The sequence below is a fragment of the Salvia splendens genome, chromosome 4 (genome assembly GCF_004379255.2).
Source record: "Salvia splendens isolate huo1 chromosome 4, SspV2, whole genome shotgun sequence".
NCBI classification, from domain to species: domain Eukaryota; kingdom Viridiplantae; phylum Streptophyta; class Magnoliopsida; order Lamiales; family Lamiaceae; genus Salvia; species Salvia splendens.
Genome location: NC_056035.1, coordinates 38791012 through 38861849, shown reverse-complemented (window position 1 = coordinate 38861849; position 70838 = coordinate 38791012). Strand labels below are relative to the sequence as shown.

General features: G+C 35.5%; 7 protein-coding genes and 1 long non-coding RNA gene across 24 annotated transcripts in view; 3 read left to right on the top strand and 5 right to left on the bottom strand.

Annotated features, from left to right (window-relative positions):
- Positions 1-13825: 13825 nt before the first annotated feature.
- On the bottom strand, positions 13826-30656 carry LOC121799943 (SART-1 family protein DOT2-like). Of its 3 annotated transcripts, XM_042199468.1 has the most exons (14): positions 30586-30656; positions 28876-29802; positions 28614-28755; positions 28448-28502; positions 28161-28274; positions 27946-28042; positions 27796-27862; positions 27636-27695; positions 26927-27545; positions 25961-26325; positions 25274-25494; positions 24911-24995; positions 24767-24837; positions 22916-23046 (listed from the first exon to the last, which is right to left on the bottom strand). In XM_042199468.1, the coding sequence occupies exons 2-14, from the start codon at positions 29760-29762 to the stop codon at positions 23001-23003; spliced, it is 2829 nt and encodes a 942-aa protein (XP_042055402.1). In that variant the 5' UTR covers positions 29763-29802; positions 30586-30656; the 3' UTR covers positions 22916-23000. The 3 variants fall into 3 exon arrangements, with proteins under 3 accessions (XP_042055405.1, XP_042055404.1, XP_042055402.1); XM_042199471.1 differs by lacking the exons at positions 22916-23046; positions 30586-30656 and adding an exon at positions 13826-13862; XM_042199470.1 differs by lacking the exons at positions 22916-23046; positions 30586-30656 and adding an exon at positions 15019-15161.
- Positions 30657-32574: 1918 nt separating this feature from the next.
- LOC121799941 (ethanolamine-phosphate cytidylyltransferase-like) lies at positions 32575-38333 on the bottom strand. Of its 6 annotated transcripts, none has more exons than XM_042199465.1 (10): positions 38020-38333; positions 36909-37282; positions 36533-36768; positions 35961-36139; positions 35196-35267; positions 34904-34971; positions 34656-34776; positions 33749-33814; positions 33549-33671; positions 32575-32955 (listed from the first exon to the last, which is right to left on the bottom strand). In XM_042199465.1, the coding sequence occupies exons 2-10, from the start codon at positions 37259-37261 to the stop codon at positions 32884-32886; spliced, it is 1290 nt and encodes a 429-aa protein (XP_042055399.1). In that variant the 5' UTR covers positions 37262-37282; positions 38020-38333; the 3' UTR covers positions 32575-32883. The 6 variants fall into 6 exon arrangements, with proteins under 6 accessions (XP_042055399.1, XP_042055396.1, XP_042055401.1 ...); XM_042199462.1 differs by having other exon boundaries at positions 36909-37313; positions 38020-38332; XM_042199467.1 differs by lacking the exon at positions 38020-38333 and adding an exon at positions 37817-37971.
- An 8258-nt stretch (positions 38334-46591) lies between these two features.
- LOC121801474 (F-box protein At4g19940-like) lies at positions 46592-48240 on the top strand. The gene has a single exon (XM_042200973.1). It carries the CDS (start codon positions 46757-46759, stop codon positions 47948-47950), a length of 1194 nt encoding a protein of 397 aa, XP_042056907.1. The 5' UTR covers positions 46592-46756; the 3' UTR covers positions 47951-48240.
- Positions 48241-49055: 815 nt separating this feature from the next.
- On the bottom strand, positions 49056-50446 carry LOC121800272 (probable xyloglucan endotransglucosylase/hydrolase protein 23). Its single transcript, XM_042199843.1, has 3 exons — positions 49904-50446; positions 49632-49825; positions 49056-49548 (listed from the first exon to the last, which is right to left on the bottom strand). Exons 1-3 carry the CDS (start codon positions 50168-50170, stop codon positions 49167-49169), a joined length of 843 nt encoding a protein of 280 aa, XP_042055777.1. The 5' UTR covers positions 50171-50446; the 3' UTR covers positions 49056-49166.
- A 4007-nt stretch (positions 50447-54453) lies between these two features.
- LOC121800274 (zinc finger Ran-binding domain-containing protein 2-like) lies at positions 54454-55490 on the bottom strand. The gene is made up of 3 exons (XM_042199844.1): positions 55126-55490; positions 54784-54854; positions 54454-54665 (listed from the first exon to the last, which is right to left on the bottom strand). The coding sequence occupies exons 1-3, from the start codon at positions 55428-55430 to the stop codon at positions 54652-54654; spliced, it is 390 nt and encodes a 129-aa protein (XP_042055778.1). The 5' UTR covers positions 55431-55490; the 3' UTR covers positions 54454-54651.
- Positions 55491-57451: 1961 nt separating this feature from the next.
- On the top strand, positions 57452-64169 carry LOC121799940 (NADH-cytochrome b5 reductase-like protein). Of its 2 annotated transcripts, none has more exons than XM_042199461.1 (13): positions 57452-57549; positions 60513-60583; positions 60834-60909; positions 61929-61988; positions 62074-62124; positions 62545-62599; positions 62704-62774; positions 62854-62905; positions 63150-63227; positions 63322-63411; positions 63489-63602; positions 63722-63787; positions 63863-64169. In XM_042199461.1, exons 1-13 carry the CDS (start codon positions 57467-57469, stop codon positions 63917-63919), a joined length of 924 nt encoding a protein of 307 aa, XP_042055395.1. In that variant the 5' UTR covers positions 57452-57466; the 3' UTR covers positions 63920-64169. The 2 variants fall into 2 exon arrangements, with proteins under 2 accessions (XP_042055395.1, XP_042055394.1); XM_042199460.1 differs by lacking the exon at positions 57452-57549 and adding an exon at positions 59412-59691 and having other exon boundaries at positions 60541-60583.
- A 1272-nt stretch (positions 64170-65441) lies between these two features.
- Positions 65442-70838, top strand: part of LOC121799938 — a 5585-nt gene continuing 188 nt past the window's right edge. The window contains exons 1-4 of one of the 9 annotated variants that reach the window (XR_006050395.1): positions 65442-65802; positions 67071-67259; positions 67443-69154; positions 70760-70838. The exon at positions 70760-70838 is cut by the window's right edge and continues 188 nt beyond it. This is a non-coding gene — a long non-coding RNA (uncharacterized LOC121799938). Of the gene's footprint in view, positions 65803-66266; positions 66282-67070; positions 67260-67442; positions 69235-70753 lie in introns of those variants that run through there. The other 8 variants (XR_006050396.1, XR_006050398.1, XR_006050400.1 and 5 more) reach the window with 8 other exon arrangements.
- LOC121799937 (probable inactive receptor kinase At2g26730) overlaps positions 69400-70838 on the bottom strand; it is a 4092-nt gene continuing 2653 nt past the window's right edge. The window contains exon 2 of the mRNA XM_042199459.1: positions 69400-70394. Coding sequence (XP_042055393.1) covers positions 69724-70394 — 671 coding nt within the window. The 3' untranslated portion in view covers positions 69400-69723. The remainder of the gene's footprint in view (positions 70395-70838) is intronic.

Below are 70838 nucleotides of genomic sequence, written 5' to 3'. Positions count from 1 at the left end.
TTAATTTAAATTTAACCATGCACCTAAGTTATGCAAACTACCAATAATCGATGAACTTTTTAATTCGCTCACTTGTAATAACATATTCTAATAGAATTTTGCAAAAGCGAGATGTACTATTTAGTAAGGTGGCTACCCTCATAATTGAAAGTATACAACAAATAACAACCGGAGAGATAAATGTCTCAAAGAATAAAAGGCAAATTTTATTAAATGAAATTAACCTCCTTAAATTAAAGCTACTTTTATTTTGTTATCATAGAAAAGTTGTTGTAACTTTTATGGGTAGTGATTTAGAGACATAATGTCTCCATGCCATAATATCCTTATGGCATTTTGACATAGATATATTTTTTATTATGACTACTTTATCCAATATCATGTTAAATGGATACAAATCTAATTAAGGAATATTAAATCAAATTAAATATCTTTATCTAAATGCATATTTATTGATTTGATTAGAGATAGACTACAATCATGCTCGAAACTTTTTATATGTTTACACATCATTTTTTTCATGTTAATTTTATACTATTTTATTTATTTAAAAATCATGAATTTAGATTATAAATTAGTTACTATAGTAGTAATTAACAAAATACATACTAAAGTATTATTTAATAATAAAATAATTTGATAGCTTCATCTATTATTATTTTTTCAAATAATTTTTTATATAATCAGTTGATAATTTAATTATGAGTTATTTTCTTTTTTATGTTATACTTTCATAGCCGGTTTTATTATTTTTTTTGTTAAATTTCTTATTCAAATTTGAATTGTATGATTAAATAATAGTAGTAGTTATTATGATGAATCATTTATTTGCATTATCTTTTGTATTTTTGTATTAATTTTCTTAACTTTTATCACATGTAATATTTGTTTTCGACTCTATAAAATTATGCTTAGAAAGTTAACTTTATAACGTTTCAAAAATAAAAAAATTATTGTATTTTTTAATACGAAAATAATTGGATGAATCAACTTTTCTCATTTTAGATTATTTAATATATCGTACATCAACTAATTATATTAAGAATTAAGAAAATGAAGAATCATAAGCTCCATTAATAATATCTTTTTTTAGTTAGTAATTTTAAACTAAAATTTATAAAACTAATTTGTAAAGAAATCCAATATTTTTTATTTGGTAGTAAAATTGTACTACTCTATATATTAAAATTTTCTTTAAATAAATGCAATAAAAGGGGAATAGATAAAAAAATATTATCCAGTCATATTTTAAAATCGTATATATAATTCACGTGTTTATTAAATGCATGCATAATATATGCATAATCTACATTTATATCCTTAAATAGGTTATAGGTGTAATAAATAAATAAATTAATATAGGGGTAGTAAAGTAAACACATAAAATAAAATTTTAATTAAAAATACCACATAATATATAATTACCATTTTAACCTCATTATGTCTTAGACATTATGTCTCCAAAACATTATTCAACTTTTATATACTTGCCAACGACCTATTGATGGCCTTTAATTCTTTCCTGAAAAGCAGAATTGATTCAATTACTATTAGTATGATTTTACGGCAATTTATATGAGTCTCTCTTAAATTTTTTACAACGAATCTCTTATCTCCATGCCAATATAGATATATAAATAATTTTAATTAATATTTTGAATACTATTTAATGTATTTAATAATTTATTCCTAATAGTTTAAAATCTCAAATTTTATTTTACAAAAGTATTTTTTAAATAATTTAAAAGGGTTTTGTGTGGACAATTAAAATGTGGCTATTTATTATCACTAGCTTGCTTTCTATGGTTTTTAAGCAAATACGGAGTACTAGTTATTAATTTGTTTTAAAAGTTGTTTCTTCAATTGATACTATACTAACTAGTACTCCGTATTTTGCCATAGCGTATTGATTTCATATGGAAATATTTAATTTATTCCCCTAATTTGTAACCTACACTCCAAATACGAGTATTACATATTATTTCAGATTTTAATTAATAACCCTATTCTATATAATATACTATTAAAGATACCTATGATCCCTTATTTCTTACTACTCGTCCACTAGATGATATCCCATTCCCATTATTCATTTCATAACATAATTGTTATTATCTTTTTAGTTAGGGTCAACTGGTCCTTAAAAGACAGCATTAGTGACTGTCGGTAAAATTATTTTTTGAACGAAACTTATAAGTAATGAATTATGAAGGCTAAACACAAAAGAGAGATTGGCCCCGACTAGGAGCGGCCATGATCGAAGATGATCGATGTACGTTGTGCAAGGAAGAATCAGAAACGATTGAGCACCTCTTCTTTTGCCGCAAGCGATCTAGTACCTTTTGGTATTTTTCTGCAACTGTTGGGGCATTTCCCTATGACTTCCTAAAGAACCAAAGGCATGCTTACTTTCATTGCTTAGTGCTCCCTTCAAAAGATCTGACAAGAAGATGTGGATGTCCTTGTTTTATCTTATTGCATGGTCGATTTGGGATATTAGAAATAAAATGTTTTTTTTCAGAACTTCAAACCCAATTGTGAGTTCGAGAAGAGATGTCTTTTATGGTGAATGGGAATTTGGATTAAAGGTTGGTGCTCGGACGTCCCCTTTGCGCCATGTCTGGTGATGGATGGCTTGGATGAGTGCACGAAACACACAATAAGGTATGTTCGTGGGTTTGCTATGGCAGGTAGACCTTCGTTTCGGGTTAGTGTCTGTTTTTGGCTTTGAGAGCCTTGATGTTGCTGTTTGAGGCTTTTAAGACGCAAAGGTTCCATTGACTGACAAACTTAGTATAGCCAATCTAGACGATTTTTGAGTATGTTTTTTTTATATTTAATAAGACGAAAATAACATCAGATTGCTAAAATATGCAAAAAAAAAACTGTTTAGAAAAAGCTACAAACGAAATATATTCGAGGTCTCATAATTAAGGAACATTAACTGAGGTAAGAATTTATATAAAAATAGTTTAGTCGTATATCTGTATATGAAGACGTATACAAGTTTTTTAAAAATTATGATAGAGATGATATGTATATTATGTACTCTTACATTATTTAAATTCATAATTTTTGCATGCATTGCTTGTACTATACGTGTGAATCGTGTGATATTCATTTGGTCAAATATTAAGTATATTTTTGAAGTTTGGAGATTGGGCAAACAATGAAATTTGAATTTATTTAGAGTTATCTATATCTGGTGTCCCTACAAAGGAACACAATTATTTTATTTACAAAAATGTAAAGGGCAATTTATTGGCTTCACCAATATTTGATGACTTTGAATAACTTAATTTATGCGCCTCAATCAATATCATTTACGAGATAGTACACTAAAACAATTAAGTTTACCTTTATTTTACACCAGTGAATTTAAAATTTTGATCTTTTTTTCGTACACCATTGTTAGTAGTACTAGGATTTTATTTCTGAAAAAACCATTTTGAAAAATCCTAGTCGTAAGTCAATATTTTACTTTTGTTTGGTACTGTTTTAGCTTTTTTAATTTTTTTAATTAGAGTTAATCTTCCGTGTGATTCTATCTTACATTTGAAGTTAACCATACCGATTTATGATTATAGAATTAATTTAAATTAGCGTAATATTTATTTATATTACGTCGATGTTGACTACCAAGGGCAATTGCAGTTAGTGTTTACAGTTAGCATATTATATTTATGTAGTATAATATAACCAGATGTTACATTTATTATTTAAACGATTAATTATGTCCATTACCTGTTAAAGGGCTGGTATCCAATGCTATAACCATTGACCATTATTAGTATTTTCTAAAAAATAAAATAGTATCACCAATAATAGTATTTAAAAAGACATGTTTATCAGTCAAGGTAAGGAAGTAGAGGGGAAATTGTATCCAACCAAGTATAACAATCCTAATTGCATGTATTGCTTTGATTTGATATTAAGCTCCCTTAAATAACAAATTAGTTCACCAGTCAATTTATTGAATTTGCCTCTTTTGTAAAATGGCTCTAGTGATCACATGCCTCTTGTTAAATTTTATACTAAATTTGACTATTTGTGTGCTAGAGACTTCAAGTCATTATAATTTATAACCATGATTTAGGAGCTATCACTACACTTTTCTTAAAGAAAAAAATATATTATCTCATTAAATATTTTGTCATATTTAGAACGGAAAAAATAGCTGCATGCATTAATAAGAAAATAAGAAGATAATATTGCTAAATATATTAATAATAGTGTATATTTTTCTAAAAAATAAAATGTTCTATCTTCCGTATGACAAGAAAAATGTAACATCTATGTGGAGGAAATATTTTTAAATCTCGTGTCAATCCCAAGTGGAGTATGACACTTAGAGCATCCCCATCCGTGCTCTTGCCAAAGAGCACGGATGTGGGCCCGAACCCACTTTTATTACTTTTTTACTCTATGCTCTTAGGCAAGAGCACAACACCTACATCCATGCTCTTCCGCAATGACATGCTCAAAGGTCCCACCATTCTATTATTCAATTTAAATAAAAACATTTCCACAATCTTAAAATGCATTAAAAATATCCGAAATACTATTATAAATTACAAAAAAAATAAAAATTACATAATTAAAATACTAAAAATTAAAAATTACATAATTATAATCCTAAAAATAAAAAATACATAATTAAAGGCTAAAAAAATGAAAAATAAATTAAAAGTGGGGAGAAAACGGATATAATTTATTGGGAAGAGGGAAAATATTTGTTTATTTAATTCGAATTTTTTAAATTAAATCCGATTTTTTTTTTAAAAAAAATGAAATTGCCAACGGCATTGCCGTTGGCCAATCAGGCGCCGCCACGTCAGCTACTCAGCGGCACGGACGTGCTCGATGCATCGAGCAGCGCCGTGCCAGCGGCAAGAGCACAGCGGCGAGCAGGGGTTAGCCGCGCCAGCGGCACGAACGTCGTCCTTGTCAGCGAGCACCGCTGCGAATGCTCTTAATAGTGGAGAGATGGAGTATACTTCAAATGAGTGTTTTATTTTCATTTTCTTATGATCAACTTATTATACAAACGATCTCCGCCGTCCTAAAAAAAGTAAAATAGTCCCCTAAATTAGACAAAGTCTAAGTACGATTTTTTTTAACAAATTATACACTACTAATATTGTGGACTCAAAATCCGCTAACACTACATCCACTAATTTTTCTCTCTTTTTTCTTATTTTTTATCATCTCTCTATTACTTTACTAGTTGTACATTAAAACATGTGTCAATTACAAGTTTGTGTATTTTTTTAGGACATATGAAGTATTATATTTTCTCCGCAATTTGGATTTCTGGTTTTCCATCTCGATCCATTTGCAATTAGGAGGCCCGATTTATTTTTACTATAAATTGTAAATAACACCACATTTCGCTACCTTATTTCATTTCCATTTCATTATAAAACTAATATATATAAATAAGACTCACATTTCATTATTTTCTTCAAACTCACTTTTATTTGTACTATATTTTTCTTAAAAATTCATGGCGAATTTAATTGAGACTCTAATCGCGGACGGATAAAGCAGTAAACCAATGAATATGGAATTTAAAGAAAAAAGTAGAATTAAGTAGGTGATATAAAATCCGGGGACAGTGTAAATTCCTTCCTATGTTTGTGCTAATCAAGGAGCAAATTCCTTAAATCTAACCCCCAAATTATGCTAAGCACATGCTTGAGATTTCATAATCACCTTGGAATGATGATTATGTTTAATCTTGGTTGTCACTTTGAATTTTTACACACACAGTAATACCTTTATGTCAGTTTGAATTTGAAGGGGTGATATGGAATATCTTGACTTTTCGAAAACGTACAAATAAGTTTGATTTTCTTAAATTTGGATAGGAAAATCACTGTTGAATCACATGGAACATTGAATATGAATTAAAATCTTCAGTTGGAAAAGACAACTTCTTAACCTATACGACTCAATAATATTATATGCCTTTTTTGTCCAATTAATTCAAGAAAATGTAACTCTTACAAAAAATAAAAAAAAATAAAAAAAAAACAAGTCGTGCACAGAAGGGATAATAAACTAAGATTTTCATTAAATATTAGTACTGGTAATTTTGTTGGTAAGAACTAAGAAGTCTATATTGATATATTTAGATGCATGTTGTATGGGCTTTTTGGTGACAAGAGAGGCCACTTTTGAGGTAAATAAATTCCAGTACTAAAATACTCCACTAAATATTCACTGATTAATCACCCATATAAATAAAAGGAAAATATAACTGAAAATCTTAAAAATATTTGATAAATTATTTATATTTTAAAATAGAATAATAAATATTCATTAGATTTCATACAAGATACCCTGATTATTGAATGATACCTGGATTTTGGTAGAATTATTAAGTGTTTTAGAATACAGAAAAAAATTTATTTGAATATTATAATAAACCAAAAATTTACTTTAAATATTGAAAGATCCCATCTTATTTGATACGTACTATAAATTGAAAAAGAAATAGTAGCACTCTGAATGAGAGGTTTATCTCTAAATAATTTTGGTGGAAAAAATATGAGAAAGCAAACTAACATCCAGCTTCTCTGTTTATAATTGATGGAAAAGGTAAGTGACTAAGTATGCATTAAGTATTTTAATATTAATCATAATTTCGAATTGCGAATTTATTATTACTAGATTATTGTTTTTTTAATAAATTGTTTAAATAATTTTGTGTGGCATAATGCTGCGGCATAATTTTGTTTTATTGAAATTCCACTACCGTAGGTATCTAATTACCAAACACAAGTTGGATTCTACTGTATTTATATATTAGTAGCTTTCCCAACTTAACTTTCATTTGATTTTGCCAAGTTCAATTCTCGAACATTCCATAATAAGTAGATTTGTATAATAATGTTGTAATTGCTTAGTCGTTGACCTAAAGGGCCAGAGTGGTTCAATTATGTTTTTTATAAATATAATAATTAGTTCTAGTTTATTTATGTACGTGATACTAAATTCATTATTTATTGGATAAAAGAGAAACGTAATCCTAATAAAACTATGCTTCATCAACTGGTTCTATTATGTTGTTGGGCTCTTGCATGGCCTCAATTAAGAGAATTTGAAAGTTGATGAACTTGTCTTCATTAAATCCACAAGATTATATATATATATATATATATATATATATATAGAGGGATGTATTCATTTCCTTTTCCTACATTTCCTCCTTTTTCCTTCTTAATATCAGCCATTAGATTACAGAAATGGACGGTCAAGATCAACATTGGGTAATTAATCCCGTGTTGCATTATTTGTCCTATTTTGTGCATTATGATGGTACAATAGTAATCTAATAATGGCTGGAAACCGCTACGAATAATGCACCACATGGTCACGAGTAGTGCATATAATTGCCTATATAATGCACAATATGTGAACTGCAATGCATACGAACAAGATGTGCTGTGTTATGATGTTTGACACACGTTTCTGTTTCCCCTAAGGGTTTAATAAGCTTAGGGGCTAGGGTATAGTACGTAGACATGTATGTAATCTTCACATGGTAACGAGTAATGGATATAATTGACTATATAATGCACAATTTGTGAACTGCAATGCATACGAACAAGATGTGATGTGTTATGATGTTTGACACACGTTTCTTGTTTCCCCTAAGGCTTTAATAAGCTTAGGGGCTAGGGTATAGTACGTACTCATTAATAACAAATTATAAAACGATACGAATAATTCACCAAATTGTCACGAGTAATGGATGTTATTAACTATATAATGCACAATATGTGAACTGCAATGCATACGAATAAGATGTACCATGTTATGATGTTTGACACACGTTTCTTGTTTCCCCTAAGGGTTTAATAAGCTTAGGGGCTAGGGTATAGTACGTAGACATTACTAAATGCACATATGTAATCTTCAATCCGTTGATTAACCCATATACACAATACCTCTAATAATGCATAATATACTGAGATAATGACAATTAACAGCTACATAATGCACTACCTAAACCAAATAATGCACATACGTATATTCCAATAACAACAATTTGTTAGTAATGTCTACGTACTATACCCTAGCCCCTAAGCTTATTAAACCCTTAGGGGAAACAAGAAACGTGTGTCAAACATCATAACATGGTACATCTTATTCGTATGCATTGCAGTTCACATATTGTGCATTATATAGTTAATAACATCCATTACTCGTGACAATTTGGTGAATTATTCGTATCGTTTTATAATGTGTTATTAATGCGTACGTACTATACCCTAGCCCCTAAGCTTATTAAACCCTTAGGGGAAACAAGAAACGTGTGTCAAACATCATAACACAGCACATCTTGTTCGTATGCATTGCAGTTCACAAATTGTGCATTATATAGTCAATTATATCCATTACTCGTTACCATGTGAAGATTACATACGTGTCTACGTACTATACCCTAGCCCCTAAGCTTATTAAACCCTTAGGGGAAACAAGAAACGTGTGTCCAAACATCATAACATGGTACATCTTATTCGTATGCATTGCAGTTCACATATTGTGCATTATATAGTCAATTATATGCATTACTCGTGACCATGTGGTGCATTATTCGCAGATACCAAAATGTGGCAGTTACTTTTCCGTCAAATGTCAATAATAACCCTGTAATGCATACAACCACCTTCTATAATGCAACACGAAACCAGTTTTATAGAATCAATCTGATCCGTTGATGCCTTAGATCTAACGCGTAATATTAAGAAGGAAAAATGATCTAAGATGTGAAAAGGAAAATAACGCTCCCCTATATATATATATATATATATATATATATATATTGAAAAACTTCTAAAAATAGAAGTGAAAGTAACTTTGGTGGCGGACCAAAATGATAATAGTAAACTATTGTTTAAGAACATTGAAATAATATTTTATCAGACAATATCCAACAATACCCTGCTAAAATAATTGGAGATAAATAATGAATTATCATTATTCAATGACGTTATAATTAATTTAGGTGAAATGTGACTGAAATGTGAACTAATTTCTTTTTATGGTGAAATTGAAAACGGCACGTCAACGGATCACCCGAAACAGATTGTAGGCCTGGCCCATAAAAGGGAAATTCTACTTTTGGGTTTTAACAAAATCTTTTGTGGGCCCAATTCTCATATTGTATCCTACCTTTTGTTATGGATACATGAAATAATTATATACAGAGCTTATTGGATCATTATCGATCTGAAACTATAATTTGAAGTTTCGAAAGTATAGTAGTGTAAATCATCGTTGAGAATTTAAATTAAAAGTGTAAGTAAATTAGTTATTAGTCATTACGGGTCATGATATTATTGTAACTTGAGTCGAAACCTAATTTTATGTGTTCGGTTGGCAAGATTAAATCTCATGATTAAATATGTATCATGTTTGGTTCATAAGATTGAACCCTTCAACTTAATTCTAGATGGATAGTCTCATGATAATTAGTCATAGCCTCCCCCTCCAACTAAAATAATCCCACAACTTAATTCTAGATGGATAGTCTCATGATATTAGCCATGGCAACCGAACGCCACCAAAGAAGATTCAAAGTATCACATGTGGCGGGAATGTAAAACAAAGAATACAACGGGAATTAATTTTCATAATTATGAAAAATGAATAAATTGAGGTAAAAAATCGATATTAATTTTATGGCAGTAATTTAGAAAATTTTTAGTATCATTGATTGGAAAGTGAGTAATTTAATCACATCAATTTTGATTTTTGGGGTGATATACTAATAATCCAGTTGAGTGATTATATGCCGGCCGAGATATCTATCATCAAATTAATCTTGCAAATCAAATACTCTTAATTAAATTGAATTATTTTATAAATCATGTCCTATCACTAAATACTTTGGTATAATATTGAATTATATGTAATTGGTGAAATATGATAACTATGCAAAAGTATTTACTTTACCATATATATTCAATTTTATTAATCAAACAACAATATAAAAATTAATTTAATCTTAAAATTACGTATTAACAAACTAATATGAGTTTATTCATAATTTTTTATAGCAATTCTTTTATTTTGAATGAGTATATATCCGTTATATGAGGTGTGATCAATTGCTAACTTTCTTAGGTTGCTAACTCATCAATGCAGTGTATTAAAAATGTCAACGCGAAGACATTAAAATGTCAACAATAATTTTGTTGAACTTCAATATAATGTGTTGATATTATGTGTTGACATTTTAATGTCACCGTATTGATATTTTTAATACACTGCACTGATGAGTTAGTAGAGTTAGCAACTTAAATAGTTAGCAATATAATACACCCTTCCGTTATATTATGTAGTAGTAGGAATAGTAGTACTTCCTTTTATAGCAAATTAATAATATGTGCAAACATAGAAATGAAATATAGTTAAAATCTTTTCTGTTATGTTACGGTGTTACCATGAAAATAATTTTTTTCTTTTATAAAATAAATAAATTGGAAAAACAATGTTTGTCGGCGGGTCGGATCCGAGAAGGAGAAACGGGTCGGACCCGGATCTATCGTTTTCGTAATAAAGTTTCCTTATCTGGTAATCCTCATTCGTAAACTCTATTAATTCAATTCCAATACCGTAAATGCAGCAATAGATGAGAATGGGATGGCGTGTTGAAATGATCGTTAATCATTAGCTAAAGCGAGGATCATCATCATCGTCTTCATCTTCACTCAAATCGGTAGATAAATTAAACGTTTTCTATATCCCACTGAAAACAGCATTCAACCGCAACAACACTCTTATTACTTCATTTACCAACTGATTTGATTTTTTATTTTTTTTATTTTTTCAGCTGATTTTTATTTATCGCTACGCGACCACCTCCTCTCTGCCTGTCTCTCTCTCTCTCTCACACACATACACACGCCAGCTCACCAGTGTATAAGAGAGAAAACAGCCGCTGGATTGAAATTTTGATTGCATTTTGCGAGGATGGGTGCAACGTGTTGGCCTTATGAGCCTGAGGTAAATCTCGATTCGCGAAGCTGCTGTAATGGCGTTATGAGCTTTGGTTTTTGGTGATTTATCTATAAATTGTAGGATTGGATGCAACTGTAATTTGAGTTATTCAGGATTGTTGTTGATTTACTGATTTACTGCAATTTGACTGCTGTTTTGATACTCAATTGAGAAGAAAGTACAATGGCAATAGTATTGATATAGAAAACCCGCTTTAAACAGGTATCACGATTCACGCGTGCTATATGTGTGTTTATTAGCGCAAAAAACAAAATAGTATTTGTGTGTTAGCCATTGTTAAGCTTGCACCCTGGAAATTATCCTTAAGCAGAGAAATAGGCTTAGTCCAATCTGATTTATTCATTTTTATGTCATTGTATATTTATATATGTTGCATATGTATTTTAACTATTTTGTTCAAATTATGCTTCATGAAGTACTTCATGTTTCAGTTGAATTCAATCAGAAGAAAGGTTGCTGCAATGTCTGGATGTGATGCCAAGGAGATCAGAATTGTTGTATCCCCATATAGGATTTGTCCACTGGGAGCTCATATTGACCATCAGGTATGGATTAAGTCAATTTTAAAAGCGATTCTGTTTTATGAATCTTGATAGTTTACTTCTTGTTAGTGGCTTACAAACCTCGTTAAACCTTTAGTGATGAAAATATGTGGATGAAGCTATATTGTAACTTAATGTATGTTTCTCCTGAGCTTTTAATGTCTACTGTTATGAGTTTCCTTAAAAGAGTTAATGTTAGTTAGACATCTTTATCTTTTACCTAACACTTGAAGCAATTAATGATATCTGCTATGTGCAATAGATCCTAGACTGTTAGATTAGTAACTGTTTGTTAGTTAGACATCTTCATCTGTATGTTTTTACTAGTTGGTATCATTGTTACAGGGTGGGACTGTTTCAGCAATGACAATCGATAAGGGTATAATTCTTGGATTTGTTCCGGCCAGTGATTGTCAGGTACCACTCTTTCTAAACACCACATCAAGAGGTGTAGCAGTGATGTAAACTAATGTGATTCCATGAGATAAGCATATTTGTGAAATATTTTAATGAAAATCACTTCCTGTGATTTACTTCATTATTTTTCTTTTTAGGTTCTTCTACAGTCTGGACAATTTAAAGGTGAAGTTAAGTTCAGGTGATTACTAGAGCATCATTTTGATTTCTGAGTTTCAGTAATACAGTAACTTTTTGTTTCTATTTTTTTCTTTCTGATTTTATGATTTAGTCAGCACTCATCTTGGTTCTCTCTCTCTCTCTCTATTAGATCATATCATGATGATGATGTTATCCAACATTTTACTCGTTCATTATCTTACTGAAGTAGCTAATATTGTATATAGCTTATTGCCAATTTTATGCTTGAAGAACCAATAGCCATCAAAAGTTGTTTTAAGTTGATTTCTGTTAAGCTAAAATTTGAATCTAGTGCTTTTACCAAAAAGATAGCGTGCTAATCACACATGCATTATGCTCATTTCTCTCTCTTTCTTTCACTGAGTAGAAAATACTAGAAATGCAAATGACTGGGCATAACATTTATGTGCTCATGAATAAAGTTTTCTGCATGGCTTTGGCTTCGGCTTCACAGGGTAGATGAAGAGCAACTGCCTGAAAATGCTTCCAAATTAGATAATTCAGGTGGTGTGAAAGATTCTTCTGTTGCACTGGAGGAGTGTGGCTGGGGAAATTATGCCAGAGGAGCAATTTATGCATTACAGAAAAGAGGGAACCATCTAAAGCAGGTTCTCTTGCCTTCCTTTAATGAACTGTGCTTTAAGTTTGTAGTCCAGATCAACTTCCGCAATTGAGAAAAGGTTCGAGTTCTACAAGTAAGAAATAGTACAATTACACTCAGACTATACGCTGTAGTACAGTCCTGTGCTGACCAAACCTGCGGCTTTTGCGGAAATAGAAGCTGACAGTTTGGATGCTCTTCCTGCGCTTGCAATTAGATATTATGAGGATATTACTTTTATACGATTTGTCATTATGTAGAATTTAATAATGTTAATGCGTTATTGGTATTGCTTTGATGAAGGAATTTAAAAACACATCTCTGATGACATAAATGCATGAAATCATTATAAATACTTTTTTCTTCCATTCGGTGGATAAGTAATAGTATTAAAACAATTTGGCATTAATTTTGAAGCTATATATCACTTCCTTACATCTAACAAACTTTGTTGTTATCTTGCAGGGCATCGTAGGATTCATCCGTGGCGACGAGGGGCTAGACAGTTCAGGGCTTAGCTCTTCAGCAGCTGTAGGTCTACACTCTTCTTCTCCCATACATATTTTATGTTATATGCTGAGCTGATTGTTTTCTAGCTTGATAGTAAATCACTCTTACATGTTGTCATTACTATGTTTACCATTTCTTTTCATATTGTTGGTGAAAATCGATCTAACTGATTCACTGTTTGCTACTATGCTCTTCTGTCAATTTTAACTTTGCCTCGCAAATAGTTAGCATATATGATATCACAAATAGATTCAACTTATGCTTTGTGGTTTCTGGGTAGTGGGTATGAATTATATCAAAAGCATCTAACTACAGAATGGAAGCTAATATCTCACATGTACCTCTTTAGAGCCATTACCTTCTGAATGAGCTACCATGAATCTTACAGCAGTCCATCATTTTTCTCTTCTTACTGTGTGGTTACGGAAATCTCTTGGTAGACAGGTTGGTGTGGCGTACCTGTTGGCTTTTGAAAGTGCCAATAAACTTAAAATATCTCCGACAGAGAATATTGAGTACGACAGGTACAGATATATGATACATTAAATCAATGGCTCTATTTTTCCTTGTCTCTGTACCTGTATGCAGTAAATTATTTTCTCCTTCATTCTCTTAGTACAATAATTTGATCACACTCACCAAACATGCAGGTTAATTGAAAATGAATATTTAGGTCTGAGAAATGGCATATTGGATCAATCAGCCATATTGCTGTCAAGCTATGGCTGTTTAACTTGTATGGACTGTAAGGTAAATAACCTTGTCTTTAAAAAATCATATTCTCAGGATTTACCCTTTTCAAACTGTGTGTCTTGTATAATTTTGCATAGTGGTTCACAATGATCTATGCTTACCATCATGTTATTCTACATAGCTTTCCCATTCAATAGTTTGGCTATATATTTCACACTAAAGAACAAAGTTCAGTGATGTATTGGAAATTTTGGGATGTTAGTTTCTGAAGTTAACATTTGAAAAAGTTTGGGTGCTGGTTTGTGTTGGTTTCTATAATGGAAATGCAGCTAATGGGTCTTGATTGCGAAAAGTTAGTTAATTTGTATCCAGCTAACAATAGTTGCGAATTCTGGTAGCAAAATTTAAGCATGATGTTAAAAGGATATATTTTCTAAATTTCATTCTAAAGGATGCTTCATTGGAATGTTATCTTGTGGTAATAGTGTTCAACAATTTCTTTCTCTATTGTTTGCTGATTGAAAACACTGGCATGGCATGGTTTTGCATGTGTATTGACACAGCAATTACGCGTGGCAAGCTTTTACTAAAGCATTTCTACTAAATTCACATATTTTCAAGTCTAAGCTGGTTAATGCTTTACAACTTAGTACAGTTCTGTCTAAACTCTTCCTCCATTCAATAAGGACAAGGTAGACGTATTGTTGAGGTTATAGTTCTATTTTTCACACTTGATTAGAATATAGATTATTTTAGAACATGCTGTGATTTATTGTAACCAAACTTTATTGTTATAGTTACATAGAATCAAAAGTAAACATTTTCTTTTACTAGGGTATGGTTTGTTTGCGATGAACTCATCCACTATCAGCTATAATGAATAGGTTTTGACTGATGTATTTTCATTTTACAAATCGTTGTCAGTTTTTTCATCATTTATTTTACTTATTTGTGCATCTTTGCCTTTGTAAAAGGTTATCCCTTTGCTCTGAACATGTCCATACCTTGTTTAAACACTATGTATTAGCTGATCCCCTTTAATTTTAAAATAATTGTCTGTTTTTTATTGTTTAATTTACTTGCTTTTACATAGACAAATGATTTTATTCAGTGATATCACTCTCTGACAGCTCCTGATTATCTCGTTCCATTTCAGTCACAAGCTTTCGTTGAAATTGCTCTTCCTGTGCAGACCAAAGAACACAGACTTATAAGCTCTCCAGACTTGAATAGAAATCTTAATGTGATAAAGAAGCAGTTCAAGATACTACTCGCATTTTCTGGCTTGAAGCAGGCTTTGACAACAAATCCTGGTTACAATTCTCGAGTTTCAGAATGTCGAGATGCTGCAAGAATTCTGCTTCAGTAAGATCCTTGTTAGACCCTATCTTGCGTGTATTAGTTTGTCTGGCCTAAGAAAACATTACATTTCTTATCATATTATATTGACCCCAATAGTACCTCGAACTTGTGCCAGAAGGATACAGTATCAAATGACTGATGTTGGTTTGAGGGGATTTGGGAGTCTATGAAAATGGATATTAACTTGAAAGTAAAGAAAACAACTAAAATGAAAACTATGGGTTTGACACTCGTGATCTTGGCAGTTCCATAAACCCCAGCTATAAACTTGGTGGTCGTCCCTCGTAATAAACCTCTCAAAACAAGTTGAGTTATTCTCCCTTTCAGTTCTCGAGGTTGTTCTCCCTTACGGTCGTCGCACAGCCGTGTAATAGTCCTTGCTTGATAACTATACTATGCCTAAAGTAAAACTACACCAGACAAGCAACCATATAACTGTGTTGTCTCAGTTTCTTTCCTAATTACATCTGCTTATTTACAGGGCTTCTGGGATTGAAGGGTTGGAACCCATCCTATCTAATGGTACGTGCACAGCTTTCTTATGTATGAATGTTTGTGCTTATTGTTATCAGTGCTCAGATTCTGTTAAATTCTACAGTTGAACCGGAAGTCTATGATCAGCACAAGGTATGTTACTTACTCACCCTTTTTAAGCGATATATAGAAGTTTTTTTCTATGCTTCTTATTCTTTTTGAAAATGTACATCCATTCCTCTATAAAAACTTTCTCCTTAGGAATCAGGATCACTATTCACTGGTGACATCTCTCATAATTTGGGGTTGAGCAGGTGTCTCTTTCACACTTGCATAGCCCCATTCAACATGAAAAAAATTGCTATATTTGGGTTTGAGCAGTTGTCTAGAATCTTGAAATGAGTTGAGTGAGAGAAGACTTCCTGATGCATGTAAGGTCATAACTACCAACACTTCTTGCTCTAAGAAAAGAATATTTGTTGATTCTGCTTTAAAGATAAACTTATAGTAATTAAGATCAAAATGAAGAGAAGCAGATATTCACATCATTCCAATCTCCATCCAAGTAGGTTACGAAGTTTATGTGGTTTTTGCAATTTTTCACTGTCATATCCAGCGATCAGGCTTCACTATGTCTACTCTTACAAGATAGTATAACTCTCGATGATCATTTGACCTAACCCTTGTTATCTACCTCGGCTGTGATCTTTGAAGTTAATATAACTTTTGTGCAGAGCAAACTAGATGCCACTCTTCTGAGAAGAGCGGAGCACTATTTCTCAGAGAACAAGCGAGTTTTGAAAGGTTCTGTTCTTGCACTTAGCAGAAAGAGAGATCTCCTTGAACTATTAGTTTTGTCTCTAATCTTCATTGCAAACCAATATTTTTCTATTGACACTTAAATAAAATCAAGGGCTCGAGGCTTGGGCTTCTGGAAACCTAGAGGATTTTGGAAAGCTGATTTCCGCTTCCGGTTTGAGTTCTATCCAAAATTACGAAAGTGGTAAGACATCTTTACCATAAACTATTGGATTAGTAACAAATGTGATATGCAAAATTGTTACTATTTCTTCCATGCATAAACGTTTGTGGGCTTCCCTAGTACTCCCTCCGTTCCTTGTTAATAGAGGCATTTCTTTTCGACACGGAATTTAAGAATAGTGTGTTAAATGGATGGTGGAAAAAGTAAGAGACAATAAAGTAAGAGAGATGAAGAGAGAATAAAGTAAAAATGAGAATTACTTTTTGTCAAAAATAGAATTGACTCAGTTAACTTGGAACTTCCCAAAATAGAAAAACGACTCTATTGACATGGAACGGAGGGAGTATATTTTAAGGCCAAATCCCTTCCTATTCTTACTAGGATTAAGACTTGTAGACGAAGATATCATATTGTATTAAACTGAGTAAATAATTCTGTTGGAGTATAATCTCACAATCACCGTTGGATGCAGCAAGCTAAAAATCAATGTCATTCTCAACAGCTGTAGATTTGTTAGAGGTTGAGCTCGTTCAAGATATTATTAAGCTCGGCATATTATTGAGCACGGTGTTCTATTGAGCTCGGTGAGCTCGGAGTTCTATTAAGCTCGGTGAGCTCGGTGTTCTATTAAGCTCGGTGAGCTCGGTGTTCTATTGAGCTCAGCTTTTCATTGAGCTTCGGCATCATACAGCACTTCGGCATCATACAGCACTTCGGCACCATGCAGCACTTCGGCATCATGCAGCACTTCGGCATGTTGATGCAAACCAAGAAACGGGAAGTGGCCGTTGGAACAGTTATAACTGATTTGATAACTAACATCTCAAGAGAGCCGTTGGAGGATGAAGGGACTGATATAAAGCAGACGAACTGCATCTGAAATAGTTAATCAGCTACTTCGGTATTCAAGAAAAGAGTCTCCAAACTATCACTTGATTAGTTCTTGGTTTAGAATTAGATTAGAGGTGTTGAGTTCTTGGAGAGAGTTCTTGAGTGATTGTAAACCTCTACATATTTCTCAATATACTGAATCATATTGCCTTTGGCCGTGGACGTAGATCTTACGATCGAACCACGTAAAACTCTAGTGTTCTTTCTTTTTCGCATGGTTGTCATCATCGAACTTTTGCATACTTTCACAACAAGTGGCGCCGTCTGTGGGAAGCGCAATCGGAGTTGATATCGATGACGACGACGAGGTACGAAGCGGAGAAATTCTCGGGGAAGAATGACTTTGGTCTGTGGCAGATCAAGATGAAGGCTCTGTTGATCCAGCAAGGGCTCGATGAAGCAATCGAGCCAATTGATCCGAAGGGGAAAGAAAAAGAAGATCTCGATGAGAAGAGCGTGACGAAGAAGGCTGAGATTGCCAAGAAAGCCCATAGCGCCATTATTCTCAATCTCACGGACAAGGTGTTGCGCGAGGTTGCAAAGGAGACCACAGCGCATGGGGTATGGACGAAGCTCGAAGCGCTATACATGACCAAGTCGCTTGCTAATCGCCTATACATGAAGCAGCGCCTCTTCTCATACAAGATTCTTGAAGACCGACCCTTCGCAGAGCAGATTGATGATTTCAGCAAGAATCTGGATGATTTGGAGAATGTAGATGGCCCCATGAAGAATGAAGACAAGGCCATCTTGCTCTTGAATGCTCTTCCCAAAACATTCCAGCATCTTAAAGATGCAATGCTGTTTGGCCGGAATGCAGAATCTGGAATCACATATGAAGAAGTTCAGTGTGCTCTTCGATCAAAGGAGCTTGAAAAGAACTCTTCGAAGACAAATGAAGGAAGTGGCAGTCAAGCCTTGAATGTAAAGGCTTTCAAAGGCAAGAAAAAGAAATTCAATCAGAATCAAAAGCCTAAGTATCAGAAGCAAAATGAGGAGAAGCGAAGCTGTCATTACTGCAAGAAACCTGGACATCTCAAAAGGGATTGCTACTCGTGGAAAAGGAAGCAAAACGAAGAGAAGGCGCCTCAAAATCAGGCTGATCTTGAAGAAGACACAGATCCACCCCAGATCATGAATGTGGTGAGTGGTGGGATAGAGAGTTCTTGGATAATGGACTCCGGGTGCAGCTTCCATATTTGTTCCAACAAAGCTTGGTTTGAAAACCTTTCTGAGGCAACCGGGTCAGTAATGTTGGGGAATGATCAGATGTGCTACATCAAAGGCATTGGAGACATCAGATTGAGAGCTCATGATGGATCAACAAAACTGCTTACTCAAGTCAGGTACATTCCTGAGATTAAGAGGAATTTGATTTCACTTGGCATGCTTGAATCTAGAGGTTTCAGGTTTTCTTCTGAGAAAGGCTACATGAATGTCTCACTTAATGGAAAAATCTTGCTGATTGCTGAGAGAAGAAACAGTTTATACTATCTAGTAGCAGAAACTGTTGTTGCTTCAGTGAATCTTGCAGAGGACTCTGATATAGGTCTGTGGCACAAGAGGCTCGGCCATCTTGGAGAAAGTGGGATGAGAGAACTGATCAAGAAAGGGGTCATTCCGGCTGGAAGTGATCAGAGGTTCAAGGAATGTGAACACTGTGCTCTGGGGAAGAGCAAGAAGCTACCATACAAGGCTGGAAAACACACCTCAAAATTACCTCTTGACTATGCGCATTGTGATTTATGGGGTCCAGCTCAGCCTGCTTCTATGGGAGGAGGCAGGTATTTCATGTCAATAATAGATGACTATAGCAGAAAGGTCTGGATATACATCCTAAAGCAGAAGTCACAAGCATTTGAAAAATTCAGAGAATGGTGCACAGAGATGAAGTTGAAGAAATCCACCACTCTCAAGTGCTTGAGGACTGATAACGGGCTGGAGTTCTTATCTGAAGATTTTGAGTCTTTCTGCAAAACAAATGGGATACAAAGGCATAGGACAGTCCCGGCTAATCCGCAACAAAACGGAGTTGCTGAAAGAATGAACCGAACACTCCTCGATAGAGTCAGATGCATGCTTTTATCATCAGGCTTGCCAAAGATGTTCTGGGGGGAGGCAGTGTGTACTGCTGCGGTGCTAATTAACAGCTCTCCATCATCAGCTATAGGAAATGAAATCCCAGATGTCAGATGGTATGGTGGAGATAGAGAGTACAACCAGTTCAAGGTGTTCGGTTGTAGAGCATATGCCCACTGCAAGCAGGGAAAGCTTGATGCAAGGGCTCAGAAATGTGTGATGGTTGGGTACCAACATGGAGTAAAAGGGTACAGGTTGTGGTGCACTGAAGAGGGGAACAAGAAGATAATTGTGAGCCGAGATGTGGTATTCCATGAGCATCATATGCCATTCTTGAAGACTGAGGATCAGGTGGGTGAAAGAGTATCTATTGATCAAGAAGTTCAGCATGGCCATCCACCACCTAGTGATCCAGATGATCAGAATGGAGGTGGAGCTTCAAGTTCCCATGAAGCTTCAAGTCCACAGCAACCCCAGCAACGAGATCAGATTGATGATGATCAGAGATCACATATTATAGCCAGGGACAGAAACAGAAGAGAGATTAGAAAGCCAGCTAGGTTCAGTGATTATGAGATGAGTTTTTTTGCTCTCTGTGTTGCTGAGGTATTGGAGTGCTTAGAGCCATCCACCTATGCTGAAGCTATGTCGAGTAAGGAAAAGGAGAAATGGCTTGCAGCTATGAGAGAAGAGATCCAGTCACTACTCAAAAACCACACTTGGATTTTGGTGAAGAATCCAGGGACCCAAAAGCTTATTAGCTGCAAATGGATCTTCAAGATGAAGATTGAAGTTGGTGAAGTTGAGAGTGTCAGATTTAAGGCACGGCTTGTTGCTAGAGGATTCACTCAAGAAGAGGGGATTGATTATAATGATGTGTTCTCTCCAGTTGTAAAACACAGTTCCATCAGGATATTGCTTGCTCTTGTTGCAAAGTATGATTGGGAGTTACACCAACTCGATGTCAAGACAGCCTTCTTGCATGGTGAACTTGAAGAAACAATATATATGCATCAACCCGAGGGGTTCATGGAGGCTGGGAATGAAGACAAAGTGTGTTTGCTCAAGAGAAGTTTGTATGGATTGAAGCAAAGTAGTAGGCAGTGGTATCTCAAGTTTGATGAGCATATGATGAGTATTGGTTTCAGAAAATCACAGTATGATAGCTGTGTTTACATCAGAGAAAGGAATGGTGTACCAATTGCTTTCCTACTTTTGTATGTTGATGATATGCTTGTGGCAGGAGCAGATCTGGGAGTGATTGAGAGAATCAAGGCTGAACTGGAATCCAAGTTTGAAATGAAGGATCTTGGAAATGCAAGAAGAATCCTTGGCATGGATATACTAAGGGATAGGCCAAAGAGAGAGCTCAGGTTGTTGCAGAGGAATTACATCCAGAGAGTTCTGAAAAAATTTCAGGCTGATGACTTCAAACCTGTCTCTACACCATTGGCTGCTCACTTTAAGTTGAGCATGGATCAGAAACCAAAGAATGACTCAGAGAGGAGAGAGCTGAGCAAAATACCTTATGCAAACATCATAGGAAGCATAATGTATTCAATGCTGTGCACAAGACCAGATTTGGCTCAGGCTATAAGTGTTACTAGCCGATTTATGTCAGACCATGGGAGAGAGCATTGGATAGCATTGAAGTGGTTGCTCAGATACTTGAAGGGTGCTTCAGATTATGGTCTGTTGTACAGGGCAGATTGTAAGGATCAAGGTGGAGCACTGGTGGGGTTTTGCGATTCTGATTATGCATCAAATAGAGATAATAGGAGATCTCAAACTGGATATGTGTTCACCCTAAATGGCACTGCTATAAGCTGGAAATCTGGATTACAACATGTGGTTGCTTTATCTACTACGGAAGCTGAGTACATGGCAATGACAGAGGCTGTGAAAGAAGCAATATGGCTGAAGGGAATCCTAGAAGATTTTGGGGAGAAGCAAGATACAGTGGAGATAAACTGTGACAGCAGCAGCGCCTTATGCCTTGCCAAACATCAAGTGTTTCACGAAAGAAGTAAGCACATAGATGTGCGGATGCACTTCATAAGGGATGAAATACAGAGAGGCGAAGTCAAGATGGTGAAAATATCTACTGAGCATAATGCGGCTGATATGTTGACAAAGCCGTTGCCAGCCATGAAGTTTAAATACTGCTTGGGGCTGGTGGGACTTGTGGAGTGATGAGTTTGAGGTTTTGTCAGAGGATTATGATTCATTGTTGATTCTGAGATTAAGGTGGAGTTTGTTGGAGTATAATCTCACAATCACCGTTGGATGCAGCAAGCTAAAAATCAATGTCATTCTCAACAGCTGTAGATTTGTTAGAGGTTGAGCTCGTTCAAGATATTATTAAGCTCGGCATATTATTGAGCACGGTGTTCTATTGAGCTCGGTGAGCTCGGAGTTCTATTAAGCTCGGTGAGCTCGGTGTTCTATTAAGCTCGGTGAGCTCGGTGTTCTATTGAGCTCAGCTTTTCATTGAGCTTCGGCATCATACAGCACTTCGGCATCATACAGCACTTCGGCATCATGCAGCACTTCGGCATCATGCAGCACTTCGGCATGTTGATGCAAACCAAGAAACGGGAAGTGGCCGTTGGAACAGTTATAACTGATTTGATAACTAACATCTCAAGAGAGCCGTTGGAGGATGAAGGGACTGATATAAAGCAGACGAACTGCATCTGAAATAGTTAATCAGCTACTTCGGTATTCAAGAAAAGAGTCTCCAAACTATCACTTGATTAGTTCTTGGTTTAGAATTAGATTAGAGGTGTTGAGTTCTTGGAGAGAGTTCTTGAGTGATTGTAAACCTCTACATATTTCTCAATATACTGAATCATATTGCCTTTGGCCGTGGACGTAGATCTTACGATCGAACCACGTAAAACTCTAGTGTTCTTTCTTTTTCGCATGGTTGTCATCATCGAACTTTTGCATACTTTCACAACAAATTCATGTGTTTATTTTTTTTGTATTTGTGATTACTTGAGCATTTATTTCCTGAAAAATTAACCCTTCTTTGAGGGTGAAACCTACATTTGTTGCGAGCTATAATGCGGAAAATCTCACAGTTGATTCATCTTGCATAACAAAAACAGGTTGCGAGCCTCTTATCCGACTCTATGAGATCCTAGTGAAAGCACCAGGTGTTTTTGGAGCTCGTTTCAGCGGCGCAGGGTTCCGTGGATGCTGCATTGCATTTGTAGATGCTGACCGTGCTTCAGAGGCTGCCTCGTTTACCAGGAAAGAGTACACTAAGGTTCAACCTAAGCCAGCGAGCCAGATCGATCAAGATAAGATGGTCTTGATATGCGATGCAGGTGATTGTGCTTGCGTCATATGATCTCAACAAATCAGTTATACAAAATACAAAGCTTGGTTTTAAACGCAATCCATATTTCATTCATTTGAGCGCTGCAATAATGCTCAAAGTCAACATTAAGAAGTGTAGTAGTTTCTACTACACTAGTGGACTGGAAATTCAATATATTCAACCCAGAAATGTACTACCTACATATCCTACTCGACTTTCGAAATACACAATAATTTTTGGAAATGAATTTGCATATTGTCCTGTATTCTAGAATATTTTATTAATGAAAGTCGAGAGCTTACATTGATAACTATTTAATGAGAAATATAGTATACAGCAAAAATAATTTTATACGTTTATTGCAATTCTAATACTTAAAGTACCGAGTACGTATTTAATTTTACAAATTACACAAATAAAACCTTAAATTGTTAATATTCTATATAACTGCAAATATATAATAAAATAATAAATCAAGTTTTTATTTTATATCCATATTCCCTCCGCTCTATCGAATATGACCCACTTTTCTTTTAGTCTGACTCATTACTAAAAATAGAAATTATTTTATCTCTACTCTATACCATGTCTTACTTTATTCTCTCCACCTAACACAAAATAAAAGTGCATAAAATCTCATGTCGCCCAAGGAAGTGAACTTCCTTGGGACGAAAGGAATACTTCCTCCATTCCATGTTAATAGAGACATTTCTTTTTGGCATAGAGTTTAAGAATAGCATGTTAAATGAATGGTGAAAAAAAGTAAGAGAAAATAAAAAAAGAGAGATGAAGAGAGAATAAAGTTAAAAGGAGAATTACTTTTTACCAAAAATATAAATGACTCAACTAACCTGGATCTTCCCAAAATAGAAAAATGACTATTAACATGGAACGGAGGGAGTACAATTTAACAAAAGTCGATAATTTTTTTTTCTAAGTATTAAGAAACAAAATACAAAACAGAACAAATCACAATTGAAGTTCAATTAAAATAAGGAACGTAACCTTGAGGCTAAAATCAGGAGATTGGGTACAAAGGCTCATGGAAGAAAACAGCATTTGAATCGGTATGTTTCTTTGACTTCTTTCTTGACATATTAATCGAATTCCATGTTTTAGAGAAATATATGATCTTAATCCGCAAACTCAGTCAAGCAAGCAAGTTTAGTCAAATGCAAAGCATATGTGGTCAAACCAATAAAAAAAATTATGGAACATAACATTTAACTTGAATTAATTATTTATAAGCCTTTTGAATATAAAAAATCCATGATAAAGAAGATTGTGAGTTGTGCCACCTTTTATGAAAAAAATTCAAAAATAGGTTAATGTAATTAAAAGCATAGAGATATTAAAAGTTCAGTATAGGTTAATGTAATCAAAACCATAGAGAAGGAAGGGATGGATACTAAAGAGTCATGCCGAATGTACAAAACGATAGATGATGTAGCTAGCAAGTAGCAAAACTCGTCAAGAAAGTAAGGTATCGGTTCAATATGCCAATTTGAAGGGGTGAGTGAATTAACGCTTATAATTCAGCACAAAAGAAAGACATCTGAATTAAATACGGTGCTATTAGAAGACAAGGAGGCTTAGAAGGGGTGAATTAAAGCGCTTATAATTCAGTACCAAATGCCTCTCAACATTCTGCACTGCAAATTTAGTGTGCTCACCTTTTGGGCTTCTTTGGAGAAGGTGTGTCTCCACGCTCAGGCTTGCGTTTGATATTCAAGAAGTGTTCAACCTACAGAGAACCAACCAAAATAACATGAGTTACGTAACTAAAAACTACACAAAGTGAAACCTATTTTCCTAACCTTTTTATCACCAAGCATGGGTGTCAAGCCCCCACCCAGGTCTGTCTCTACAGTTGCAAAACCACTCCGTGGATCGCTACTTTGCCTGCAAACGTTAAGTGGATATATAATTAACACGAGCCAAAGCAAGTTCATTTAAATGAAGAGCATCTTGATGTTTTGGAAAAGGATAGGAAAACATGAATGGAGAAAAATGAGGCAGAAGTAGCAGTGGAGAGAAGAAGCAGATGATATAGCAATCTTTTCAGAAATGTGCCAGCTACTGGTAAATGTTTGGGATGAACTTTTTTAGGAACAAGAATGGAGAAGCAAAGGAAGGTTTTCTTCCATATGTAACGAAAGCAAACAATAGAAAAAAAGTACCCTGGTTTGACATTTCCGCTTAAGACCAGATAAGGAGCTTTAAGCTTAGCTTGAGCTTCCCTCATTCTTGAAACTGAAAGTGATGGTGTATCAGCATTTTTCATCTGCTTTATTTTCAACTCTTCCTGATACTGCCGCATCCGCTTTTCTTGTTTCATCTTTCCAGGGCCTTTGCCGTGGAACTTGTGCGAGAGTAGACGAAAAGCTTCTTTTGGTGTCAACTGTTGAAAAAGGAAAAGTATCACATTAGAGAGATTAGGTTAATTCTAGGCATAAGAGTGCAGGTTTAACAGATTTCCACTTTCTCAAGATGCAAAACAGAATTTAAGGATTTACTTGGGAATCAAAAGGTAACTTGAGCTTGAATCATCTAATTTTATGAATATAGCTAGTTCATGATTTGAGGTTGTGGAACTCAAAATCTGCTCTGCTAACTAGTTCTCACAACTTAGACTAGCGGGTTGGGCTGATAATCTATTTTGCAAAAGAATGATATCATAATTTGAAACCTAGAACTCTGCAATTATTTAGGTCATACAGATATATCTCTTAATCATCTAAGGGATAGCATGAATTAAAGGCCATGATTTAAGCGTTCACAGAACTAAAATAAAAAAGAAACTATTGAGAAATGAGAGGGCATGTAAACATTAAACAAAGATCTGAAGTAAAAGAGAAGATACTTACAATCCGGCCATATTCATCTGTCCGCTCAATACGTATTTCCTTAGTTCCATCTCCACCTACTATGCCAACAAGTTTGCTTTTCTTCTTATCCATGTTTCGCCCACCCCATTCAATGGTTTCCTTGAGAGTCCCACGATCTTTCAAAAGTTGAAGCGCACCTCCTAGACCCTTACCAACTGCCTGTTCATGAATTGTCTCGTCTGGAGCCACCTCCTCTTCTTTTTCCTCTGTGTGGGTCTCATCTGGAGTGGGCTCTTGTACATCAGTCAAGCCACCATCTTCATCCATCATTTCATGATCAGATGTGCTCGGTGCCACATCTTCCTCCATGAAGACGGCATCTTCACTTCCAGGTTTTTTCTCTTCTGAGATAAGTATGAGAAAAACATCAGAGTTAAACGGGAGAAAAATACTGCTTATCACCCAGCATTCGGGCACACAGAAAGTCAAGTTCCAAGTATAGGAAAGGAAGTCAATTAGTTTGTTAAAGGCATAGGTGAAAGCATGATTAAATGCCATAAACAAGGAAAAGGCTAGAAAATGTTTATTAACATCAGAGATATCTATTTCTAGAAGGAAACGTGTTAATGGGCAGCATAGTAAAGAACACAAGAAAGGATATAAAGGTTCGAGTAGAAAACAAGCACAACTAACAATAGGATTGATTAAACATCCAAATATGATTAAATGAGGTAGGCAGCTAGCAGAAGACAACCAGTAGATGGTTTCGAGCTTTATCTAAATTAGATAACCAACCAAGTGCCAGTCATCTTTCTGATGACCAATGCTAGTAAACGGTATCACTAAAACCAGCAGCTATATGTTTTCTATGAAACACTGCCTTCTAAATTGGTAAAATTTCTTTAGTTGATAGTGCTAAGGCTAACACAACTTTGAAAAAATAATAATAATATTAAGCCCAGGTCATTGAAAGAGAGAGAATTCAGGAATTCAATAGTTGCATACCTTCATCAAGTTGTAGGCTCCAAACAAACTCGTCCATCTCTGTGAAGACAACCTTATTCTCTGGTTGATCCCCAGAACTTTCATTTGGATTGTCAGAAGCTGACTCATTGGCATCACGAGAGGCTAGGAGCTTTATCACCATGGAGCCAGATTTTTCTGTTCCATTTTGTTTTTGCAAAGCTATTCTTCTCGCTCTTTCCAATGATTTCCGGAGTTCATCATCATCATCACCAAAAGCAGGTGCATCTTCTTCCTCACTCTGCATGGTACGCCCTTGCTCTTGCCGGAGATACTTAGATGCCTCATCTGCTTTAGCTAATGCTGATTGGTAAGCATTGCTCCTCGTTTCGGCCTCAATTCTATCCTCTTCCTCCTTACGAATCTGTCGTCTCCCATCTCTCCTAGAACCAAGATCCTCAACACCCAGTCCGGACGCTATAGCCTCAGCTTCAAGGGCATTTATGTCCAGCTTATCCTTCTTCCTCAAAGACTTCTTTTTCTTTGGCTTCTTAAATTTGGCCATTTCTTCTTGGGTATAATAATCTGTTGATGTCTTCCCAATTGAATTGAGATCTTCATCATGATTGCTTGCAGACACTCCTTGAATTCTTCTTCGGAGCTGGCGTTGAATTACAAAACCTAAGTTAACTGAAATAGTCCTAGTTATATACTTAAACCAATCATCATATACACTAAATGAATAATTTACCTCTTCCAATTTCCTTTCAGCTTCACCAGAAAACCTTCCACTCGAATCAAGAGTTAACCCCTGTCACAAAAAATAATTCAAGGGCGTAAATGAAAGAATATATTATTGAGCACAGTGTTTATAAAAGTAAACATAACTCATTCAAAAATATTAAACAAACCTCATCAGCAATAGGATCATCATATTGTGGAAGCATTTTTTTCTCTACACCCACTTCATCATTGAACCTAATATAACAAAATAAAAGAGAGACAATGAGTCAAACAAAAATCATGAGATATCATCAAGATCAGTTATGACTTATTCTTACTTGTCATCATAAACACCAACTTTCTTCTTTGAATCTCTATAAGCCTCGTCTCTTCGCTTTTGCTCTCCAATCTCCACATTTTCAAGCATATCAACCTCTGGTATATACAATTTAACGTCACCTTAGGAAATCTGAGTCCAGAAAATACCCCAAAAGATGAACAAAACTGAAGCAGCGGCATAATAAATGCTATGAAATAAGTATATAAATAATACCTTCATTGATGTCTCCATCAGCAAGTATGCTTTGATCTTTAAGAGTTAGCACAACTGCACCGCCTTCAAGTACTTTGTCCAGTCCATGGAGAACTTTGACTCCACCCAAGTGTTCTGCCAATAGATAATAAAAAACAAAATTTCAGCGCATTGATCATAATAAACTGTCCCAGCATACAAATTTATGCATTCCAGGAGCACTTAAAAAGCATTACTTCAAAAATATGCAGCACAGAGGTTTCTAACTATGAAAGTGATACCCATGCATGAGTTTAAAGGAAACATACGTGTTATGTCTTGAGTTCCTGATTCATCATCACTTCCTTCATCATTCATATTATCCTGTTCAGCAAACCAATTACTTATCAATATCTTCCACTCATAAGAGAACGAAGTAGGACAATCAAACTAAACTAAAAACTGAATAAAAATTAAACATAAAGCTAATGTTACCTGCTCCTCAAAAATTCTCGAAAGCTGCAATGCTTTCTCCTTCTCAGCATTCCTTTTCTCTTCAATCTTCCTGCTCTTATTAACCCAAGATAAAATATCAGGAGCACCTTCAGACTTCTTCATCAACCTTTCTTCTTTCATTCTGACATAAAGAAATTAACCTGTAAGTCTACGACGGAAAGAAATTAATCTCCAGAAACAGTATGCTACAGAAAATTCCATAAAAAATGAATGTAATTATAATACCCAGACTAGGACTTACTTAGAAATACGCTGCTCTAACTTAGATGTTGATTCACGATTATCAGCCTTCTCAGTTTGGTCAAGACTTTTGGAGCCACTCTTGGCATCAGAGTTATCAACTTGGTGCTTACTAGTTTGATTGTTACTATAATCATTCTCAAATCTAGAATGACCATCCTTGCTCTCGTCCTTCTGTTTTCGACTACTTTTATCTCTGTCACTTGCCCTATCCTTCTCTTGTTCTGCCAGCTTTTCCTTCTCTCTGTCTCTCTCCTTCCCCTTCTCTCTCTCAGCTGTATCTTTACCTCTATGTCTAGCAAATTCCCTTTCCCTATCCCTATCTTTGTGCTTTTCTCGCTCCTTGTCCTTTGATCTATCTTTTTCCTTCTCCTTGTCTCTATCCTTATCTCGGCTCTTCTCTTTTACTTTTTCTTTATCCCGTCCTCTGTCAGCATCCTTCTCCGCTTCCTTTTCCCTTTCACGTTCCCGTTCCTTTTCCTTTATACGGTCTCTTCGCTCTTTGTCTCTCTCTTTTTCTTTGTGCTTGTCTCGCTCAGAATCCTGCTCTTGGCCCTTATCACGAATTTTATCCTTCTCCCTCTCATCCCTGTCCTCTTTCCTCCTATCCCTAGTGGATGATCGATCTTTCTCAGAATCTTTATTTTCCTTGATATTGTCCAGGACCTTTGACCTTTCTCGATCCCTACTCCTGTGATCTTTCTCCTCCCTACGGCTACTGCTTTTGCTCTTCTCTTTGCCACGGTTCTTGCCAGACTCTAGTGCGTCGTCAGATTCATTTTCCCCCATGCCACCATAGTCTCCTGTCCATCTCTCCCTCATATTGTCTCCTCCATCACGTCTTTCAACACTTCTGCGGTGCGTGGGATCAGCTAAATCAGCCCCCATGATGATTGCCTTCAGATAGAATGCAGTGTTCACAAAATATCTGAGGATACAAAAACATGAATTAATTATTTATTTGACTAACATCTACATAATCAAATAATAACTCAAGAAGAGCGGTGAGAAGCATTCAAAGATACTGATACCATTATACCACTAAAGGAATCAGCATTAGACATGCAACTTATTGATTTTCTAAACTTCATTAAAATAATTGAACAAAAAGAGAGGCTATGTAGCAGACAATATAAAGAAAAATTAAAAGAGAACTCTCCAAAAGCAGCATCAACCATTCTCCGGAAGAAAAACCCAAATACTGAATTACTGATTCCTGAAAACCAATTAGATATCTAGTTGTTTCAAGCACTACTAATAACCAAGTTTTTTTCCTTCCAAAATCCAAACCAGCAGTAAGTTTTTTTTAAAATTTTTTGAAGGATTTCAGGCATCATTAACAGAACACAGAAGTTAGCTTCAACAAACGCGAGCTACGGACAGCAATGTCCAGCCTCGATAACATAACAGCATATAACAACCCTACCTTATTGGCCAGACCTAATGATGTGAAATAGGCGATAATAAACACACATATACACCAACAAAAACCGAAAGCTCTTGATTTTTCTGTTAAATTAAGAGAAACATTAAACTACATAAATTCATGCTAGAACCTCAAATTCATCGCAAACGAAAAAAGTGGAGACGGTATTAGGGTTTCAATTAACTAATACCACAGCAATAAACCGAAAAATATCCGCGCAAATTTAAAATACATGAAACTAAATCACTTTTTCAAACAATAATAACGGAAAGGTACAGTAATCACCTTCAAGTTCAACCGGACACGAGAGAGATCGAGCAACGGGAAAAGAAGATGATGAATGAAGAGACAGATGCAATGTCGAAGATTAGTGTGTATATATTAAGAGCAACTCTTAAAACTGGGCTTAATGTGGAAGGAAACTTATTTTTTGGGCCTATAAATATAAGGTACAAATCAGGCCCAAATTTATCCAATCTATACAAGAGAGGGAGATCGTAAAATAACTTAAATATTCCTTAGAATTGAGCCAAAAAATCATCATTGTTCTTCTCGAGTCTGAGCGTAAAAAAATTCATACCATAAAAAAAAATTATAGCCTAACAAGGAGTATATTTTTTCTTTGATATTTATTTCCTTTATTTTATTAAAATATAACTTTATTATTAAAATAAATCCTTCAAATATTTTACAAAATCTAGTCTTTATTTATCTTTATATCATTATTTTATTAATTCATATTATATTTATCTTATTACTAAAATAAATTCTCAAAATACCATTCGATCTTTTTTTATTAATCAATATTACATCTTATTATCAAAATAGATATTTCAAATTACCTTATGAAATCCAGGCCAGTTTGTGTAATTTTTGACCTAGTCAATTTATATGTTTCCATCATAATTTATAACCCAACTGCGACATTTAAATAGACAAAAAATAACAATTAGGTTGTGCTCCAAGCTAATAGCAACAGTAGCTTTGAAATTATTGGTTATTAATATTTGTCCATAAACTTCTTTCTTTTGGCATAAAAAATAATTAAAGCAAGCTAATCCCTATCACGGGATGATAACCATGCATTTATGAATGATAATGAGCGTAGTTGATATAGATTATAGAGTAAACACGTTAGCGAAAATTCTTGGTCAACGAGATTCAATAACATCAAATAATTATAATGAATGTCGTGTTTGTCTCAAAACAAAACTTTTATTTATTAAGAAATATGGATCAAAAGATATTGAGAATCGTCTACCCAAACATATTTACATGAATTACATATTTTCCGTGCCACTTACTCAAATATAAAAGCAATATCTAATTACTTAATTAAATTATACTATCAACATCAAGGTCACCACAGTTTCGTGCTGCCAACTACACTACAACCCGTTGGTTGGGTGGTTGTTGATGAACATCAGAACACGGTCTAATGATATTTATATAATTAATTTTAAATCAATATATAGTAAATTTTTTATGACATAAGAGCATCAGCAGTGGCGCGGAATTCCCCGCGAAATTCCCAAAAACACCTCCTGTCACGTCAAACGGACTTCCCACTGCACTGTCATGTCATAAGGACTTCCCACTGCACAGTGGCGGACATCCCCAAGGACTTCCCGAAGGACTTCTCATAATTAAAAAAACCACAAATTCACAAATTAAACAATTTCCGGAATTAAACAATTTACGGAATTAAAATTTCGACACAAATAGGAAAAAAAATCCATTAAATAAAAAAAGGAAAGTACATTTCACCAAATTAAAAAAAATCTCAATAATTAAAAACTACATCAACAACGACAACTTCAATAGTTAAAACGAGTGGTGCGAATGAAATGCAGTTCAACTAGCCGTATATATAGAAATTAAAAAAAAAATTAATGCAATAAACGGGAATTCCGCGCGGACGTCCGTGAGAGTCAACGCAATGGCGGACGTCAGCACGCCCGTCGCGACGGAATTCCGCTTAACGCCGCGGAACTGCTGTATCCTCAGCGGAATTCCATATCCGTGCATACCATGCACAATGGCGGACGTCTGCCGCAAGATTTCGGCACGCCGGGACGGGCGCCATTGCTGATGCTCTAACACCATAACAAAAATATAATTGAAGTCGAAAAAGGATCTTGGGCATCAATTTGATTTTCGTATTGTCCTTTTTTCTTAAAAACATTCACCATTTACCTCATAGCCGTGGTGACTCGATCAATATTTTTTTTGTCGAACCTACGTGAGAAGGTACGAAGCGGGATCTCATCTCAATAGCAAAACAAGCGCAACTAGGCCTCCCATAGGGCTTACCGAAGCCGGAGATGCCCAAAAATAAACGAATGAAAAAGGTGGCATGGCATCTGATAATTTACAAACACAGAGGTGAAACTGCTATATAAAAGCAGAATAAAATGCTACAAAAGAATCGACAGTCCTAGGTTGTTTCTTTTCTTTTCTTTTCTTCTCGACGGATTCCTAAGAACAAAACTATATAGAGGGATTCGATCTGCCCATGAATCACCTCAACAGGAGGGGAGCATCAATCTCTCAATTCTCCGGGGCCTCGTCTCTGGCCTAACCTCAGTCAGCTGCCACGAATGTCTTCTCCTCGTAATATTTCTTCTCACTCGCTTCTTTCTTGGCATTCCGTTCCTGCGGAAAGCAAACAAAGGCGCCGTTAGTCATCTGAGAAGCAATGCGGAGCCAATATCCAACAGACTACATAAATAGTCATGTGTATCACAAACTTACGAAGTATCGATTTTGACCATTTAGTACCCAAAATACGAGAAACCATACAAACCTATCTTAAAGTTTCACATATACTCCCTATGTCCCAAGTTAATTGAGACGTTTCTTTTCAGCACGAGATTTAACAAAAGTGATGTTTAGTGAGTTAAGTGGACAGAGAATAAAGTAGATAAGTGAAAGAGAGGATAGATAAGATATAGTTAAAAAGAGTTGATTTTTGCCAAAAGCGAATGACATTTAGCTTTGAACGCCTTGTAAATGAATACAAATCGATTAATTTTGGGACGAAGGGAGTATTAGATTTGCATAGTTTCTCGTAGTCTGGGGATCAATTAATCAAAGTCGAAACTCCAGATAAAACAAGTAAATCTCCTTTTATGTCCTGTTCATATTTTCCCATCAGCTTCATTTACATTAAAGTCGAGAACTTTCTATAAAAATCAATGTCGAAAAGACTACAACTAAGGTCAAAATACGTTAGATGAGGAGAATACCAAATAAATCTCGTGGTTGGCAATAATCCTCTCTGTTATTGAAGTGGTAGTGATGTCTTTCGGGCTCTCCAGCGTCTGGAAAATCCCCATAGATTTTGGAACCGAGTACGGATCCGGTTTCCCCTGCATAATGCAATTACCGTTTTTAGCATTGTGCTTTCATCATATCCTATACACGAGTAAGAAACTATTGAACTTACGTTCAAGAAAGGGTTCTTCTCAGCTACTGTCCCGTGAACGACCAAAGATATGTTGAATGTGGTTATCTATAAAACACCAAACATTAGAAAATATAACAAGATAAATATATACATCCAAAACCAAAACCAAGCCCAAGCAAGTCTAAAATTATAGAGGAGATATGATTGGAGTTCAAAAGCAAGGAATCATTTGAGCTGCAAATTCTGGATTGAAGTAATTTGTTTTAACAGTAAATAATAAAAATCATTAATATGCTGAAACACCTTACCACTAGGGCTGGGGAAAAATATCGAAAAAATGATATATCGCCCGTATCGTATTGAAAAATATCAAAAAATTATCGAATTTTCGATATATCGTAATTTTAGATACGATACCGTATCGTAAGTTTTCGATACGATAACGATATGAATTTCCTTATATCGCGATATATCGTTTTATATCGAATATCGAAACATATTGAAATTCAATACATATTAAAATTTAAAATTATAAATATATATAAATCCATTTAATTGTACTTGGTTGTGTTGTATTTTGATTATGGAGATAAGAACACTATTAATTTTATTGTGTTGAAGTTTTATTAATTTTTGTGTGAATTTTAAGTTTTGAAATTATAATTTTCGATATACTGGTATTCGATACGATATCGATATTTTGATATATCGTACCGAAATTCGATATATCTATATCGAAATATCGAATTTCGGTACGATATATCGAATTTCGGTACGATATATCGAAATATCGATACGATAACGATATTGATATTATCCATATCGAAAGTTCGATATATCGAAACTTTCGATAACGATATGAAATTCTTTCATATCGATATTTTCGATACGATATACAATACAACGTTTTCGATACGATATCTCGTATCGACCCACCCCTACTCACCACATCTTTCGTGACTTCCCAAGGAGCACCAATGATGACCTCATCAACATAACGGCATGCCAACACACTAAGGCTACGTTCGTGGAGATTCATCAGAGGGTAACGACTGCCACGAAGTTCACTGCAGAAAGGAAACCATGAGAATTAATATCGGTGAGGAATTTGACAGATTGAGGAGTACTGGCCAGATTTCATCACTTTAATCAGAGTAAAGTTACAAAATTGAAAACAGAGCAAACGATCCATACCTCACAGTCTGGTCGGGATAAACACCAACAAGAAGGAAATCACCAAGTGCCCTGGCACTCTTTAGAATCTGTAAACAAAAAAGCAAAAGCAAAAGCAAAAACTGAGTCTAATGGGGAAGAGTATGGGAGTATTTTCTATTTTTTAACATTGTAACTTCACTTAACTTATCAAAACTTGGCTCTTCCTTACTAAAAGTAAATTAGTTATCTTATTCAGAATACAAGATCCAAAGAAGCTAAGTCTAGTTGAAAGAGCATTCCGAGAACTGAAGCTTCAGAAATTTTAGAATACCTCCACATGTCCAGCATGGAAAAGATCAAAAGCACCATCGATGTACACAACGCGAGAATTTGGTCCAGGGACCTGCAATTTATCCGGAAACAGAATTTTACCAGCAAATCCTTCGGCCAAAAGAGGGGAAAATCTAGAATGCCTAACTGAAGAATACCCACAACATAACCACTCTGTTATCAGCATTGCTACTAAGTAAATCGCTGTGATTATCTGACCACAATAGAACAATAAAAAAAACTTCAGTTCTTTTTTAATTTTGTTACCAGTTGCTCTATTTATAAAGAATCTCATCTTAAAACTTAATACATTAAGAAAATGAGATCTTAAAGAAGCATATCAAATTTCTTTCATTGTTATGCTTTTTTAGAAACAATGGTAAGACATTGCAAGACTAGCAAGTTCACTGCTTAAAGGTAAGTTCAAATTATGGTCATAAGGTTTATAAGAAACAGAGACCAAGAAAACATTATTACCAAAAGAATAACTTAGAGAAGTTCTATAATTTGGAGGCTTAAATATTTTATTAGAGATAAAAGGCCTATACTTTGTGGTTCCTCGAGTTACTTACTAAGTGCTTACACACAAAAATCTGGAATTTCAGTTGCCAAAACATTTATATATGGTCTCTATATTCTAGTTACTGTTCCTTGATCTTCTCCATCTAGGTCACCTCATTAGTGTGGATAACAGACTCACACTATGTTAAGGATCTACGGCTCACATTTTCAGCAGGACAATAAAGTAAAAGATATGCAAAGATACCTTGTCATTTGAAAATTGCACAATTCTTCTCGAAGTTGGTAGGAAACTCGAGACCTGGGCACCCTTTACTTGGACTTTGTTATTCGTGTTTCTGTTTACACTTTCACTTTCATCTGTTTTGGGTAACTCTGAGCAAGGTTTTTTGGCATTAGCTTCCTTCACCCATGAAAGTATCCTTCCTGCATACAGATTGATGCAAGAATTACAATGTGATACGGTAATCACATCATACAGTGGTGCTTAAGGTTGCTCCTTATCCTTTGGGGAGGCTTATGATAGAAAAACTCAAAATACTGACCTTTTGGGGAATATTATCTTATAGTTTTATTACAATCCACGAGATAAGAAATTTCAATAAGTTGATTAAATTAAAAAATAAGTAGTTGTAGCATAAACATGAAGTTGATTGATCATAAACTCGTATAGATATCAGGTTGATCATAGTTCGATGAGCAAAACATTAAAAAAATGGACACCTAGAAATTAGAATCATTGTAGGCCTCATCCAACAAGATCAAGTCAGCATTTTTTTTACCACAAACTAAAAACATAGAATACGAGGAATACAGTACCTACAATATCCGTACTGGAGACACCTTCTGTGCGTTTGATCTGCTTGTAGCGACCAGCTTTTTTAGCTAGAGCATAAGCATCAGTTCCATCAGGAAGAAGACAAGGATCGTCACCATGTATTATATAGTCAATTTTATGCTCCTTGAAAATTCGGTGCATGAATTCTTCTGTAATTTCATAGGGAGCATTAGGAATGACTTCGTCCACCCACTTTAGTCCACTAACAAGGGCCAGCCTGAGATTTTTAAAAATCCAGCATTTAATCATTTCAAAGTTCTATAGATGTTTTGCTAGCACAGGCAACAACAAATGCTAGCAGAATATAAAAATGCTATAAGTATTAACAATATTAATCTTAGTGCATCGAATACAAACCTTTCTTCCATGGACAAAACTGGAGGACCTTTATTGGCTATGATCTCTTCATCACTGACAACTCCAACAACTAATTCATCGCCAAGTGCCTTAGCTTGTCTCAGTGCGTTGGCATGACCATAGTGCATCAGATCGAAACATCCATCCATATACACACGGACACGTTTCTTTGCAGATTTTTTCTTGTGGAAAACCCTCAAGTCAGGGAAAAGATGAGGCATGGGTGGAACACCAATCATACCAAAGTAGCTCGTTGAGAAACTGAGTAGCGCACAAGTGATCATAATACCACCAAAGAGATGAGGGTAGAAACAGACCCCATCTCTAATCCAACTGCTGCTCTCGAATTCCATCTGCCTTCTCTTGCTTTGGTCCTTTGTAATCAATACAAGAGGAGACACAAACCTTTAAGGGAATCACACCAAATGTGAGAACAAGTACAAATTGCAAGAAATCCAATCCTTTTGAACCATATCTGAGTTTTGAGTTAGATCACTAAGTTCAATCACTTCAATTTTACAGGATTTGCTCTCACAATAACCATACCCCAAATCATACACTCAAATCAAAATACAACAAAAGGTAGACATGGAGTGAGGAAGGAAAAGTAGATCAACAACAAAATTGAGAAGGAAAACATGGAATCAAAAACATTTCTAAGCATCAGTTTTTATCAGAGCAATTAACAATTTTGAAGAATATGCCATGAATTTTCGAGAACAAGATCTGCATAAAACATGAGCACCATACCGCAATCTTCACAAAGACACTTCATTCAAATCAAAGCAACAAATCTATTCTTCAACCACATCCAATGTTTCCCCTCAATAAACCCCTATTTAACAATAATGTCATCTCACGCAACGTAAACAGAATCGAGACTCAAATAAAACCGAATTGTAACGAACCAGAGAAAAGCAGGTAGAAGAGGCTGGTGGGAACTTCGAGAAATTACAGGAAAAAGTGTGGAGGTAAATACGCGTATTAAATACGATTACACACACAAAAAAAACGAAATCATGAGTATAAAATGAATTTCCATGATGTAAAAATTGCACAAAAAGTTGGGAATCAAAACAAAAGGGGTGTCGTGTCAGTGGAGATTCTTCACCTTTTATCTTGGTTGGTGCCTCCCGCGTCACCAATTTTTCTCGATTTACAAATGAGAATCTCGCAATTTCTCTGTAAGAAAAAATGGTAAAAAAAAAAGAAGATTGGATCTTTGTTTCGAGAATGAAAACAAAGGGGGAAATGAATTGGGGGAATCTGAGAATAAGGACCGATTTTATGGGAAGAGAAAAGGGTTAAATATTTTGAAATTTGGATGGTGACCACATGAATTTGAAATTCGGTCGTCGGCAATATATGAATAATCACTTCTCTTAAGCTCTAAGAGAAGACAGGTGCGAATGCTGCGATCTGTTTGATGCGGACGCTTATTACATTCATATTCATAAATTGTGACATTATACTATTCACTAATTAAAATCTGGCTGTGACCCCACCTAGTTGGAGTATAAATTTGTCACTCTTTATAGGAATACTATATTTTCTTACACCTATTATGAGTATTCTCCTATGAGTCTCGCTTGTATAAAAATTTTAATGAAATTTGAGTAGTACAACTCAGTGGAATGTGATTATTAATTACATTTATAGTAAAAATAATCTGAATTCTTAATCACGGGCAAAGAGAGTAATAATGTGAGTATAATTCTATAATTGTTTTATGGGATACTAATATATAAAATTATATGTTAGCCGAAACAAAATATTTCCTTCAAACTATAAGTTGGTCGCAAAAATCATAAACTTAGACTTTATAGTAAATTTTCTACGAAATCGTTTTTTCCCAAGTCATGGAAAATTCACTACAAGGACAAGTTCATGATTTTGTCTGACCAAATTTTAAGTTCATATGAAATACTCCACCAAACTAGGTCAAAATGTGTGATTCAATAGATCAAATTACTTTACTAAATCTCATATTACATTAAATGTGTGTAATCTATTTTACTATGTGTTTTACTATGAGATTCAGATCCAAGTGATCATATTTCATTCATCTAATCAATGTTACTCGTTAAATAATATTTTCAGTGTAGCAAATATTTCAAATGAGAAATTTAGTAAAGTTAAATAGCCTCTAAAATCATAAAGTTTGGTCCAATTTGTTATTTTCCATGACAAGATTTTCCATGAACTTGTCAGAAAATCCTGAACTGGTCCCTTGTGGTGAATATTTGGAAAAAACTGATTTTGTGAAAACTTTACTACAAAGCTTAAGTTTCATTGTTTTTTCCAATCAACTTTAAAGTTCACGAGAAATAACAAATTTCGACAAAAGTTTGTGATTTTAGGATCCAATACTCCGTTTTTTTTTCAAGATGAAAAATTTCGATGGTTTGCATGTCTTAATATATTGAAGTAGTACATATATGTGTAGAATTAAAGATCACAGTAACTAAGTGTATTAAAATGTTTTGATTTATAAAATTAAAGACGTGGCTTATGTGTATTTTCTGTTAGCATCAGGCTTAATTTTTTCAAACTAGAGGCCAATTGAGAAAAATATTATGATTATGATATAATCAAGTAGAATATTTTTTTAAAGTTATCGGAATGATAAGAAATTGATCAAATTTTAATGTTTTTTATATATAATTTACCTTTATTTGGATATATCATTCGTATAAAAACGATTATGATGATTTAAGAACTAGCAAAATTATTTCTTTTCTTTCTTTGGTGCATCTGACTCAGCTGTTGATATTTTAGCGCATTTGATACATATAAAATTAAATCAGATTGATACCTAAAAAAAATCATCCTTAGAGCATCCATAATGGGGCGCCCGAAGGCGCACCCGATGCATGTCATCGTCCTTGGACGCGCCATCAGGCACCATTGTGGGTGCCTGGACGATGCGACGCCCTAAGCCCACGCCCTATGCTTCGTCCGCGGTAGAAGCGCGCCCGATGGCACGCGTTTTGATTTTTTTTAATGCTAAATTCGAAAAATTTGTTTAAATACCCCTACCCCACCTTAATTTGTAACATTTCATTTCACGATTCCACTCTCGAAACTCACATTTACTACGAAATGGATTCAAGTCTCAACAGTCCGATGTTTGGGGGTGATGCGCGTTGGCCGGGTACAGAACCCGACGAATATCGGTCGTTCGACGCCAACGCGCAGTACGATCCCGAATTCAGTACGGATTCGTACGGTTTGTCTGACATGGAGCCGTCTCCAACCCGACCCGTCGCCCCCTCCCGCCACGCCGCCGCCGCCACCGCCACCCCATCCGCCGCTGCCGTCCCCGCCGTAAAGAAGCGGATTCGGCACCGGTCGTACAAGGTGCCACCTTCGGAAACGAATGAAGAGTACGCCTTGGGAGGACGAACTACCAACCGGATAAAACCCTCATCTTGGCGAGGTGTTGGGTGGATATTTCGGAGGACCCGGTATTCGCGAACAACCAAAAGCAGCTTGCATACCGGGAGCGCATCGCCGAGCGCTACAATGAGGCGAAGCCGTCGAGCGCGTACAAGCGTCATAGGGAGCAGCTCCGCAAGCACTGGGACCAGGTGAAGAAGCAAGTCAACTTGTTCGCGGCGGAGTACGAGAAGTGCTCGAGGGAGCAGGGTAGCGGCTAGAGCTTGAGCGATGTGCGCGATAGAGCGTTGTTGTCTACCAGTCCATGTACAGTGACTTCAAGCATTTCAACATCTGGGCGCTCTTGAGGGACAATCAGAAATTCCAAGGCGGGATTCTGCACACCGGTGCGACAAAGAGGACGAAAGCGGAACTCGTCCGGTGGACCTCAACCGGACGTACGCGGAGGATGAGAGTTCCGGCACACCGATGTCCTCTCGGCGTCCCATAGACGTCAAGGCTGCGAAGAACAAGGGGAAGGTGACGGCGACGACGACATCATCCTCGACCGATCCCGATCCCGATCCCGACCCCGATCCCGACGGCCGCCACGTATGTGGAGTTGGCAACAACCTCGATGGCGCGGACTTGTTGCAGATGCACATGGCCCTCGAGAAGTGTACGGACCCGCCAAAGCCGAATACCTCTGGGGGTTGATCGATGAGCTGCGCCGGAAGTTGGGAATTTCGTAGATTTTAGCCAACTTGAATCGTGTAACTTTTGTTTAATCAATGCAGTCTTCGTTGGTTTTTATTTAATCGTTGCGTTTTTTAATTAGTTTGCATTATATATTTTGAAAATATTTAAATTAATTAACTAAATAATAGTAAAACATATAGGACGCCCCACTGCAATTAGAAGGATAGAAGGATAAAAAAGATGACATGTAGGTGCATAGGGCGCGCGCCCCATTGCTAATGCTCTTACAACTTACAAGGAGTAGTATTTAATGTACTTACAGAAATATTAGTGAAAATTAAAATATTTGGCACGTTGAATATTTGTTTATTTTAATGCTATATGCGTGTCTCATGCCGTAAGTATGGTGTAGTGGATTATGTCATTGATTGTTTTGACTAATTTAGGTTCAAACTTCTAAAGCATGCATAAATCATAATGATCGATTAGGTTGATAACTAATCGATACTTTTTTCTTTATTACTAGTATATGATTTTGTATTGTTGTTAGGTTGAGAGAGAGTTTTTCCTATATAAAATATGGATAGATGGATCATTTAGTTTTTAATAAGAAATTGATTTTGAGAAGATGTGACTTTTCATTATAATATGAATTGTTTGGGTGATTCCGTCCCGTGATCGAATTTCGCAACTTCTACATTAAGAAAGGAAAATTCTTTTAGGGGTAGTTTTCATTTTAAACACGGCATTTTATCTTCTAAATATTGAATGTGTTATTATTTTAAAAATATTTGAATATTTCTAGCATTTCAATAATTACTATACCATTATAAAAGCATGTTTATTATGTAGCCTCGTTTATGACCATTCGGTTATTAGAGCACTAACTAAATTATAGGGTTGGACCGAACAAGGCTACAATCCCTTCCATAACAGATTTTCTATCCGACTTCAAATTAATGTTAAAATTCATGCTAAACAAAAACACACATATGAGGCTTTCAACTCAATTATAGAGTACTTTTCTAATAAATATTTGACTTCCAACTCTATTACTTTTCCAATTTTAGAATATGGATGAGCAATTCCATGACATTCATGTCAAATTCCCCTTCAAATTTTATTTTCTATGCGGAAATAAGAATTTTAAACTTGTGATAGAACCATTTTTCGCACAGCTCTACTCCATGAAAACATCGTTGACCAATAATCACTCCAATTTTTGGTCAATTTGACATTTTAAAATTACTAGTGCTATTATTTAAGATCTCCCAACAATAACTTTCAAACACTTTATTTTACATATAAGCTAGCAAAGGAAACTCTAGATTAATGTTGACTACACTAGTGATATTTAGGACAAGTGATCCCCGCACCTACCCAATCAATGTGCACCTTTTTTGCTATAAATGTATTTTGCTACCAACAAACTTTAATATTTGTAAATTTGGAATCACATTCATCATCACGAATTCAATACTTAGGGCATATTAGTGAAATTATAATCCCATCACGAAGTTTGGGTTTATTCTCAATTATCTCATGGTGATTTTCTATTATAAAATTATATCTAATATGTCAGCCAAAATATCATACATGAACATCACCATCATTGCATTAAGCAATATTGTCTATTTTTACAAAGAAAACGGTATTGTTTAGCTTAGAAATATGAAGAATATATTATATAAAAGTGATTGAAAATTTTCACCATGGGATAATCCAGAATGAATCCAAATTTGATGATTTGTTTGGTTTATTGTTTTCTTGGCAATTTGCCCAAACATTTTTTTGACAGCTCGTAACAATTATGTAGCCCAGCCTAATATCTTAGTATTTGGTAGCCCATAACAGCCATGTATAGCCCATCCGGGAAAAAAAAATCCACCTTAGGACTCGTTCAGTTTGCTTGTTTAGGAATGAGTAGAATTATTTCTTGTGAGATTAAATTGGGTATGACCCACGTCCTTTTTAATTAATTCTAGTGTTCATGTTGTAAGGTTTGGACTCGTTTTTGGCAAAAGATTTCCTTCTGTGGTAATAAATGACACTGCCATTTTGTAGACTTTGATTAAATTGCCACTTAAAATTTTTAAATGCCCCAAAATCTGCGCCCAGTAGAAATAGATGAAGGAGTATATTAGTAAGTTTAGCTTCATTTCTGGTGTGTCTTTCAAGAACATAATTAAAAACCACCTTTCATCCAAGAATTCAAAAACATCATTTATAAGAGGAATAGTGCGGGCCGGTTGACAATACTCGGGCCTTCCAGAAATGAGTCTAGTAAACCAAACAGCTGTATTGCCCATAATTAATGTCATTTATGGTACTAGTGTACTACACTACTATATGCACCATCCAAAGCAGTGATGTAAACCAAAGAAAGAGAAATAAGAATTGATACTATGCTACTATTGATACATTATTTCAACTTCAAAAATACAAACACAGAGTAGTAATTCCAAAATCAAATGAATATGCTATGTTCTCTACCCGCTAAAAGTGGGTCAATTTAATTTTGTAACAGTGGAGTATTTAAGTAGAAATAGAAAGTAATCATACTAGTGGGGAAGTGATCCAAAAATAAAAGTGATGGTCTTTTTAATTTTGATTGAGTTGGAAACCACACATTATAGTAGTAGTTTTTTGTCAAAATAATTTAACGACTGAAATTTAGTACGTTAATGTAATTAGATTTTCCCTTAACTAGTATTGTTTCCAAAATATCATTATACGACTAATTACTCATCACCAAAAACATTTTAGTTATTTATGGGAAATTTAATATCTACTAATGTCGGCAGAGTAAAAGGAATGCTCGAAAAAGTCGAATAAAAATATTATATAGCACGACTTTTTCTCAACTACATACTCCTCATTAATTTGTTTTGCTTTATAACTGACACATTTTTTTTATGGATTATTTTGAATTGTGATACTATTTTAATTATAATATGAACATATGATAATAATTAGCACTAACCATACAACAATGTGAAACCAACTATAGGTGAAAAAGGAAAGCACAAAATCATTATGTAAATTGCATGATTTGAGCTATCTAATTCTAAGTATGGAATCTCAAATTTAGTGAAATTTACACAATTTAAAGACATAGCCGTTACAAAATGTTAATATCTTTCACTTTCACTATAAAATGTAGCATAAGAAACCAAAATCCAATATTAGATCTTCTTGATAAGCAAATACTACTCCATTACAAAGTAAGAGAGGGACGTAATTCAACATCAGAAAAGGATGAATTCTAGCCGGTGCGCAGCGTGCAAGCATTTGAGGAGAAGATGCCCGTCGGATTGCATTTTCGCGCCATATTTTCCGTCAAACAATCCGCGGCGCTTTGCCTATGTTCACAAGATTTTTGGCGCTAGCAATGTTGGGAAGATACTTCAGGTAATGGCTAATTAATACACATTTTCATATATTTGTAGTGAATGGAAGCATTGATTTTTTTCAAAAAAAAATGAGTAGGATCTTCCGGTGAGCTATCGCGGGGAAGCAGCGAACACGTTGTGCTATGAGGCCTATTGCAGGATCAAGGATCCCGTTTACGGATGTGCCGGGATCGTCGATCAGTTGAATGAACAGTTGAAGGTCGCCGAGTACCAATTAGCTACCATTAAGGCCGCTATTACCACTGCTCTTCAACCTTCCTATTTGCTCGACCAATCTCTTCCTATGTTATAAATTATCACTCATTATTTTCTTATTCATGGATCATTTTTCATTAATTTTATGTCTTTTATTAATAGAATAATAAGTTATACGAGCACTATATTCGATTATGACCAGACCTATGCTCGGTTCTAATCGAGAACCAGCTTCCAAGCACAACAAAATTCGAAATTAAAATGTACCCGAGTTATGGTTTAGAACCGGCTTCCAAGCACAACAAAATTCGAAATTAAAATGTACCCGAGTTATGGTTATTGAGTACGGGATAATCAACCGGTTATTCGGTTATCACTAGCAAATGTATTTTGCCGCCAAATAGCTAAATCTTTTTAAAATTGAAATCAGAGTCATAATCAATCATGAACTCCAGTATTCCCAAATTTTCAATTCATGGTCTTTCAACAACTATTCTGAACTAATATAATTAGGCAAACGCTTGAGTGGTATTTTGAAAATCAAGTATTTTCTCAATCCATTAAAGTAGACCACTTTGATTTGATACACGTTACTACTCCATAATACTAGTAATTGAAGATAGTGTGTTGGGTTGAAATAAACATTATGCGAGTAAAGTAAAGAAACATTCCAAAATGTAAGAAACTCTTTTAGTAGAGTAAAAAGATGAAATATGATACACTTTTAATAGACAAATAAAGTATACAATTCAGTAATATGAAAATATTTAACCATTCATTATATTTTATTTTAAAAAATAATTTAACGTCGTTTCGGAAGGTGAAGGGTCCTCCCTCCCTCCCCCGGATTTTCAATTATGGGATGATTTTATGTTAAAGTTCTCAAAATGATTTTTTCTCCCACTAATTTGAAGGATAATAACATCTATATTTATTAACATTATTATAAAATAATTACGAGTGTTATATCTTTGTTATTATATTTAATTTGTTTATGTCCAATACGCAAAATTGCATAGTTGTCGCTCTCTTGACTCTTATACTAACATATCTTTGTGAATGATGCACTTAAATCATGAACACTTTAACGTATCATTTTGTTTCGGCACAAGTTTAATAAATGTGTATTTAGTAAATTGAAGGTAATATACTTTTGATATGTGAATGGTATCAAAGCTGTGGAAATATTTAATCATGCATTCTTTTTTGTCATTAACGAATTAAGTTTGTTACATTGTTTTAGATTTTCCTTAACTAATTTTATGTCCAAAAATTCATTATACGATCAATTACAACAACGAATTAAGTTTGTTACATTGTTTTGGATTTTCCTTAACTAATTTTATGTCCAAAAATATCATTATACGATCAATTACAACAACGAATTAAGTTTGTTACATTGTTTTAGATTTTCCTTAACTAATTTTATGTCCAACAATATCATTATACAATTAATTACCCATCGCCAAAAATATCTTAGTACTTTATTAGTAATTTAAAATCTACACATGTCGGCATAGCAATACTTATTTTGCTTTGATTATAATTGACATCTGTTTTCCTTTTCTTTATTAGGTAATTTTGAATCGTGATATTGTAATCTCAATATGATTATAAGTAGCATACATATACTAATTTCTCGAACATTTCCTAAGTAATAGCGTAATTAATTTTCGCGAGGCTGCCGCGCGGCGCGTGCGACTCTCGCTCTGCCACTCGTCTCTCTCTCTCTCTCCCGCTCTCTCTCTCTCTCTCTCTGCTCTCGCTCAGCTCTCCTCTCTCTCCGCTCTCCTGCTCTCTCTCTGCGTCCTCATCTCTCTCTCTCTCTCTCTCTCTCTCTCTCTCTCTCTCTCTCTCTCTCTCTCTCTCTCTCTCTCTCTCTCTCTCTCTCTCTCTCTCTCTCTCTCTCTCTCTCTCTCTCTCTCTCTCTCTCTCTCTCTCTCTCTCTCTCTCTCTCTCTCTCTCTCTCTCTCTCTCTCTCTCTCTCTCTCTCATCCTTTTTTTTGGGGGGAATGCACTAGCAAGCACTATGAGTCTATGACAGTTTGCCCTTTTTTTTTCCACACACACAAAAACACACACAAGACGGCGTCAACTTTTCAACAAAGTCGTCGTCGTCGTCAGTCCATTATTCCGTCTCTCTGCTAAATCAGCAAGAAAAAGATGAAGAAAAAGCCACCGATGCGGATCCCATCGCCGCCCTCGTCACCTCCACCCCCATCGCCATTATTCTCGCCCCACGACGACGTCGTTTCGGAGCCTCCGATGCCCCCCTCCCTCCCCACCGATCTGCTCATCAACATCTTCTTGAGGCTCCCTGTGAAATCCCTGGGTAAGTTCAAATCCGTTTCCAAGGAATGGCTTCAATTAATCACCGACCCCCACTTCATCTCCGCGCACAGGGAGCTCTCTCTTTCCAACCCAAACATAGTCTTAGTGAAAAAGACGCACCAGCTCAATAAATGCACTAGGGTTGATGTTTCTTCCCTGAGCTTCGATGGGGTTTCCAAGAATCTCGATTTCTCACTGTATTTACACGATTATGAGAACAATATTGAGATGTTGCCTTCTAAATGGGATCTGATTTGCTTTGTGAGTGATAGTGGGTTCTACGCTTGTAACCCTAGCACCCAGGTGATGGGGAAATTGCCCGAGGCTAGCTGTTGCACGTCGGGTGAGGTGAATGCGGGGATGGGGTATGTTAAGGAGAGGGGTGAGTATGTTTTGGTGCATTTGTTTGATAGGAGCTTGGACTTACATGTGGATTATGACATTGGGTGTGAGGTGCTGAGGCTGAGGGACGGGGAGGATTGCGCTTGGGAGGTGGTGGATGCGAATTGTCCGTTTGTGGTGCGTGGTTGGGGGGTTTTGGTGGAGAATGTGTTCTATTGGATGATTTGGGATGAGTACAATCAGCCGGGGGATGAGGCTATCGTGTCGTTTGATTTGGAGAAGGAGGAGTTTGGGACTGTGTCTCCTCCCGAGGGCTGTTTTGATCCGAATGGGGCATGGTCGCTGGTGGAGCTAGGAGGGAGGTTGTGCTTGGTGGATAGTGTGACACGGCCGATGACTATGGACATATGGGTGTTGGAAGATGTTGAGAATCACAAGTGGGTTCGGGAGTATAGTATTCAGATGAATGGGTATACTAGTGACATGCTGAACTTCATCGTTCCGTTGGATTACCAAGATGGGAAGATTGTGATGGATGCGAAGCAAGAGAGTCTTGACTACTACGACGTGAAGAAGAAGCACATCAAAAGGATGGACCATCTGATTGCTGGGGAGTGGAATTGGCTTCGGCTTTACACTGAGAGCTTCTTTTCCTTGAAAAATTTAATAGATATTGATGCTTGATGCCAAATTTTAGTGGGACGGGCACTTCATCTGATGCCTATAATCAGGGTTGTTTTCTTGTTTCCTGATATTGTCTGGTTCCAAATTCAATCCTAATTGTTAGGGATTGTTTTTCGGGTTCTTAAGGGAAACCAGACTATAATAGTTTTCAAATGCTTATTTCTCATATTTTCATTTGGACAATTATTCTTGTGGTAGCCAAGTTGTTCTGCTTTAAGAGTGATTAGTTGGTGTATGATTTATGAAAGACATTGTATTTGACTTGAATTGTTATAATTATTCCTTTTTCATATGATCGCCAGATATTTTGTTTTGTGTATTATGTAAACGTGCACCTTGTGATGATGCTAAAATGAATCAATCTTTGGCATGTTTGTATGGAAATGCATTTTGATTCAGCTATATATGACCGTCTGCCTTATGAGGTACCTTACTCATTTACTTTAATCTTCTGACTTGTCTTCACTCGAACACTATATCTCATCTTCAAGGTCAATCATGGAATGGTAGTTTTACTCATTTCCAATCAACACGTCTACTCGGGCAGACTGATCAGGCCTTTGACTTGCCAGCTCCATGGGATTATTTCATCTTGCTTGTGGTTTTCCATTTCGTTTATTCTCTATTAATCAGCATTTACCTTGTGATCTTCATATTGCGTGTACATTGCTGTAAATGTTTTGGCATCAGGTTTCAAATTCTCCTTTTCTGTTAATCTGTTCTCTTTGTTTCTCGTTACTAGCTTAGGGGGTATTCTTTTGTGTGAAACGCTCTATGAAATCGAAGAAACATGTAACTTTCATGTTCCTGATTATAACAGAGCATGTTCTTCTAGAAACAGGGTGTACATGCTCATGGATTTATTGATGAATATTTTGTCTCTCTTGACACTCTTTCCATTCTTATTGTAATTTTCTTCGCTCAATGAATAAAAAGGGTATGTTTATGATGGTGAATTCTAATGGAGTGCTCCCTTTCACTCATTAGAGATCTGCTCTTGCTCAGTTCGCGATCGTTTTGCAGAATATAGGAGCACTCCAGTCTCAGGTTATTGCTGAATCTGTTTGTGTGAATCCCACATCTGTATGCATAATGCTCGCTTTGCTGCTTACAAATTTTATGCTTATTCAACTCATCACTGAAAGAATAAACAAGCACTTGTGTATACATATGTGCAGCAGGTGGTTATCGCTTGTATACTAATTCTGGTATTGTATCATATTATGGAGCACTCGGGTGGCAACCCGGTTGGGAAGCGTTTAGAATCAGTGCAATAGTTGTAGATCATGTAGTTCTTTTGCACCCATTTTATTCTTTCTATCCCAGTATTGTCCAGTGACTGCGAGAACCATGAATTTGTAGACGAATCATTGGAGCAGGAACCGGAAGCACTAGTGCAAGCCAGCGCGTTGAAGTTTCTGTAGGAGGCCGTGAAAGGGGCTTGTGTCCAGTCAGTTTTGACGAGACCCCCTCTTGTCGCCCAATCTTCCGCATCCCACAGGCTCGAGAAGATCCACATCGGCTGGTTTTTGGGGTAAGATATCCCTTTCGATTCATGGTTCTTGAAATGTCTGATGGGAGTTCCATCTACTGAGAATCTGCACATTCGAACACCACTTGAGTTTCAGTGTTTAATTGAGGACCCGAAACCTTAAAATAAGAAGGATCTTGAAGAAATTACATGATGCCGAGAGGGTTCCACAAGATCGAGTAGGTGTGAAAGTCTTTTGTCGGGTCGAACCAGAGGTAGAACTGCTGTTCTCTATCACCTTTCCCTTGTGCGAATACGTTTGTATGCAGGATGTAAGGTTCCCCGGTGAGGTTCCCCAGAAACTCGAAGTCAATTTCATCATGGTTCGACCCCAAGGAAGATAACTGAAAGAGAAGCAGCAAGATGAGGACTAAGTAAGCAGATGATCCATATGGTTCAGTTGAGAAAGGGCGTATACTTACATAGTAGGTCGTGACAGTGCCTGCGGAGTTACCAGCAACGAGCTTGATCTGCATGTCGATCTTCCCAAACAGGTACTGGTTCTTGGATCTAAATCCAGAGCCAGAAGCCTTATCCAAGGAGAGGGTAAGAAGCTTCCCACCATCGAGTATTTTTGCCCGGCCCTCGCCCCACGTGATGTCGAAATCTTGGTTGAAATTGCCGCCAGCGAGAGCAGCCCCAGCAAAGGCTGATAGCAATAGCAGAATCTGATGCAACATCTCCTTCATCTGAGGTGAGAACTACTTAATCTTGCTTTGAATTGTATCAGAGAAGTTGGTGGTGAGCATGAGAGTAAAAAAAGGGGTTTAAATAGGGTTTTTTTGGAAGTGAAATAATGCATAACTTGGTGGGAAAGGGATGCATGCGTGTGGAAATGGAATAGGAGAAGAGACAGCTAAGGTAACGACGTGAGAGTAATCGATTCTTCATGCATGAAACCCAATTTTTTTTGCATTTTTATCAAAGGGTGGGAGTTTGGTGAATTCTATCAAGAAATAGACTTTAGTTTTAGCTTTCAAGGAAGATGGGGTGGGTGAGTGGGTGAGTGGGTGTTTGGGGGTTATTCTCACCGCTGTCTGCTGATGACTGATTTATTTTTTTCTGGACTTGGAAAATATAGGTTTTAAGCAGCTGGACATCATTGGCTTCTTGCAAGTTGAGACAATAACAAGTAAGCAGCCACATCATAGAACACGAGACGGACTTGACACGACGATGAAGGTGCGTGTGAACTCTTATCGGTTATGGGTTCGAGTCTTCTCGGGTACGTATGAAGTTTAATCTTTGCAGATACTATCATTTTTGTAAGATTTACCATTTCTTGATACTTGCAAACACCTTTTTTGGGAAGTATTTTTGATTTATTGACATTGATTAGTGCTGTTTTTGCAACTTATTAGTGGTGGGATTAACTTAGATGTGATCAAGTGAGACTATCTATTTTTACTTATTTGTTTTAACTTTTAATTGTGTGGTTTGGCAGGCATAATAAAATGGCATTATCTTCTTCTTATCAAATAATTAAGTTTCCCACTTAACACCAATTTGTGTCACTCTCAACTCTTTGGTCAACTACTGTCTTTCATTAAGTGTTGCTTTATTATAAGTAATTCATTTTAATGGCGTGACACATTGTGTTATATTTTCTCTCTTTTGCTTGCCAAATTATTTGGGTAAATCTTCAATTTTGTCCAATCGTTTTAGCGTTTTGACGAAAATGTCTCAATTATAGTGTTTTCGGACCAAACATCTCCTTCAAGTTCAAGGGATAACATGGTCCGAATTTTTTTGTCAGTATAATTTTTTTGTCAGTATAAGGTTTGAGATATTTTCATAAAAATTTGTAGTATTAAATATTTTGTGATGATTATCCAAGAGTGATCAATTATTTAGTGTTCCCAACTTACTCTACATGAAAATGAGGATTTCAATCCTTGTTAGATTAGGAGAAAGATTGATGCGACAAATAATTAACCATCCACGTCAGTTTATGGGATGAAGTTTCATGAACTAATTAACTAATCCCACCTCATGAATTTTATGATCTTTAATAACGACTTTTTATTGGTGCTTAAGGTGTGTTGATTAGAAGATGAATTGACGCCCGTGTTTGGATTGATTATTAAACAAGATTAAGTTTTATAAATGTTGTTTAGTTTGGCCATGAGAAATATGAATTTCTAACTATGAAATAGTTAAGCAATACATTAGTTATATACATTATTTATTTACAACTTATACTACTACACTATATTACTAATAATGTGGAGCCTACTCTCCACTAACACTACTTACATTACTTTTTATCTGTCTCTTTTACTTTGTCAATCATACATTGAACTTCATGACGAACCAAATGTTCATATTTTTCAGGGATGAAGTGAGTATCAAATTCACCCCCGCGTAATAATAGAGACTTTTACCATTTTAGTCCATCCCATAAAAATAGTCTATTATTTTTGGTAACTTCTTTCTCTCTAATAAGTCCATCCCATAAAAGAAGACTTTTTCTTTCCATCTCTCTTATTTTAACAATTGTGCATTAAAACTCGTGTAGTACTAAAAATATATTTTTATGGAACTGATAGTGTAATAGTGTATATAACTGGATCAAGTGTATATTTTCCCTTTCCTATATAGCACTCTAGAATCTCTTACAAATTTGCTCAAATCTTCATCGTTTGCAATATTTAATCTTCATTTGCGATGGGGTACTATTCAAATTATGTCCGTATTCAATAATTATCAACCATGCGGACGTTACAAAGCATAATTCATGCCAGTGAACTAAATCCAATAGTCCAATACTATATAAATATTACATTTTCTCATTTAAAAAAAATAAATATATAGTCATTTCTCGTTTTCAAAACAAATTATAAAAGACATAATGCATTCTTCATGTTTAGACATTTAGTTACACCTATTATTTTATGCAGTGAATTTGTTGTTTCATGTTTAGACACATAAGTCGGCCACCTACAACAGACATCATATAATGAAATGAACTAATTATTATTAATATTATGAAACATATTTTTTTAATACAAGCAAATAACTCATCTAAAGTTCCCATTTGTAGACTATAATGTTGATGTTACGAGTCGACTATAATTCAAATGCATATTGGGCCTTTACCCCTAGGATTCCCACTATATATTTTACATGTCTATAAAAAGTTCTTGTTTTGTCATTTCAATCATCTATAAAAAAAAGTTCTCTTTTCATTTATAATAATCATCTCACAAATTAATGAGACTCATTCTCGACCATAATATTTCAACCATATTTTTATAAACCTCGTGCTATACTCATTGAGTATTTTTGATGAACAAGAGGAGTATAGTCCTATTTATAAAATAGACACTTTCACCATTGGTCTGGCTAAAATTGAGTTTTACGAAGTGATAATTTATTCCCAGCTCCCATTTTATTCGTTATAGCCTCTTATTTAAAAATAATATTCCATCCTTTGCATCGTTGAAGTTTTTTTTGGACATAAAATTAAGAAACGAGGGTTTAGTAGTATTTTGTAAGTTAAATGAAGAAAGAATAAATTAGATAAATGATGAGAGAATAAAATAAATAATTTAAGAAAGGGCAAAGTATGAAGGACGATAAAGTAAGATAGATCAATTATGTTAATTTTTTGCTGTAAAAGAAAATGACTCAACTATAATGGAAAATTAATAAAGAAATACGACTCAACTACATAGAATCAATATAGTATATAATATATTTACTATTATTAAATAAAAGGCTATACTGAATAATATGGAAGCTATGAATAGAACCACTCCTACCCTTGTTAGTTGTCAAGGGCTTGTGCTAACAACCTAATTATACCATTAAGCTTCACTTGTGGTTTTTAAAAGTTCTAGTCATTTGTCCAATTATCAATGGCCATCAATATTTGATAGTATTAACTAAGGATCATTGAATCTTCCCAAATTGATAAAGATGGGAGTGTGTGGGACAACCCTTTAAAGTGTCTTACATAATTAGTGTATGAATTTGGTTTCAAACCTATATTCCATTTCCTAATTAATAAAATCCCCTGTATCCTAATAGCGTATAACTATATAGGTTATTGTCATCCAATTAATCGAAGTGACATTAATTTCACGACGAATATACATCGAATCTTATAATTATTCTAAATATATTAACGGTTTCATGTGATAGGTTTGGAGGTGTCCAATGTTGTAATGACATGTTGGCAAATAATCTGGCAAAGTAGCATTCATACTCATATATCAACTTAAAGTAGGAGCATCTGGTTCTTATCTACTGTCTATCATCATCATCAACTCATATACATTTCAATTAGTTGAACTTGTAATTCTTTATCATCATCAACAACTCATATATATTTCAACTAGTGAACTTGTAATTCTTTATCATCATCAACAACTCATATATATTTCAACTAGTTGAACTAGTAAGAATCAATTCATTAATTCTATTTGACAATTTTCGACATGACCTAAAACGCTACACAAACATGCACAAAAGTAATAAGCTATTGTCAATTTTTATTGGGTTTGTGTCCTTATCGAGTCGACTTACTGAGAACATGACAATCTAAAGTTGGCTTTTGGTTGGGTTCGGACTACCAATATTATTTTGATTGTGTAAATAAGATTCAGGTTGAAAATTTTCTTAAAATTCGTGTAAAGTCTTATTGTTTTATGTCGTTAGAAAACTGACCGAAGGTTAAGAGTGAAAAAGTTACATTGAAATGTTTTTTTTCCTAATGGAATAAGAGACAAACTCCTTGATGCGCACAACCTCACCCTCCCTTGCCTTCTTCATACTTTCCCCTTCTTTTGGTTGGGTCAAATCTGGCTTCGGGTCGAGTTTGACCTGTGCACACCGTGAGGGTGCGCGTACCATAGTGTCCCTAATGGAATAATTATATTTCCTTTTGCATGAAACTCAGTGTTACCCAATTTTCTTATTGATATCCGTTTTTGCTATAGTTAATTTAGTTTGAAAAAAATCATGAAAATGGAGGAAAAGGTGAAGAGATTTCACTAACAATCCATCCATGCCAGAAACATGTAGCAGCTAGCATACATTTTGAGATGAAGCATTGGAAGACAAAATCCTACTAACAAAGGAAGAAAAACGAAGGCAAAAATCAAGAAGAAAAAAAAGAGAGTTGCAGTCTCTTGCTTAGTCATGTGATCCAGTGACGATCATCACATCACATTGCACCTCCTGAAAAGGGGAAAATAAAAACAAAAAATGCATAAATATATAACCAAAATAGGAATAGAAACGTTACATGAATTAATTTTCATAACTATAGATAAATGTGGATATGTATATAGCTTACCATAATCTTTAGGTGTCTGGCATTTATAGCACTCCATCCTGCTAGCATAATTATGCATGCCACATCCAATTCTGTTTCACATCCATTACATACACATCATCAGCAATGCTACCTCATTGGCTCGATAGAATTACATACTCTCTCCGTCCACAAAAATTAGTGCAGCACGTGTTTTAATGTGTATTGTAAAAATTAAGAAAGAATCCCACATTAAAAATAAAGTTAGTAATAATTAAAAATATATTAGAGTGAAGAAAGAGAAAAATTAGAAAGTGTAAATAAGACGAGTGTGAGTCTGAGGCCAAAGAGTTAATAAAAAAGTAAATAAGTTGTTATATTGACCTGGAGCAGATCCAGTCGCCGGTTTTCCAGCCGGGAGCCATGATTCCAGTGGAATAACCGCAATAGTCTTTGGAGGCGCAGCATCGGTAGCAGCTGGTGCGGCTAGCGTAGTTGTGTGCACCGCAGTTCATGGCGGCGCAATACCAGTCACCGGCCAAAACTTCGCTCTTGTGCAATGTGGTTGCGTAGGCAGCCGCCTCGGCTGCTCCGGCGTATTTAGGGCACCCGCAGCGCTGGCACGAGTCCCGCTTCGAGAAATTCAGGTGCTGGCACGCTCCGCACATCCAGTCTCCTTGCTTGCTCATCTTGATCGACTCTCTCTGGTGTTGTTGGTTTCTCTCAATTGAGAAAATGAGAGATGGATTTCGGTGGTTTTGGAGAATGAGTTGGTGTGGGGGATTTTATACTAGTGGAACGGACTCTTTTGTGGGTCCCATTCTCCATGGCCCTAGGGGCTAGAGAGTAGAGATTGTCACCCGACTCCATCCAAATTCGTTATTGCTTAACATGATGTATATTTAGCATTACATGTTTTTTTTTATTATAAATATTTTTGGCTTTGGAGCTCGGCATGAAGCTAACCACTTCTAGCTAGCCACATCTGAGTCTTTGCTGAACTAGCCAATTATGGCTTCTGGCTTCCACGGAAATTAGCCACATCTGATGTCGTGTTTACCAAAATGTCGAGGTTCTGCTTGCAGCGGTTTCAATGCTCATGAAAAACGAGGCATTTGTCTCACTACAAAAGAAAAATCGCTCATTAGTGACGGAAATTAGTGACACCGCTGAAATTTCAAGAATTAGTGACGGATATATGACTGAAAACGTCAGCCACTAATTGGTGACAGAAGAGTCCGTCACTAAACCAAACTTACCGTGGCAGCCGCCTTTGACATCCGTCATTGTAATATTAGTGACGGAAGGATCCGTCACTAGTTTATTTTATTGACAAGATTTTTAATGACGGATCTGCTGATATTCACTTTGTCACCAAATCTGGGAAGTGCCTTAATTTCGCTAATTAGTGACGGAATTATCCGTCACTTGCGAGTTTTTTTGTAGTGTCTTGTTAAATGGTGTCGCGACTTCTTCAATCTCGACCAATTTCTCAATTCTTTTTTGTCAAGGAGAGCCAATTTCTCTCAATTCATTAGCCCTAGTTATATCACTTGAAACTCTGTGCTTGAGCGTTCTGATTATTTTTTAATTTTAATGTATAAAAGAAAGTTCATATAGTTATAAAATGACATTGTTTTGATAGTTCCAATAACATTACAATAAAAAGTGTAGACCATTTTATGCACATACTGGCTCCCTTGAAAATCAACAAGGGTCTCTCTCTTCCCAAATAATGAAATAATGCAACCTTTTTGGATGATGATTCCCTTATGCATTATTGCAAGGGTAAAGAGTTTGGAAATGCTATTCTCTATTCCTTGCCCATTTCTGGTAAGGTGTTATGAGGGGAAGATGTTATTTGGGAGGTGGGGGGCTGCATGGACACGTCAGCTTATTCCCTCACCGCGGTGGCAGACGTGGATACCACGTAGGATGATAAACGTGTTGATGATCGATGCATGAGTAGGACTACGTGGTCCGGGGGAAAACATGTAGACATTTTCACATGGTGGAATTGATTCTTTATATGAATGCATAGACAAATTCGACACCAATAATTCAATATATAAATCCATTTGAAGATATATGGAAGATGTTGTCCACTAGCAGATGTTGTCCACTGGCATTGGTCTTCATCACCTCACTCAAACGGCATCTCTTTTTCTTGCAATAATGCACAAGATACCATATTCCCTTGTGTTTCTTGTCACAATACTATGAAATGCATGGCCCCTCTCTCTCCCTCTCCCTCTCACACACACACATCTGCACGAAATAAGGGAGCCAAATTGATCAACAGAAAGAATCATGTGAGATGAAGCTTAGTCACGAACTGGATAAGAGTATATTCTGCAGAAAAAAAATATCATGTCCCAAACAACTGCACTAACAATTCAATAATTTCATGTCACAACAAAAAATTAAGAAGCTATAGTATTTTTTATTAGAAGCTGGAGTATTTTACTAGTGTAATAGAATGAAGAGATTGAAAATATGAAATGTTCTACATACAATTAGTAGAACTACACATGCCCCTCTATTGGACAAGAATATTTAGAGTTCTCAATTCTATGTGATCTCAAGCTCCATCGGGTCGGGTGTTGTGAGGAATAAAGTAATTTTCTAAAAGATGGAAATAAACTAGGATGTCGGGAAGAAACTCATTTTTCGGAGGCTAGGATTGTGGACTGAAGTTTGGTGTCCTAAGTTTTCTTTTTCATCCATGCAAATATGTGAGGTACTTAATGTTAGAAGATGGTCGAGACATAATCAAAGGTGGCATTTTAGCTCGTGTTTCTTTCCCTGGTAAGTTGTTTGCTTGACTGATTCTAGTTTCAGTTTTGCTTGATTTCATTTGTTTTTTGTTGTGTATCATTGTTATTGTGCGGGTGCTCTTGCACTTCACCTTATATTTTTTGCTCGCCATCTTTGGAGTGATTTCAGCTTTCTTCTTTATAAAAAAAAATATTCCTCTCTATTTGATTTCTTTGATTGATTAACTAAATATTTAAACACTCTTGTCTAAACATGATCAAATTACTTGATATCAACATGTGTGCAAGTGCAAGTCAATTAGAACATGTCTAAACTAGATAGGTTTAAAGTAATCCGAACTCAAACACATCAATTTGTAGTAATGATTAAATGTGAATAAGGATTTGACATATCTATCAATTTTGATGTCCCTTTTGAGTGTGAATATTGGGGACCCAACCGCCAATATGCTGACATGGCAACCAATTCATTTTTACCTAGGATTTGATAAGGAAGAATATCATCAACCACCACCATTTTTCACCAGACAAAATGAATATTCTACTCCACACCTAAAAAATAAATAAATTTTAAATTAAAATTAGAGAGCTGACTTGTTCTATATTCTCAAGATGAGAAAGTGGTCTAATTCTCTCAATAATACTTGCAAGAATCCACATCTTCCGTTGTGGGTGATGAGAAAAATAGCCTCTGCTTTTGCATTATTGGATACTCATAATAAGAAGGATTTTGACAGAAGTTTGTTCTTCTCATCACTCTAACTGATTATTTGCTTAGTTTAATTCCAAAAGCTCATTTTGTGATTGTGACATAAGATATAGAAAACAACGAGCTGGCCTAGTGGTGGATAGTGATGTTTGTAGCCCAATAAAAATGATCGAACCATGACAAAACAGAACGAAAATTCGAAAAAAAATCCTGGTTTCTTGAATCTCGATTAAATCTTAAAATCAAAGTTGTCTGTCAAATTTTTTGTAAGTGACTTAAAAAACATCCCATAAATCCTAGCTAAATGATTTAGAAGAAATAATTTTAAATATAAAAAACAGTAGTACTATATTAACAAATGAAAGATAATAGTAGTAAATGTTTTCACCCAATTCTGAATAGCCAAAATCCATCAAGCATGAACACTCCATGTCTCTCGGAACTTTTTGTGAGTCATGTATGCATTTAAAACAATTAAAATTATTTGCCTTTTCCCACCAAAACGGCATCAGATAGCAATGCCCACGATTCAAAAACCATTGGTTCCAGTTTGGCACGAACCATAATTAACTGGGCCATGAAGGAGGAATGTGATTCGGTTAAGAACTGTGAACCGCTGATTCCATTTCCTGGATACTGATTTTTGTCATGAGCAGTTCCAGCTTTTTAAAGAAAAGATTAAATTACATTTTCAAAATTTTAATTTATAATGCGAAAATTGAATTTAATGCAATAATAAGGAAAACAGTTTACAATTGTATTGATTTGATTTTGAAATAAGACTGTTACAAATTACTCCATTTAAGAATTAAAGTAAAATATAAATTACTCTTCTCTATATTATTCTCTCTTATTTTATTATTTCTCCATTTTAATTATTTATTACGTGTTATTTTTATAAAACGAGTGCAGAAAAGTTAACGAGACTTCTAATGGTGGACGAAAAAAGTAATATCTGAGTTCAAAATATAATAAACAAATTATAAGACTGTAAGTTACAAATTAATCATTAACAAGACAATAAATTTAAAATGATTTACTCTATATCACTTTTATCCCATTCATAACTATCTTACTCACAAAGGACATAAATTGAATGATGTGATCATTGGTTAATGATTTTTTGAATGGAGATAATACACTTTTCGAGTAAAAATAAAAATGAATTAAGAATTCGACAAGGTTCTCGTTAATTAGTTGGAAGGACTCACTAAATTGCCAAAAACTCAAAGCTCCAAAACCCTCGCAACAGATACACAGCCACTGATCTCCACATTTCCATTCTCCCACACTCCGATTCCGGATTTGGTGTCTAAAATGGCGACGTTTTTCAGAAGACTCGCAAAAGCTGCCCCGATCGCTATCGGATGCCAGACTAAATCCGCTCCTCGCCTTCGATTCGGAGCTCTTGCCGCCATTTCCGGTGGAATCTCCGCTTACTACTTCTATTCGTCGCCGAATTTGGTAATTTCTCATTTTGATTTTGATAATGTGACCAAATGAAATATGCTGCAGTGGAATCAAAAGCTGACCGACGAATTGTGCCTTTCTATGTAAAAATCCGTTGTTTGTTTTCTTCCGCTGAGCTGCTTAATTGAATTGATATATTTCCGTGGCTTTCTGTTTGCGATCAAGCTTCGATGTGGTTATTGTTGTTCTTAAGCCCGGCCTTTTTTATGTGAATCGGTGTTACACTTGTGTGCGTGTGGTTGTAGAGAGTGAATTGAAATGCATGTGTTCAGTGTTCACTCAGCTGGATTTTACATTGGAAGCTCTCTCTGGTCAATTGTTGAAGTCAAATAGCAGATTAAGAATTGTAAAATCGTTTCTGTGATTGCATATCTGTTGTCAATTAACTGCTGCAACATCACTTATTCACTTATAAATTATCATCACAAAAATGAGGAATCAGAATAACACTGGCAATGCAAATGATATTATTTGAAATTTAACCAGGCAAATGCCATAAAATGGATAAAACCCCGAACAGCTTTCTAGCCGTTCGTCTTTTTATTAAATTCATGTTGAATGCTAGCTACTTAGCATTGCATACTCTGCATTTGTTTTTAATTGTCTCTGTGTGTTGTTTCATGTGCATAATAATATTTTCATATATTTACATATGTTTGGGGATCTCAAGTAAAAACGGATTTCGCACTGTAACTATGCTGTTGTCTGACTTCCTGAGAGGGTATGTTACTGTTGATGCTCGGCCAATCAACTCTTCATGCTTTTTTAACCAAATACTGTAAAAAGTGATTGTTATATAATTATTTGTATTTCAGTATAAGATATTTGCTGTGTGTAATTCAGGGGTACCTTGATGAACTCAATGAAAAAGATGCACCACTAGCTGGTATGTGTTGTTTCCTCCCTCTGGATCTACTCACTAATATATTCAAACTGGTTTCAATGATTTCTAGAATTCAAATCTTGTGCATCACATAAGATTAATCTTCACTGAGATGGAGCTAAACCTCTTGCTTGTTCGTTATATAATTTAAGCGAGAAATGTATAAAATGTGAAATAATGATTGCAAGTAATTTCTTTCTGCTCTATCTTAACAATTTTCCTTTAAACAAGTAATGTTTTTCTTTCTTTTCAGCTCTAAACCCTGATAAATGGATTGAATTCAAGCTCCAAGAGAAGGCACAGGCCAGCCACAATACTCAATTATTTAGGTTATCCCTTATATCAGAATATTTCCTTGTAACTGAATCATCAGATGGTGATTTAGTATACCGATTAAAGATGTAAATGCTGAAGTTAAAATATGCTATCGCATGTCACTGGTTAAGAGCGGAACTCATTTCTGCTTTCATTACACTCTGTAGGTTTCTGAACGGATATTCGTCATATTTATAAATGTATGTATGTATGAGTGCATCCATGGTAGCTTTCTCAACTAAAAGATAATTACTTCGGGAATTGAATCGATATGGAGATTAGTATAGGTCTCCAGTTAAATGAATAAAGTGAAGAAGGCCCCTACAGTATTGATTCATAATATCCTATTCTGTGAATGGCATTTGGCACTTTTGTGAAAAGAAATTCCAAGTAACTTATGCAAATGAAAATACTTGGGATCCATTTGCTTATGTTTTGATTGGTTGGGTTGATTCAGAGTCTCAGACTCTAGTTAATCTGAGCTCAAAGTCTCCTGGCAAAGATCCTATACTCATGGAATAATCTGACCTCAGTTACTTTAAATATCTACTTAAGGATATTGTTAGTAATAAAATCAGCATTGTTTCTATTATTGGCATACATGTTAATATCAACCACAATATTATCTTTAAATCTATCTAGACTTCCCTGAACTATATAAAAACCCTAGAAGAGTAAAAATCATCCCAAATTAAGGTAAAGTTTGGATGGTTATGGGTAAATTGATTAATAACTTTGGTAGAATAATCTAAGAACCAATAGCAGATCGAAAATTTTAATATGCTGGTAAGAAAATACTGTGGAAACTGTTAATGTGCTAGAAGCAAGGGGGTTGGAGATGGTGCCCTGGCCTGGGGTCAAGCCAGAGGGAGTCATGGGAATTAACATTCAAAGAATCTTGTCTACTAATTCTATACATTTGGACTTATGTTCACATTTCAGGGAATCTTTTACTGCAGAGGAATTGTTGAAAATGCATCTGACTTCAGAATATGTTACTTAGGCTGACTCTTATTCTGTTAATAAATGGCAGGTTTTCGTTTGATCCTGATCTGAAATTAGGTCTTCATGTTGCATCCTGCCTTATCACAAGGTACTTACTCAGAAACTTATACATTGTATGTACTTCTTTGTATGTAAAATGAATAAATGATCACTAAACATTGAATGTCTTGTAGGGCCCCAAATGGTCAAAATGCTGAAGGGAAAACTAAATATGTGATTCGCCCGTAAGTCATACCACTATTTTTAGATGGCATGTGGTGCTTATGTATTTATATTATGTTTGACTTGATGGCTTGGAATATTCAGCCATGCTTCTGGAGTATATTTTTGTTCTAACGGATTTTACCTCCATGTTGATAAAATTGAAAGTTTTATACCTTATATACATGACATTTTGTGTCTAATTTGGACATTTTGAGTACTATGATTATGAACCAGAAGAAGCAACTAGGAGTTCTAAGATAAGCTAAATCACTCACATTCTTCATACCATTCCAATCTGAAGATATATCTGTCGATATGAATCTGCAAGAGCAAGATATCTGTACTTTTTGAGATGCATCACGAGTTTTCAGTATTAGTGTGCTCTGAGATCAACCAGTATTGTAGTAAAAAAAATTATTCTGAAACTTGTTGTTCTGCAGCTACACTCCAATTTCAGATCCTGATGCAAGGGGTTACTTCGATTTGCTCATCAAGGTAGTCCTTTGAGACAGAGATCTATATATATATATGCATATCTTTTCATCATATTTTGTAATTTTTTTCTCAAAAGAACATCAATTTGTTTTGACATTCTACAGGTGTACCCAGAAGGTAAAATGAGTCAGCATTTTGCTAGCTTAAAACCAGGAGATGTGGTCGAAGTGAAAGGGTAAGTGATGTATTGTTAGCTAAGTATATAATATAAGGTTACTCATGTTGCTTGCCTATTAATACTTTTTTATGTCCAGGCCCATTGAGAAATTCAGATATAGTCCAAATATGAAAAAACATATTGGCATGGTAAGATTAATGATATTTTACTCTATCAACATTTCCATTTCATTCCATACTAAATTTTTTTCATCAAATGCTACTACATCACCATGCCCCTTATTAGGGGGGCAAATAAATTTGACCCCTTGAGATTGTCAGATTTCTTTCAAGATACCCCACCCCAACTGATCCCTCACAACAAAAAGAGTTCAAATTCAATTTTACTTATTATAGTGTAGTTCATTACACAGCATGAATGTCTATATTTCAGATTGCAGGAGGATCTGGAATTACTCCAATGCTTCAGGTGATAGATGCCATCCTTAAGAACCCTGATGATAATACTCAGGTAGGCTACAAGTCATTTGTTGAATCGACAAATTAAGCATTGTGAAAGGCGATCGTTTATTTGGACAGCTTGGATGATGCTGTTACCCTTTCAGGTTTCTCTGATCTACGCTAATCTTACTCCTGATGATATACTTCTCAAAAAGAAGCTTGACACACTTTCTGCCAGCAATCCGAACTTGAAGGTCCATCATTAGTTCTGTGTAAAGTTTAAAATTCTTTTCGTTATACTTATCTATTTATACCTTTTTGCATTTTGTAGGTATTCTACACTGTTGATAACCCAACAAAGGATTGGTTGGGAGGTCAGGGTTTCATATCGAAGCAAATGGTAGTGAAGGGCTTGCCAGGCCCTAGTGATGATACTCTCGTTCTTGTAAGTTTTCTCTTCCATCAAAGCTAGACTCTGATTCAAGGTGTAAGTATTCCCTAAAGCTACCCATTTCTACAATTTTAAAGTTGCCGTTTTTTCTTCACAATTTTTCGATTGGTCAGGTATGTGGCCCTCCTGGAATGATGAATCATGTTTCCGGTGACAAGAAAGATCGGGCGCAAGGAGAGGTACACATCTTTATACACTTGAAAAACCTCCATGTCTCTCTCTCCTTACATCCTTATCCTTTTTTGATTTGGCAGCTGAGGGGCATCCTCAAGGAGCTTGGCTATACTGAAGATATGGTTTACAAATTCTAGGTGAGTGCCAATTTTGATGAAATAAATGAATTCGTAACACTATATAGTTATGCATGTTGAATGCATAACCTCAAATGTGGATCCATTGATGACAAAAGCTGCTGCTCCACTTTGGAGGAAGAGTTCTTGAAATGTTAGTTTGATTACTTGTATTAGCATTTCTCTATTTATAGAGCGTGGATTGATTGGAACGAAACGTCTTTGAAAGATCAATAAACCCGTCCACCAATTTTGATGGTTTCTTTACAAATATGTGGAGAATCGAGTTCGGTTCAAACATGCAAATTATTGAGATTTTCTTATATTTCGTTGAGCATTTATGTGGCTTTTGGGCTTTGTTAAGCAATTCGACCACTAGGAGAAAAGTTCATAGATTGACATTGTTAAATTCTTGTAATATTTTCTTCTAATTTCTTATATTAAACGTTAGTAAATTGAATTTTATTAACCCATGCACGAACAATATGGTCTTTGTTTTTCTTGACGAAAAAACTGAATAAAAGATGATTCTGTATTGATTAAAGAAATGTGTAAAATTTATTTTTGAGTCATTTGTGATGCTAATTGGTGAATATTTTTCTTATTAATCAGCGTAGGTGGGTGGGGTAATTACATGTTTCATATAAAATGTTTTACCTTTGTTTCAATTAAGTACAAAAAGTATTAATGTTATATATTACATGCAAAAAGTTTACTAAGTGTTCCAAAATAAAACATTTCGTCAGGTCTCCACTAACACCGTTACTTCTAATTATATCATACATACAAAAAGTTTCACCAGTGTTTCAAATTTGTACAAAAAGTTTTAAATTAAAACATTCCATTAATTATTTCAAACAGTTATTTTTATTATTCACAAAAATGAAAAATACAGAGAAAAAAATCACCACTCTTCACCATCAAATTAGCGAATTGCATTTTATTGTCTAAGCTTTCTCATATAACAATGGAGAATACAACTAAAAAATATTAAATCTTTTTTGTAAAAAATAAATATTGACTTATTAACAGTTCGAAGCTCAAATTAGTCATTTTATAAAGATGAAATATGAACTTATTTTATACTATGTTCTATAAAGAACATTATAAAAAAACAGAGTATAATGAGAGACAATTTTTTTAAATCACGATCGATCAATTGCTGGAAGAATTGATGTTGACTGTTAATTTTTAGAGTGAATTAATTGTATTAAGTCTCTAATTATTCTGTAATTATACTGATAAGTTGGACAAATTTTAAACTAACTAAGAGTGTTTAAAATATTTAACGGAATGTATTAATTTAAAATATTTTGTATGTAATATATAAATTTAATATTTTTTGTATTAAATTAAAACAAAGATAAAATATTTTATATAAAATATGTAATTATTCCTGGGTGCGTAGTTTACAAGCATTATTTTGGTTGTCGCTAGAAAAGAAATAAATAATCGAAATTCTCATTTAGAAAACATAACCATATAAACTTTAGAAGATAAACAACTCGACACCTTAATGAAAAAAATAAATAAAAAAATACTGAAATATGCAATCAACGATCTTAATCAACACATATTAATAGAGTGTGATTAAAATTACATTCAATCAATCAAATAAACTGGAGTATATTTAATCATTGATCATCAGCAAAACAAACAAACTTGTACATGCCTGCCGCCGCCGCTTCTTCTTCTTAAGCGGAGTCACAGCAGCAGCTCTCGCCATCAGAGGCTGGTGTTTGAGAGATCCTGACCGAATTCGATAACTCATCACGGCATCTGCCACCGTCGATTCAGTTGAATCAGAGCTTCTGACATATGAACTAGCGATCGTTTGGCGGAAAATGCTTGCCGCAACCTTCTCTTCTGAGCAAAACCTCTCATATTCAAGGTCCGGTTGTGAGGTATATTATCTCCCCACTAGTGTAGCTTTGTTAATTCTACAGTTTTAAATGCGACGAACAAAGTTAAGTCGGATTTTGATGTATTAATTCATTTCTTCGTTGCAAATTGCAATCCCTGACTGATGCAAATGGATAATACTAGTATTGTGGCTTGATTATGGAATGACTCCCCACTTTTGGGATGCCAAAATCAAGGGGAATGGAACCTATTCCTCATTCTCATCATTTTCATTCTCTTTCTCTTCCCCTCAAACCACCAAGCTCTCAAATGTGAATGCTGATATATGATTCGTTCTGTATATTGATGTTAGATTTGTATTTAAATAACCTGAAAGTGATCGAAGATATTTAAGTACTAGAAGTTATTTACAGACTTTTGTAGTGCATGTAGTTGATTGAACTAAGGCGTGTCAACATATGAAAGAGAAAGCTTCAACCATTGTATGTTTATAGAGATGGCTAAGGCCTAAGGGGAAGTGGTATGTGTTTTTCTCATGCATCCTGCTGAACCAGAATGGTTTATATAGCCTTTCCTAAATCGTACTTAAAAGTTTAGTCAAGAGTAGTTTTGTACACCTGCACACGGTAAGTGCGCTCTGTAATAAATGACGTCTAAATTTTATACGAATCAATGTATAGCAGTTTTCTGTTACTACATAATAGTATGGAGTAGTAACTTTACCCTCTGATTCTATTTAGGCTGTTAGAGTTGTAAGCATAGTATTTGAATAAATTTTATACGAATCAATATGACATGATTCTGGATTTTGATATGCAAGCATGTCCATGATAGAGTTATCTTTGGGAGTAGAGTTTTTTTAAGTTGCAAATCAACATGTCTATATGCTGTATCAGTCCATTCCTTCTTGTGCTTTTAGTTGTACCAGCACCGAGCATCTCATGACAGGAAAAATACCCAAATGGCTATTGCTCACGTTTCACCGAGCATGCACTGATTCATATGGCGATGATTTTCTGCTATATGAGACTAGAACTGAATTTGAAATTTCTGGTTAAAAAAAAAGATTTTGGACTGAACTACTGCATCTGGAATAATAAAATTACAAGCCCGGAGCCCCAGTTTTTATAAATATATGTATATGCTATAGAACCAATTTTTCTTCCCTCATATCCACTGAAACACGTCTTCACTCGAGCAAACTTACACTTGATTTTAAGATTTTTACTGCTTAAAGTCCTGTTTTGATTGATTGTATTCTTTGTGTTATCAAGAAACACGTACTCATGGATTATCTGATCTTTCACAGAACTGTCACTATTGAACAGGAGTGCTCAAGCAGAGATATATCTCGGAGTAGTATGGCTGAGGCTTCAGAAAATTCAGGCAACCGGTGGCTGTTACCACTGAAGCTCACTGATGGACATTCTGAAATAACTGCAATGGAGTAGTACTCTCATGTGCTGTCATTTCCTGCTGATATTAGCCTCGGGACAAGGTTTCCAATTCTTAAAACTCTTCTTAAGCCAGTAATCAGTTTGAATAATGTTATACAGAAGCTAGCATTCATTGAATTGTCACTGGATGGACTAATCAGATGATGTAGCCTCTGGGAGTTCCTTGTACATAACTTCCATTATTTAACGCGAACATGTAATATTTTGGGTTGGATGGATTTCAGGGACATCCTTAAATGATCATCGACGAAGTCTTGCTGCAAGGGTGAATGCTCCAAGTCCAATTTGAGTCAGACTGTCCAGCTTCAGAAAAATAATGCAACTACAGATGGTTTAACTGATGGAGTAAAGCCGCTTCACACAACTGAAGGAAATCCTGAGAAAGCAACTGCCTCAGAAAGACCAAAAGGTAGACTTAATGCAGCCTCTGGGTCTTTGGTAGAACTTCTATAGCGTTGCATAAAAGTTATGTTTTGATTCAGCCTTCTCAGAATCAACTTGTATGCACTCTGGTGTTGTAGATGATGGATCAACCCCAACATTACCTTCCTGTTAAAGTTTCAAATATTAATTTTCTGATTGTGAATTCTGGTGCTTATACCACAGTAAGTTACCTATTACAGTAGTGACATCTGTACCTGTTCAAAATCAAGTGTTTGCCCAGAAACTTCTACAGAAGACAAGTCACCCTAGTTTTGGCGATCGCAATCCTAAATTTCAGAGGCGTATGGGAAAGGATACTGAAGACGACTTATCTTTGCTCACACTTGATGAGTGGGAAACGAGGATGAGTGGAAGTGGTCCCCAAAGCATCACCATTACACTCAAGATGAGGAGCTTACAAGACAGCTGTAGAAGCAATTTGATTTGAAGGGAAATCATGTAATCATTTCTTGCCCAACAATATTTTATATGGAGTGCACCATTCTGGTTATCTTGATGATTGCATCAAACCTTATTTATGTTTTCTGTTGCTATAGTCACCATCAGCATAGCCGGAGTGTCCATGATCCATATAACATGCCTATAGATTTTCCAGTTTTTGTATTTAAACTCATATTATGTGCTATACATTTAGGTACAAAACTGTCCTCGTATGATGGATGCTAAAAGTATAAAAATGATCATGTTCAGTTTCAAAATAGATGACACTGGAGCTTCCGGTCGAACTGATGCTAAAAGTATAAAGATGAGCATGTTCAGTTTCGAAAGAGATGGCTGTAGCTTCCGCTCGAACGATTCAGGGGAAGCAGAAGAGGATGAGGAAGAGGAAGAGGAAAGAGATACTGAAGCACAGGTAGAGTTCAATGTAAATTCGCTGTTCAGCTTCTTCACCTTCTAATCTGTTATTTGCAAATAATTTAGAAAAAAATCTTGGAATTATGCGTCTGAGTTTTTTGCTTTAGTGGTTATAGCTAACATTTCTGTGATGTTTGTTTGTTTTTATTAACTCATAAGCATCCTTAATTTGCAAATAATCTGTGGTTGCACTACATATCTAAATTAAAGGGTCCACTTCAATCCACCTCTCTCTCTAGATAGAAAACTTGAGGTAACTTTCATGAGTTTACTTGATTTACTTATATCTATTGAACTATAAAGTGTGTTACTTAAAGTTCAATCTTGACTCTTTTTTGTAGCACGGCATAGGATCCAACTTTAAAAGTCGTTGTCGTGGTGACTGCTTTTGAGGGAATTTTTACACTCCCGTTGGTGTTGAATTTAATTCTCCATTCTTTAGCTTCAATTTTACACTTTTCATGATGAAAGCTTTAACCAAACATGTGTTGTCGTTCAAGGTTTTACATTTTCTTTTGTCCTTTCTCTTTAGCTTTTCTCACCAAATTCCTTAACGAGGAAGGGACATCTTGCCAGAAAAGGATAGAAATGAGAGAAGGGGCCAATCCAAATTCAGCAAAGCAGTTATAATGTTGAGGTCTGTATTAATTATATTTGATTGCAGATTAGTAAATCAAGTGATAGAACACAACAGAATTAACTCTGGTTTCTTGTTTATTGGCTTCTGTCTGCACAAGTTTTGTTGTTTCTCATTAGATTGTTCCACGTGTTACTGTTAGGGGGTTTGCTTGAATATAATCAAAGCAAACACAACTTGATAAAGTACAAAAAAGGGTAGTTGAATAAAGCCAAAGACAAGAAGAGAATTACTAGAGGAAAGAATTAAACAGAAGAAAACAGTTTGTTTCCTTGACACTGTCAAATCTCAAACAGTTTACATAATAAATCAACACAACAAACAATCCTAATATGCTCTACAAAAAAAATGAAAAATCATTGCACAATCAAACAAGAGAAGGTGAGAAGGCCTTCACAAAGAATATAAGAGCTAAAGGGATAACCAATTCTTCATTCTTGGACCATCCTGCATCTTCAAAATTCAGACCTATATCCATCCCCATTGGCACTTGTTGCAGGATTTGCTTCCAATTATTTCCCAGATTTGTACGGATGCTGCTGTATTTGAACCGAGTCGAGCCGAGCTACCTATGGTGTGAGGCCCGGCGGTGAAGCCCTCGACTCCATGGGAGGCGTCTGGCTGTCGGACCCTCCCCTCAGTGCATCGTCAGAGGAGCGTAGCCCGTCGTCAGTATCCCCTCGGTTCATATCCTCCATCATTCTCAAAACCTCCGGCATCGTCGGCCTCTGATCTGGCACCATAGCAACACAAGCCATACCTATCTGGAGAAGCTGCACCATCTCCTCCTCCACATCTTGATACCTCATTAGCTCCACATCGAACACCTCAGCTGTCCATTCCTCTCTCACCACGCTCTGGACCCATCTTGGTAGATCAATCCCTTCCTCGCCTAGAGAGGCCTGATTAGGCGCCTTCCCTGTCAAGAGCTCTAATAGCAACACTCCAAAACTGTAAACATCTGACTTGAACGTGACCTTCCGGGTCTCAAGAACCTCAGGTGCGCGGTAGCCCATGACGCGGTGGTTAGGGGTGGAGGAGTTTAGGAAGAGAGGGTTGAGCCCGTAGTCGGATACGGAAGCATCTAGATTGTCTTGTTTGAGAAGGATGTTGGAAGACTTTATGTTTCCATGGACCACCTTTCCAGATACATGGAGATGGGCAAGCCCTCTTGCAGCATTCACTGCTATCCTCAGCCTGCTGTCCCATTCTAGTGGGGTTCGCCCCGACCCTCGACTACCTATACAACACACACATCCAATTTAACATATTCCACACACAGTAGATGTGATGAATGAAAATAATAAAAAACCAATCTTTTTCCCCAGCCACATAACACACCTTCATTTGAGTTCAGAGAAAGGTAAGAAATTTCTAAGTTTATTAATTAAGTAATATTCGAACAAAATTAAAGCAACAACAGAATGAAAGATCATTCATTACAATGCAGCATATCTCTTGCATCCAAGGTGAATAAACAGAGCATGACCTAATACTTTAATATAATCATCACAGGAATTTATGAACTGTCTGCTGTACTGTCTTGTAATTCCTTTTAATTTTATATTGAACAAATTAATTCTTAATCTATTTCATCAGCGACAGATTGACAATGGAGAATGTATGTCACTGTGTCCACACTACATGTGCTTTGGCCAAAGGAGATACACTTATGGAAAATATC

Bases quoted from the DNA above. Each gene is read 5' to 3' on its own strand.
- LOC121799943 (XM_042199468.1), bottom strand. From the start codon at position 29,762: ATGGGGGCTGATTTAGCTGATCCCACGCACCGCAGAAGTGTTGAAAGA. The intron at 28,043-28,160 runs GTATTATTTATA...TGTATATACCAG, and splicing joins TGATGGAGACATCAATGAAG to AGGTTGATATGCTTGAAAAT. The intron at 27,863-27,945 runs GTAAGAATAAGT...TTGTTATATTAG, and splicing joins GTTGGTGTTTATGATGACAA to GTTCAATGATGAAGTGGGTG.
- LOC121799941 (XM_042199465.1), bottom strand. From the start codon at position 37,261: ATGGAATTCGAGAGCAGCAGTTGGATTAGAGATGGGGTCTGTTTCTAC. The intron at 35,268-35,960 runs GTATCTTTGCAT...GATAAATTGCAG, and splicing joins TGCAATTTTCAAATGACAAG to GTCCCTGGACCAAATTCTCG. The intron at 33,672-33,748 runs GTAAGTTCAATA...TGCATTATGCAG, and splicing joins AGAAGAACCCTTTCTTGAAC to GGGAAACCGGATCCGTACTC.
- LOC121801474 (XM_042200973.1), top strand. From the start codon at position 46,757: ATGAAGAAAAAGCCACCGATGCGGATCCCATCGCCGCCCTCGTCACCT.
- LOC121800272 (XM_042199843.1), bottom strand. From the start codon at position 50,170: ATGAAGGAGATGTTGCATCAGATTCTGCTATTGCTATCAGCCTTTGCT. The intron at 49,826-49,903 runs GTAAGTATACGC...CTTCTCTTTCAG, and splicing joins GCACTGTCACGACCTACTAT to TTATCTTCCTTGGGGTCGAA. The intron at 49,549-49,631 runs GTAATTTCTTCA...TCGAATGTGCAG, and splicing joins TGGAACCCTCTCGGCATCAT to ATTCTCAGTAGATGGAACTC.
- LOC121800274 (XM_042199844.1), bottom strand. From the start codon at position 55,430: ATGAGCAAGCAAGGAGACTGGATGTGCGGAGCGTGCCAGCACCTGAAT. The intron at 54,855-55,125 runs GTCAATATAACA...GATGTGAAACAG, and splicing joins GGCGACTGGATCTGCTCCAG to AATTGGATGTGGCATGCATA.
- LOC121799940 (XM_042199460.1), top strand. From the start codon at position 59,545: ATGGCGACGTTTTTCAGAAGACTCGCAAAAGCTGCCCCGATCGCTATC. The intron at 60,584-60,833 runs GTATGTGTTGTT...CTTTCTTTTCAG, and splicing joins AAAAGATGCACCACTAGCTG to CTCTAAACCCTGATAAATGG. The intron at 63,788-63,862 runs GTACACATCTTT...TTGATTTGGCAG, and splicing joins AAGATCGGGCGCAAGGAGAG to CTGAGGGGCATCCTCAAGGA.